This window comes from Phascolarctos cinereus, unplaced genomic scaffold (assembly GCF_003287225.1).
Source record: "Phascolarctos cinereus isolate Bilbo 61053 unplaced genomic scaffold, phaCin_HiC Scaffold_2;HRSCAF=192, whole genome shotgun sequence".
Taxonomy (NCBI): Eukaryota; Metazoa; Chordata; class Mammalia; order Diprotodontia; family Phascolarctidae; genus Phascolarctos; species Phascolarctos cinereus.
Genome location: NW_027555625.1, coordinates 254,231,527 through 254,288,121, shown reverse-complemented (window position 1 = coordinate 254,288,121; position 56,595 = coordinate 254,231,527). Strand labels below are relative to the sequence as shown.

At 44.7% G+C, this 56,595-nt stretch overlaps 3 protein-coding genes across 5 annotated transcripts; all 3 read right to left on the bottom strand.

Moving 5' to 3' along the window:
• Positions 1–6,437: 6,437 nt before the first annotated feature.
• Positions 6,438–41,606, bottom strand: SLC34A3 (solute carrier family 34 member 3). Its single transcript, XM_020981749.2, has 13 exons — positions 41,556–41,606; positions 40,051–40,165; positions 39,683–39,796; positions 39,046–39,174; positions 38,397–38,540; positions 38,099–38,210; positions 37,745–37,940; positions 34,159–34,242; positions 33,592–33,703; positions 33,300–33,467; positions 32,557–32,673; positions 10,760–10,884; positions 6,438–9,842 (listed from the first exon to the last, which is right to left on the bottom strand). The coding sequence occupies exons 2-13, from the start codon at positions 40,127–40,129 to the stop codon at positions 9,369–9,371; spliced, it is 1,854 nt and encodes a 617-aa protein (XP_020837408.1). The 5' UTR covers positions 40,130–40,165; positions 41,556–41,606; the 3' UTR covers positions 6,438–9,368.
• Positions 41,607–43,487: 1,881 nt separating this feature from the next.
• On the bottom strand, positions 43,488–45,295 carry RNF224 (ring finger protein 224). The gene has a single exon (XM_020981744.2). The coding sequence runs from the start codon at positions 44,651–44,653 to the stop codon at positions 44,111–44,113; it is 543 nt and encodes a 180-aa protein (XP_020837403.2). The 5' UTR covers positions 44,654–45,295; the 3' UTR covers positions 43,488–44,110.
• Positions 45,296–51,944: 6,649 nt separating this feature from the next.
• On the bottom strand, positions 51,945–55,739 carry CYSRT1 (cysteine rich tail 1). Of its 3 annotated transcripts, none has more exons than XM_020981747.2 (2): positions 54,440–55,739; positions 51,945–53,608 (listed from the first exon to the last, which is right to left on the bottom strand). In XM_020981747.2, exon 2 carries the CDS (start codon positions 53,539–53,541, stop codon positions 53,131–53,133), a length of 411 nt encoding a protein of 136 aa, XP_020837406.1. In that variant the 5' UTR covers positions 53,542–53,608; positions 54,440–55,739; the 3' UTR covers positions 51,945–53,130. The 3 variants fall into 3 exon arrangements, with proteins under 3 accessions (XP_020837406.1, XP_020837407.1, XP_020837404.1); XM_020981748.2 differs by having other exon boundaries at positions 51,945–53,545; XM_020981745.2 differs by having other exon boundaries at positions 51,945–53,611; positions 54,440–55,738.
• Positions 55,740–56,595: the final 856 nt, after the last annotated feature.

The window sequence follows — 56,595 nt, the reverse complement described above, 5'->3', positions numbered from 1 at the left end:
TTGGTGATAGTGAGAGTTTCCTATCTCTACAGCTCTGGCCTTGGGCAATTCATGAGCAGTCTAATTTACTACATCAGAGCCTTACCATGCTGAGGAGAAGAGCCTTACCATGCTGAGGAGAACTGATGAGGGAAACAAGGCTCCTGAGGGAAATGCTTGGCTTCCTTTAACCTGAAATCCTAGAATTTAGAGCTGGAAGGGATTTTAAGAATCATCTGGCTCAATATTTTTATTTTATAGAAGGAAGAAGGGAGGGAGGGAACGAAAGAGGGAAGGAATGGGGAACGAAGGCAGGGAGGAAGGAATAAAGGAAGGAAGGAGGGAGGAAGAAAGAAAGAAAAGGCATGAGGGAAGGGAAAAGAAAGGAAAGGCAAGAGGAAGGAAGGAAGAAAGCACCCACTACATGTCAAGCACTGTGCTAAATACAAATGTTACCTCATCTCAATAACCCCGGGAGGTAGGTGCTATCCTACCAGTATCAAATCTGTTTTACAGTTGAGGAAACTGAGGGACACAAAGGTTACATGACAAGATCACATGAGTGATAAAGTGCCTGAGGCTGGGTCTGAGCTCAGACCTTCCTGGCTGGAGCTCCAGTATTCTGTTGACTGTATTCTACTTGGCTGCTGCTTTATTTATATAGATGTATATAATATCAATTATATATTTATATAGATATACTATTTATAGATGAGGAAACTAAGTCTCAGAGAGGTCAAATAATTCTCCCCTAGTCCTACAAGTATTAAGTAGATAAACCAGAATTCACACCCCAAATTGATTTAAAATCCGTTGCATTTTGCACTAGATCATGCTATATGGAGGAATCTAAGCTCTTTTAGGAGATTTTAAGTGTAGCCACCTATGTATCCCATCCTTCTGAAAAGTTATTTTGGAAAGGTTTCAAGCTCATCTGCTAAGACAAGAGACCTACCCAGGATGATCTTAGGTTGAGGGTGGGGCAGTAACTTTTTATCAATTGCCCCCAGTTAGGCCCTTTGGCTAGGACTCCTGGGACCTGGGACTATGTTGCCCGAGGAGATACATACAACCTACATGACTTGAGAAATTAAAAATCCAAAATGAAAAGGTCTGGATACCAATGATTTATTTAAGTCCAAGTCCCACAATAAGGGGGTAGGGAGATACTTTTAAACAGCCCTTTCGGCAGCAGTAGGATCAAACCCAGCATTAGGCTTCTGTCACTAAGGGTTTGGGTCTGGGCCTGCAGCGTTCTAGTAACCATAGCAGTCAATTGTTTATTTGGTGCTATGGAAGCCACAACAGTAGCTCTGTTTACTAAATGGAAGGAGGTCCCCATGGGAGGGTGAGTTACCTTCCTATCCCTGCAGGGGAGGGTGGGAGGGGGGTAGGGGCTGACAGACAAGGCCCTGCCACCACCTGGCCTCAAAAGACCTAGCCAATAAACCTGGGATGAAAGCTTTGCCTAGCTCCCAGGAAGGCAGAGGGGAACCAGGGACCCTTCAGTAATGTCACACCAATTGTTCTCTTATTTTCTTTTCCTACCATCTAAGCAAGAGCTTAAGCTCAAGCTTCCTTTTCTCAGAAGTCAGAAGGAAGTGATGCATTGAACAGAGAATTCTGTTTAGAAATCAGCTCCCTAGGTCACAGACAACATATCAATTATCCTCGGTGGTGCTCCATTTTCCCCAGGGGGCTAGACTAGACCTCATCTCTTCTTCCCAGTGGAAAATAAAAGAAGCGGCATGGGACTCCCCACCCTCCCCATTGAACATATTTTCAGACTTTTTTGATACATTGATCAATTATGCTGATTTTTTAAATCTTTAAAACATATTGTTATATGCCTGTTATATTGTTATATGTATGGGGCATACTGGAGGAAATTATAGGTGAGATAAAAAAGCAAAGACATCAATGAAAACTTTTTTTTTTAGGCAGTTGGGGTTAAGTGACTTGCCCAGGGTCACACCTAGCTGGCCATAGAACTTTTTTTTTCTTTTTGGTTAGGCAATGGGATTAAATGACTTGCCCGGGGTCACACAGTTTCTTTTTTGAGCTTGCTTTACATCACTACATTACTTTTCTTTTTAAAAAATAAGTTTTGGGGGCAGCTAAGTGGTGCAGTGGATAGAGTACTGGCCCTGGAGTCAGGAGGGCCTGAGTTCAAATTTAGCCTCAGACCAAACACTTGACACTTACTAGCTGTGTGACCCTGGGCAAGTCACTTAACCCTGTTTGCCTTAATTCCGTATCTATAAAATGAGCTGGAGAAGAAAATTGCAAGCCAGTTCAGTATCTTTGCTAAGAAAAGCGCAAATGTGGTCACAAACAGTGGCACATGACCGAACAACAACCCCCCCACACCACACACACACAGAGTTTCGCATTTGGGAAAGTTGACTGCTCTGAATGGGAGTCAGAATGAAGAGCCCTCAGGGCCTGCCAATGAGTAGAGCACTTTATTCCTTCAGCCAGACTCACCTCCATTCACCCCAGCACTCCTTGCCTTCCAGCTCCAGCAGGCTGGCTTCCCAGGGTTGAGCCCTCTGACACTCAGTGACACATTTTCAGCTGGTGACTGAAGTGCCAGTTTGGTAAGAAACAGCTACAAGTCCCCAAGGCCTGGCACTGGGCCCTCTGCTGTTCTCCCTCTGTGTAGCAATTCAGACCGAGATAGCTGAGCAAACACCTGTAGCTGCTGAGGCAGCCTCTGTACCTCGAAGAATCAGGGAATTTGCATGCCGCACTTGGCACAGAGGGGAAAGGCCTCTCAGGTCCACAAGGACAACAGTTGTCAGCAGTACTCAGGGCCATCCCTGAAATATCTTCACAGCAGGGCTCACACACACACACACACACACACACACACACACACACACACACACACACACACGCAGACGTGCGCGCGCGCGCGCGCACACACACACACATATTGGTATAATGTCTCAAGGAGAAGGCAACTTCCTGCGCTAGCTTTCACAAAGATCTAGGACTTGTAGGAGATGCATAATCAGTCCATAATCCCATAACACCTCACCCTATGCACAGCATACTTTCACCCCAAGTAGTGAGATTGCTCCTCCTCCTTAGCACATACAGACTTTAGGCTGTACTTTGCCTTTAGGGGATGTCTTTTCTACCCTGGTTGCTCATGGTAAACAGATTACTTCCTAGCTTCCCTTAAATATATTGTGTCACCTCTTCCCACTCCCTTCCTCCTTTGAGATGGTCCTGATAACAAATGTATGTGCACACATTCATATTCTCTCTCTCTCCTTTCTTTCTCTTTCTCCCTCCCTCCCCTCTTTCTTCTTCCTTTTTCCTTCCTTCCTTCCTTCCTTCCTTCCTTCCTTCCTTCCTTCCTTCCTTCCTTCTCCTCCTCCTCCCCTCTCTTCTTCTTCTTCTTCTTCTTCTTCTTCTTCTTCTTCTTCTTCTTCTTCTTCTTCTTCTTCTTCTTCTTCTTCTTCTTCTTCTTCTCTTTCCTTCCCTCTATCCCTCTCTCTATCCTTTCCTCTTCTCTCTGTCTCTGGCTCCCACACACTAAGGGACACACACACACCTCAGGGTCAACCATACTCAGAGTTAGAGGGCATAGCCCTGGGGGGGAGGGGGAAATGTGATTTTTAGGACATAAGAAGTTCTCATACCCCCCAAATAACTCCCTACCTTTGAACTAGTAAGACCTCTATTAAAAATACAGATTTTGCCTGGGATGAGGTATCAAGCTGTTAAACCATTTACTCATTAACACCTTCATCAATACTTCAAGTGTATCTCAATGTGATGAGATTGAGCTTTCCTCTCTGACCCTTCTGATCAAGAATCTAACATGTTCTACCAAATCAAATTGAAACTCCTCTGTCCTCATTCAAGGCCTGCCACAGTCTGGCTTTATCCTCTAGTCCAAGGTCATTGTCCACTGCACTTCTTCCTGCAGATTATCTCTTCCCTTAGCTTCTCCGAGGCTGCTCACCCTTAGTTCTCCACTGACCACTCCTTCTCAGTCTCTTTTGCTGGATCATCATTTGTTTCCAGCTCCTCCTCATGGAGGAGAGCCCTCAGGGGCTCTGTCTTCGGCCCTATTTTTGCTCCCTCCATTCTGCCTCTGTGATCTCAATCCTGCAGGTTCAATTGTCATCTCCATGCAGATGACACCATGAGCTCCCATTTCTCTCCTAAGCTTCAGTCTTCTATCACCAACTGTCTGCTGGACACTCAACCTAGCCACGTTGTAGGTGCAGGACACCACACGTCTGAATGCAATTCATTATCTTCCTCCTAAAACCTATCCTCTTCCGAACTCCCCTTTCTCTTTCTGTCCAAGACCCCACAATCCCCCCATTCACCCATATTCACAGCCTCAGGGTTATCCTCAGTTCTCCACATCCATTTCTTGTATCCCTATCTCTCTACTCAGAAGGACACCAACCTGGAGTTCAGATATTCATCACCTCCAGCCTAGAGGGGCAGCTAGGTGGTATGGTGGATAGAGTGCTGGGCCTGGAGTCAAGGAGTTGTTCAGTTGTTTCAGGTGTGGTGATCTCATTTTGGGTTTTCTTGGCAAAGATACTGTAATGGTTTGGCCCTTCCTTCTCCAGCTCATTTTACAGATGAGGAAACCAAGGCAAACAGGGTTAAGTGACTTGCTCAGGGTCACACAGCTAATAAATGTCTGAGTTCAGATTTGAATTCAGGAAGTCTTTCTGACTTCCAGGCCCAGCACTCTATGCACTATGGCGCCACCTAGTGGCCCCAGGAGTTAAGAAGACCTGAATTAAAATGCAGCTTCAGCTGCTTACTAGCTGTATGACCCCTGGGCAAGTCACTTAACCTCAGTTTCCTCATCTGCAAATTGGGATAATAGCATCTACCTCCCAGAGTTGTTGTGAAGATTAGTTGAGATAACTGCAAATCGATAAGCACAGTGACTGGCACAGATATAAATGTTATAGCTATTATCATTAGCCAGGATTACTGCAGGAGCCTCCCAATTGTTCCTCTACTCTCTTCCACTCTGCAATTCAGCCTCTACATAGTTGCCAAATTAATGTTTCTAAAACACAGGACTGACTATATCACTTCCTTGCTCAAGATTTTCAATGGCTCCCCATTTATTTCTAGCACAAAATACAAATTCTATAGCCTGGCATTTAAAGCCCTCTATGATCTGGTTTCTGCTGCTCTTCCTTGTATATTCTACATTTCAGTTAAGCAGGCCAACTTGCTACTTGCTGTGAATGACATTCCATTTCCCACTTCCAGGCCTTTGCAAAGGGTGTGCACTCATTGCTGGAATGCTTTCCCTCCTCACTTTCATCTCTTGGAATGCTAGCTTCCAGCAAGGCCCAATTCAGGTGCATTCTTCCAGAAGAGGCCCTTTCAGATCTGCCCAGTTGTTAGAGCCTCCTTCCCTCATTACTTTGTATTTATTTGTCAGTGTATATGTTATATCCTTCCCATTGAATGGAAGCTTCTTGAGCACAAGTATTATTTCACTTTTATCCCTAGAGATTTAGCACAGGGCCTTGTCTGTAGCGGAGGGGGGAAACAAGCATTAATTGCCTACTCTGTGCCAGGCACTGTGCAAGGCACTTTACAGAGATCTCATTTGATTGCCTTTAATAAATACTTAATAAAATGTTTGTTGAATGGAACACAATTCCTCTGCTCCAATCAAACAAATCCCTTCGCTGCCACTTACATCTCTTCCTTTGCTCAAGCTGTCCCCAGCCTATCCTTCCCATTCTCTCTGCCTATCGAAATCCAATAGAATCTTCGAGTTCAAATTCTATCTCCTCCATGAGATTTTCACAGATGACTCCAGTTCTCCCTGAACTCTCTCACTTGCTAGTGTTTCAATCCAGTCTCTAATCCATCACACACTCTTGCCTTGCTCTCCGATTTTTTTTTCTCTGCGAGTTACTTGTACACAGGCCTGGGCACACTGGAGGTGCTCAATATAGAATAGCTGAGTGGAATTAACTGGGAAGTTTTGATGGTGAAGACGCTGGGTTGACAAAATTCCACCACAAAGGACGTAGTCTGTGTAAAGCAAAGAAGGGCTCTGCAGTTCAGGGATGTGGGCAGGGGGATTGGGGAGGAGAATGGAAAGGAGGATGACTGAAGACAAACTTGACTTTTTCTCAAAGGACAGAGACCTGAATATAGCTAGGTGAGACACACTCTTTGCTACAGTGGGGAGGTTGGAGAGCTATGGGCAGCCTCCTGCTCTGCCCTTTACCCGAGCAGAAGACAAAGGGAAATCCATTCCTGTTACAATTGATCTGGACCTGGTTCTTCATGGAATAGGGTCCCTTTCCCCGACTCAGGGGTGTGCTGGAGTCTGCTTATACAGACTTCGGGAGAACTGATTGTTACATTTTCAGTGGGAGCATTTACACCTTAGAAATCAGCAAACACTACAAATTAGGGCATGATTTATTATTTTGTTGATTGTCTTGACTTAAGTGATAGAGAGAATGTTAAAAATACAGATTAAGCTGGTTGTAAAGCCAACACATCCCTGTCTGAGGGTCATCTTTCAGTTCAGCTCCACATACACCATCCCAGGGACAAGGTTCCAATGCTGGACCCAACTGTGGAAAATTGAAAGAAGGTCCAGAGGAAAAAAGAGGAGGTAACTGAGGAACTTGAAATAAACTCTCATATATTATTTTAAAGCACCTTCAACATTTTTTGGCAGGGGCTCCCCCTTTTATGACCTTATTTTATTCTCATGATATTCCAGCCTGGCAGACGGAGGGTCAATTCTTCTTCTTTCATGTTATGAATGAAAACACAGGTGTGGAAGGTTTTCTTCTGACCACACACGCTCAGGGAGGTGGAATTCCCAAGTTCACTTATGGCCACAAAATGCTGAAGGAACAATATTGTTCGGAGAAAAGAGAAAAACAGCCTCCAAAATCCTAATTTAAAGAGACGGCGCCCAGTGGCTAATCTTTGCTGCTCAAAACAGGATGCTTTGAGGTGTTGAGAAAGGACAGAAGAGGAGAAGGTTAAACATAAGGAAGCCCTGATTTCAGGACCTAGTTTTCTAGGCATTTGTTTTGAACTTGTCATATGTAGAATGGGGCCCTCTGGTGTTGGGGAAATCCATGAACTTGGAGCAATGTTAGCCCTCAAATTAGTGTCTATGGGGTTGAAGGATCGTGAGAAATGCCTCGGAGGCATCATCCTTTCTTCTTAGTGATTCCAAACCACACATAATGAGCCAGAGAATGGGTGTTAGCCTGCCCTCACCAGCTCAGGGAAAGACTAAAGGTAGAGAAAGAATAATAGTGTTACAGAATTTAGAGTTGGAAAGTAGCTTGGAGATCACCTAAGAATGTGGCCCTTATTTTACAGATGAAGAAACAAGTGTAGAGGTTAAGTGGTCCACCCAAAGGGATGGAATGAATGTTGCAGCAGAGCATAGGAATATCTTGACAATGACTGGATTATCTCCCAAGTACCCTATGCAAACTGGCCCACTGATTTCCCTCTTGAACCAAGCATACTGCCTTCCCCTGACCACGGCCCATGTTGGGTACCAGTATAGCCTCTGATTGGCAAGACTTGCAACAGATAGCTAGGTGGCTCAGTGGATGGAGGGCTGGTCCTGGAGCCAGGAAGACCTGAATTCAAATCCAGGCTCAGACAGTGACTAGCTGTGTGACCTCGGGCAAGTCACTTAACCTTAATTTCCCCATCTGTAAAATGGGCATAATATTTAACACTTAATACCCGGGGTAGTTGTGAGGATCAAATGAGATAATATTTGAAAAGCACATTATGCCTAGCACAGTGCTATTTCAATGCTATTATTATTATTATATCACCCAGAGGGACTCCCCCAATGGGAAGGTCAGAGAATGTAAAGGTAGAGAGGGAAGCAAGGCCAGAGAAACCAAAAATGTAGCTGGGGAGATGAGGTAAAAATGCACATGAAGGAGAAATGGGGGATTCTTGAGTGGAGGAGCAGAGAACTGAGCTCAGAGAGGAGCTGATGTGGGGTCTTAGAGGATGGGTGGTTTTAGTCAGAGTGTGCTGAATCAAGAGTGAAATAGTTGAAGGGGCTCTGGATTTGGGAATCAAGACCTGAGTTTGAATCTCAGCTCCGCTACGTGCTACCTCTATAAAATGGGACACGTCATTTCCTCTCTATAGAACTTATTCTCTGACAATGACTCGTCTTTAAAAACCTCTTCCAATTGCAGATCCTGGGGTCTGTATTGTAAAGAAGGCTGGGCTTGGTATCCAGAGAGATCTGGGTTTTAGTCCTGCCTCTGAGGAGAGTTGTCATTACCTCTCTAAGCTTCAATTTCCCCATCTGTGAAATAATGATAATCACTTATGGCACTTAACTCATAGGGTTGTCAAAAGGATCGAGTGATACAAGCACTTTGTAAACCTTAAAATCTTATATAGATGTCAGCCATACATGTGTCAATGCAGGGACTATTTTTGCTTTTCCCCCCCTGTATTCTTAATGCTTAACACAGTCGCCCAGTGCATTGTAAGCATTTAATCAATGTTTATTGATTGATGATGATTATCCTATGATGATCATATATGAAACTATTCCTGATTCCAAGGCTCTCTCTCATTCCTTTCTCTGTTGGGTTCAGAGCCTACTAACTTGGGACTGCATAGACCTACCCAGGAAACTGTTCCCAGCCAAGAACATTTGAATTTGCCGCACTCAGTAGCACTAGTCCCAGACAGGTTCCTGCCCAATCATCTCCAACTCCACACTTCTGGACCCCTTGGACCAATGAATTCCTGAGGATGGGAATGTGTCTCTGGGCGGCTGCCTCTACTCTGGGTAGTTTCTGGGGCAGGGTCATCCATCAGCTACATACTACATACAGCAAGGACTCAGCAGTATTGCAGATTTGTTTCTTCTCTAACTCACACAGTTGGAAAAGTCCCTAATTGACCAGCAAGGGGCAGCATCAGCCAGGCTTGTCCCTTTCTCACTCAGCTACTGGTGGTCTAGAGGTGTGAATCTTGTTTAAATAGCCTCCCAAACCTGGAGCCAGTAGGGCCAGGACAGCAGAAGCCTGGGGAGGGGGGAGAGGGGCATATGAGATAGAGCACCATTTATTTTGTAAGAATAAAAGGGGATTCTAAGGATAGGTTTGTTGGGGATGGGGATGCGTGTGGTGGAAATACGACACTGTAGTATCCTAGAAGTCTGCCCTGGGTCTGTCCAGGGCTCACCTCTCCAAGTGAGAAGGAGCAGCCTTTTTGGATGAATCCGTACACATGCCGAGCCCATCCTGAGTGGACCCCACACTGGTGAGATTGGCACTTCTCCATGTCCTTCCCACCCTTCCCTCAGGCCTGGTGACCCGGTGTGGCTGCAATAAGAACCTGGATTTTCATAGTCTGTGGGAGACCAGGACGACACGGTTCTCGAAGCAGTAGGCTTCCTTGACTGTGGTATCTGCAGGTGGGTCCTGGGCCCGAGGGCAGCATTTGCAACAGCTGGTGATGGCACGGTCCCAAGGCTGAAGGGAGTGGAGCCAAAGGGGGAGGAAGGCCCAGGATCTGAGGCAAGGGGGTAGCCAGGTGGGACAGTGCCGCTGCATCAGGTTAATGAGAACGACCAAAGCTAGGAGCCCAAGCAGGGGCCCTCCTACGCCTGCCAGCACGATGCCTCCTGCCATTGACAGCCCAAAGACTGCCAAGGGTATCAGGAAGAAGCTGAAAAGCAGGTAGACACCAGCCACCCAGCGGTAACGGGCAGTCACGTTCCCAAACTTCTTGGCCAAGGGGACGGGCAGGCGGAAGGCAGGCACTATATACCACAGCAAAATGCCAGCCATGTTAAAGAACAGGTGGATGAGTGAGACCTAGGGGGAAATCTGTGTTAAGGTATAGACTGGGAAGAGGCCTCTCAAAGGGATCCCCAGCTAATTCCCACAAATAGTATTGCTCAACCAGGACCGGTTTCTGGGCAAGGGTGCATTCACATGATAGCAAAAGGGGCCATTGCCCCAGGGACAAAGGCTTGAGAGGCTGCAAAGGGGCATTTTACAGAACAGACCACAGTGCAAAGACCCCCTGGGTCAGGGAGGCCCTGGTGACTGGGTTACACAAAGGCCCTACCTATTTTTAATCCGCCCTCACCAAGGGCATTTTTCTCGGATGCCTGTCCCACCCAGGATATTCCCTGATAATTATGAGGCAGGATATTATGATAATTCCTTAATCAATTCATGATAAACTGGGGCAAACCAGGCCTGATAAGTGGTTGGTGAGACTGGGATTGGCCCTGGGTAGGGTGACTCAGTGATAGGTTCGGACAAAGTCTGGGGCCTCATCCCTGCCCCTCAGTATGCTATCATATACAGGATAAATTTGGTGGCAAAAGAGAGGAGGAAACACAAATGGTGGTAGGATCAAGGAAAGATTTTTCTTACGACCAGGGAGACTTGAGCCTAGCTGCGAGCAAAAGGGAAAGGAGCCAGAGAAGAGGGGAAAATGGAAGATGCTGAAGGGAGAAGAGATGAGTACTTAGAGGGATCTATATTCAGGGTACAGGTGGAGGGTTTCATATGTCTAGGCTCCTCAGTCAAAATTTGCACACAGTGGGGAAAGCCCATGTCAAATATGGAATAGGGCATCCTGGGGTCTTAGTACTGTCCTGCTGGCCATGAGTCTGGTGTTTCCCCCATTCCAGTCTCTGTCCCTTAGCTGGGAGTGGAAACTGAAGGAAAGGGTTTTCCTTTGGGAAAGGGCGTTGACTCTATAGGGTACATTGAGATACCTGGACAGCGCTGAGCAGCATGTCAGCAGGGCTGGCAAGAGCAGCTAGCAAAGCCGTGGTGGTTGTACCAACGTTGGATCCCAGGAAGAGGGGGTATGCCCGCTCCATGCTAATCACTCCAACTCCTAGGGGAGAACATGGGAGTCACCTGGAGGCTAGACCTAAGAATTGCCACTTCTGGGAGAAAGCACGTAAGGATCTAGCCTGGTGCTGCCATGCATATACCTGGCATACAGAAGGACCTTCACCTACCCACTTCAGAGCCTCCTCCTTCCTTCTCTATCAGTCATTCCGACCAGGTGTCGAGGCAAGAAAAGGCTATCCCTGACACCAAAACTCCTATCCCAACATTTCCTCCTCCCGAGACAAGTGCCCAGGCAAGTGGGAGCTACTCATGACATCGAGTCTCCTGGACCAACACTTATTCCTTCTTTTTCACAGCATGTAGGAAAGTGGAGCTGTCCTCCTGAGGGAACTGTATTTAGACGTCACACCAAATCATCCCAAAAATAATACTTTTCTACTCCATCACTGCTGAGTGCCCAGGGACTGAATTGAGAGGCTTCTGGAATCTGTCGGCACATACAAAGGAGCTCCCACCTCAACCCTATCTCACCAAACCATCTGAGATAAGCGACAATTCCTCAACCCTCTACAGTTATCACAGGCCCAGGCTCCATGTGCCTCAAGATAAGACCTCATGGGGTAGAGCCAAGGCCACGGAGTAAGGCAGGGACTTGCCTGAGCTTTCCCCTAACCCCTCCAAATGCCTTTAAATAATGACTCTAAATAAATTCTGGAGTGGCAGAACCCACAAAAAGATGGAGCGAAACAATTTTCCAACCCAAGACAGCTTGGAAGGTTGGGAGGAAAGGTCTGTTGTGCTAGGGTGAGAGGGTACCAAAGTCCAGCACAGGTCAAGCCAGTGCAGACTGGACTCCAGCAAACCAGGAGCAAGCCTCAGGGTGACTGAATCAGTGGCAGCAGTGGTGATTTCCAGATCTCTCAGCCCATAGACAGTAAGGTGATCAGACAATGGGTCAGAAGGAGATTTACAGGAGTCCCTTGGCTGGCATCAGGGGCAGGCATTGCCTGTACTTGGATCTAGGTCACAGTCCTGGGTCTCGGTCCCAGTGCAAAGATGAGCACTAGCACAGCAGAGCTTGTGGCCACAGGGGAGCAGGGACTCTGGTCACAGTTCTAGGGTTGAAAAGAGTGCTTGTGGTCACTCATAAACCAGTGCACAGTACAGGAGAGTAGTAAACACACCTTTCCCTAGTTCATACCACCCTAGAAGAGCCAAAAATTTACTAGGTCCCCAGAATTACCTCTGAAAACAGCTACACAAAAATCCTGAAGCTTGGGACAGTGCACCCTCCACTTGGGAAGTGGAGCCCCACTTCAGCATAGAATGTTAAGAAATAGGCTGGAAAATGAGAAAACAATGGGAAAAAAATTCTGAACATAGAAAGTTACTATGGTGACAAGGAAGATCAAAACATATACTCAGAAGACAACAAAGTCAAAATTCCTGCATCCAAAGCCTGAAAGAAAAATATTAATTGGTCTCAGGCTATGAAAGAGCTCAAAAGGGATTTTAAAAATCAAGTAAGAGAGGGGGCAGCTAGGTGGCACAGTGGATAGAGCACCAGCCCTGAAGTCAGGAGGACCTGAGTTCAAATCCAACCTCAGAGACTTACTAGCTGTGTGACCCTGGGCAAGTCACTTAACCCCAAATGCCTAAAAAAAAAAATTAAAAAATCAAGTAAGAGAGATAAAGGAAAAATTGGAAGGAGAAATGAGAATGATGCAAGAAAATCATAAAAAGGAGTCAACAGCTTGGTAAAGGAGGCATAAAAAATATTGAAGAAAATAACAACTTAAAAAAAACAACCCAGAATAAGCCAAATGGTAGAAGAGGCACAAAAATCCAACGAAGAAAAGAATTCCTTTAAAAGCAGAATTGACCAAATGGAAAAAGATATACAAAAATTCACTGAAGAGAACTAACTGGCCAAATGAAAAAGGAGGTACAAAAGCTCACTGAAGAAAATAATTCCATAAAAGTTAGGGTAAGTGGAAGCTAACAATCAAACAAAATCAAAAGAATGAAAAAATAGAAGAAAAGGTGAAATATCTCATCAGAAAAACAACTGACCTGGAAAATAAATCCAGGAAAGACAAGAATTATTGGACTACCTGAACATCATGATTTAAGAAAAAAAAAGAGCCTAGACATCATCTTTCAAGAAATTATCAACGAAAACTGCTCTGATATTCTAGAACTAGAAATTAAAATAGAAACTGAAAGAATCCATCGATCACCTCCTTAAAGAGATCTCAAAATGAAAACTCCCAGGAATATTATAGCCAAATTCCAGATCTCCCAGATCAAAAAGAAAATACTGCAAGCAATCAGAAAGAAACAATTCAAATATTGTAGAACCACAGTCAGGATAACAAGATTTAGCAGCTTCTATATTAAAGGATCGAAGGGCTTAGAATATATTCTGAAGGGCGAAAGAGCGAGGATTATAAGCAAGATTCACCTACCCAGCAAAGCTGAGTATAATCCTTCAGGGGAAAAGATGGATATTCAATGAAAGGACTTTCAAGCATTCCTGATGAAAAGACCAGAGCTGAATAGCTAATTTGACTTTCAAATACAAGATGCAAAAAAAGCATGAAAAGGTAAACAGGAAAGAGAAATAATAAGTCTTGATAAGATTAAACTGTTTATATTTCTACATGGGAAAATGATATTTATAACTCCTAAAAACTTTCTCATTATTAGAAGCTGTGCACATTGACAGAAGGCAAGGTGTGAGTTGAATGTGATTGTATGATTATCTAAAAAAAAATAAAATTAAGGGCTGCGAAAGAAGAATGCATTGGGAGAAGGGGAAAGGAAGAGATAGAATGGGATAAATTATCTGACATAAAAGAGGCCAGAAAGAGATTTTTACAGTGGAGGGGAAAATAGGGGAAACAGGGAGGGGAGCTCATAAACCTTACTCTCATCAGAGGTGGCTCAAAGAGGGAATAATATACACACTTGGGGATAGAAACCTATCTTACCATATAGGAAAGTAGGAAGGGAAGGGAATAAGAGAAAAGGGGGTGGAGCTGATAGAAAGGAGGGTAGTTTGAGGGAGGTAAAAGTCAGAAGCAAAACACTTTTGAGAAAGGACGGTAAAAGGAGAGCGAGATTAGGATAAATGAGGAAAATAGGATGGAGGGAAATACATAGCTGGTAATCATTACTTTGAAAAAATTTTTTTTACAGTTTCTCTGATAAAGACTTCATTTTTCAAACATATAGAAAATTGAGTCAAATTTATAGAAATAAGAGCCATTCCTCAACTGATAAATGGTCAAAAGATATGAACAGGCAGTTTTCAAAATAATTAAAGCTATCTATAGTCATATGAAAAAAAAATGCTCTAAATCACTATTGACTAGAGAGATGCAAATTAAAACAACTCTGAGCTACTACTTCACACCTGTCAAATTGGCTAATATGACAGAAAAGGAAAATTACAAATGTTGGAGGGGGTGTGGGAAAATTAAAACACTAATGTACTGTTGGTGAAGTTGTATACTAATTTAGCCATTGTGGAGAGCAATTTGGAACTAAACCCAAAGGGCTATAAAACCATGCAGACCCTCTGACCAAGCAAAACCACTACTAGGTCTGCATCCAAAAGAGGTTAAACAAAAAGGAAAAGGACTTGTGTATACAAAAATAGTTACAGCAGCTCTTTTAGTAGTGGCAAAGAATTGGAAATTGAGGGGATGTCCATCAACTGGGGAATGGTTGAACAAGTTATTGTATATGATTACAATGGAATACTATTGTACCATAAGAAATAATGAGCAGGATGTTCTCAGAAGAACATGGAAAGACTTACATGAACTGATGCAAAGTGAAATGAACAGAACCAGGAGAACATTGTATGCAGTAATAGCAATATTGTATGATCATCTACTATAAATAACTTAGCTATTCTTAGCAATACAATGATCCAAAAAAGTTCTGTAGAACTTATGATGAAAGTTGCTTTCCATCTCCAGCAAAAGAACTGGTTGAGCCTGAATGTAGATCAAAAATACATTTTCCTCATGAGTCCTTTGTCAATATTAGAGTAGTTGGAGGGGAAAAAATTATATGTATGGATAGATAGATAGACAGATGGCACAGGGTGAGTTGAAGATGAAGGGGTGATATCTGGAGAATAAAATTAAGGGGTGAGAGAGGATTATACTGGGAGAAGGAGAAAGGGAGATGTAGAATGGGGTAAATTATTTCACATAAAACAGACAAGAAAAGGCTTTTACAGTGGAGGGGAAATGGGGGTAAGGTGAGAGGGAATGAGTGAATCTTATTCTCATCAGATTTGGCTTAAGGAGAGAATGACATACACACTCAATTGGGTATGGAAATCTATCTTACCCTACAGAAAATAGTGGGGGAAGGCAACAAGAGAGCAGGAGGATGAGAGAGGGGAGGGCAGATTGGGGGGAGGGGATAATCAGAAGCAAACACTTCTGAAGTGGGACAGGGTCAAAAGAGAGAATAGAATAAATGGGGGGAGGAATAGGATGAAGGGAAATATACTTAGTTTTTCACAACGTGACTACGGTGGAGGTGTTTTACATGACTACACATGTATAACCTGTATTGAGTTGCTTGCTTTCTCAATGACGGTGGATGGGGAGGGAGGAAGAGAGAAAATTTGGAACCCAAAATTTTAAAAACAAAAGTTAGAAAAATTTTGTTTTCATATGCAACTGGGAAATAAGATATACAGGAAATGGGGCATAGAAATCTATCCTGCCCTACAGAAAAATTGAAGGGGAAGGGGATAAGAGAAGGGGGGAAGAGATAGAAGGGAGGGCAGATTAGGGGTATTCAGAATGCATGCCATCTTAGGGTGGGGGGGAGGGACAAGATGGGGAGAAAATTTGGAACTCAAAATCTTGTGGAAGTGAATGTTGAAAACTAAAAATAAATAAATTAATTATAGTTGAAAAAATACCTTTTCTTTATTTTTCTTGGGGTTTTTTTTGTCTGTGTTTTCTTTCACAGAATGACTTACATGGAAATGTGTTTTGCATGAAAACAGAAATGTTTTCAGTGGAGAGATAAATGAGGGGTGGTGGAGGCTCAGAAATGGAAGAAATGCATGACAGTATAACCTGTGTCAAATTATTTGCCTTCTCAATGAAGGAGAGGGAAGGGAGGGAGAAAATTTGGAACTCAAAATTTGAAAAAAAATGTTTAAATTGTTTTTACATGTAATTGGGGAAAGAATAAAATACTAATTAAAAAAAAAAAGACCTCATCCAAGATTAGAGCCTCACATACTAATCTTGACCAGGAGCCAAGTGTTTCTTCCAAAAGCAGGGTATCAAGGAGTTTGGGGAGTAGGACCTGAAGGTGGAAACCCAAGAAGAAAAAAGGAGAAGGTAGCTGACAGTATAAGGCAAGGCAAGTAAGAAAAAGTAATTGGAATAAATCTGAGCAATGAGTGGGTAAAGCAAATTGACAGAGTGGATTAGTGGATGGGGAAAATGGGTGAAACAGGTTGATTCAAGGAACAAGGGGAGGTAAGGTTTAGCTGTGTAGTTGTGGTTGAGGAAAGGACGTTTAATAGGGTTGTTAAGTTATTAAATGAGATAATAGGCAATAAAAGTTTTAATCAGGTGAGGTATAAATAGCCACAAGTAGTTTAAAAAAAAAAAGCTGACAATCTCAACCAGAATGCAGAGTAGGTAAAAATGTGTAATGACTTGAATCAATTGAATAATGTTTATATTTCTGCCCCAGCTGAGTGACTGTAATCTGTATTCCAGGAGTAGGGTGATCTCCCTCCCAGAGGAGAAGATAAAGCAATTTGAAAAACTGCTTCAAAGTGAAGTGAGTGTCCCCTCATTTCAGGCTGTTAGAGACAATGAAATATTTCTAAAGAAAACAGAAATGTTTTCAGTGGAGAGATAAATGAGGGGTGGTGGAGGCTCAGAGATGGAAGAAGAAAGATTTGACCTCTGTTAGGATATTAGAGTAGAGGAATATTACACAGAGGAGAAAAGTTAAGGACAGCTGTACGATCAGAGCTTAAAAATAGAGTTGAGGCTCTTCCAGAAGAGGAAGGAGCTGGATGCTCTGGGAAGGAAGCAGCTGCATGTCCTCTCAAGGATGATGTCACAGAATCCCAGAAGTCCTCAGGTGAGAGATCTCCCATTGAGGGTCAGAGGAAGAAGAGAAGTATGGCTGTTTTGGGTGACTGGTCACTTAGAGGCCCTGAGGCCTCTGTTTGAAGACCCAAGGGCAACAACAGACAGATCTATTGTCTTTCCAGGGTATATATCCAAAACCTCCCAAGACTTAACAAAACAGATGACTATTCTCCATTTCTGGTGATTCACACAGGCATAGATGATACTGCCAAAAGGAATCTAAAAAGTATGGCCAACCATTATGAAGTCTTGGGCAAGAAACGGAAGACCACAGAGGCACAGGTTGTATTTTCCTCGCTGTTGTCATTGAAGGTAAGGGATGAAGAAGAGAAAAGTTAATTTGGAAAGTAAATAACTGGCCAAGAAAGTGGTGTCTGAGAAAGGATTTGGACTTCTGAACCATTGCTTAAAATATCAGGATGACAGATTCCCAGGCAGTGATGGAGTATACCTAACCATGACTTGAAAGAATGTATTTACTGGGTATCTTGCAAATCTAATCAAAAGGTCTTTAAGCCAAAAAGAGATAGGGGAGGGAAAAGGCTATCTATGTATATACCACAAGCTAGATATCACAGAAGGCATCTAGTGTTTATACACAAATGTCTAAAGTTTAGGCAGGAAAAAGAGAAACTAGAAGTCTTAACGTGAGGAAGCAAATTTGACTTTATAGATATTGCTGAGGCTTAGTGTGATGAAACCAATGTGTAGACTAAAGTTCTAAAAAGGTATTACTTATCCAAAAAGAAAGAGGATAGATAAAAGATAGGGCAGAGGGTAGTATTGAATATTAAGAAGGTATGGGAGGAAATCCAGACACCAGAGGAAGAAAGAATGGTAAAGAGTATATGGGTGAAGGAAGAGTATTAGTGTGATTCTTCTCAACAGAGGGAAAAACAGAAGTGAATTGGGCATTTCAGTATATACTACAGATTACCTGGAAATGAAGAGTAAATAGATGAGGAGTTTGGGAAACGGATTACAAGCTTGGCACAGAGGTATAATATAGTATTGACAGGGGACTTAATGATCCAGACTTCTGCTGGATCTCTGTCTCCTAATGAATCCAGAGACGCTAATAACTTCTTGACTTGCCTTAGTGATGATTCCATCCTTCAAAACGTGGAGGAACCAACAAGGAGAAATTCTATTCTGGATCTGATTCTCACTGACAGGGAGGGTGAGAACAATATGGAAACTGGAGAAAAATGACTACTCTCTCCTAGAGTTTTGGATGGAGAAGGAGAAAAAATCTGGGCATAGTCTAACATGCTCCCTAGATCTGGGGAAAGCAGATCTCAAAGGCTGCAGACGGCTAAAAATGGACTAAAAATGTATAGGGGAAAACAACCTAGAAGCTGCATACGAATAAAATCTGATGATACAAAGGGAAATAGTTCCAATGAGAAAAAAAAAGATTTACGTGAAGAGAATGATGTAGATGCACAGGGTACTCACCAACCAATTTAGATTTTAAAAAGAAATGTACAGAAGAGAGAAACAAGGCCAGATAATAGGGGATGGACTGAAGAATATGATAGGGTCTTGAAAAAATAAATGCCAAGAATTGCTAAACCTCATAATGAGCTGAGGCTGGCAAGGAAAGCTGAAGAAAACTCTACTGAGAGAAAAGAAGCATCAAAGAACGGATGGGAGGATGATAAACTAACAAGAGAGAGAGAGAGCAAAGTTGCTCAATTCTTATTTCTTTGCCAAAGCAAATGACCTTTGCACTGGAAATGATGGAACAAAAGTAGCTAACAGAGTTAATATCCAAGATAAGTAAGGAGAATTAATATCTAGTTTAATGTCTAGAATACCTAGTTGCCCTTGATACGTTTAAGTTATCTGGTCCAGATGAACAACAAAATGATAGGTATGATTGCTGAGCCAAGGGCAATAATACTTGAAAGGTTAGGGAAAATAGAAGAGGAACCTCAGGACTGGAGAAAGGCAAATGTTTTTCTGATTTTGAAAAAAGAGAAGGAAATGATCTTAAAATATAGCCAAATGAGGTTGACATTGACTCTGGGGAAAATTCTGGAGGAGGTCATTAAACAGATAATGAATGACTATCTAGAGAGGTAAGCAATAACTGAATCCAGAGAGCCAGAATGGTTTCTTCAAGAACAGGGTATGGCAGACTAATCTAATTTCCATTTATGACAGTGTTACCAACCTGGTAGATGACGGGAATTCTCTAGAGTTTACTGGGATTTTAGTAAAGTTTTGAATAAAGTACCTCACTGGACTACTCTAGTGAAGAAAGTGAGAGGTGTGAACTAGACAATAATTCAATTAGATGACTCAGAACTAGTTAGAGAACTGACTAAAAGAGTAGTTGTTAGTGGTTCAGTGTCAATGTGGTAGGAGGCCTTCAGTGCAATAGCCCAGGGATCCATACTTGGTCCTGTGCTATCTAACATTTTTTAATCAATGATTGGAAGAGCAAAGATATTAGGCTTGGTAAATGTACATGACATAAACTGGGTGGTATAGCTAACATGATACATGAGAGAGTCAGGATCCAATAAGATCTTTACAGGCTAGAGAATTGGACTGCATCTAATTAGATCAAATTCAATAAGAATAAATAGAAAGTCTTATACTTCGTTATTAAAAAAATCAGTTTCACAAGTAAACTCTGAAGATCAGATCCTTAGAACATGTAATATATCTCTGCCTGACTTGGTGAGCTTACTTCTAGAAGTATGACAGAGGGGCCTATTCCTTGCTTCAAAGTATCTCAGGTATGTGGGGCAGTTAGGTGGTGCAGTGGATAGAGTCTTGAGCCTGGAGTTAAGAAGATTCATCTTCGGGGCAGCTAGGTGGCATAGTGGATAGAGCACTGGCCCTGGATTCAGGAGGACCTGAGTTCAAATCCAGCCTCAGACACATAACACTTACTAGCTGTGTGACCCTGGCAAGTCACTTAATCCCATTGCCTAGCCAAAAAAAAAAAAAAAAAAGAAGAAGACTCACCTTTCTGAGTTCAAATCTGGTCTCAGGCACTTACTAGCTCTGGGACCCTGGGCAAGTCATCCCTGTTTGCATCCATTTCCTCATCTATAAAATGGTCTGGAGAAGGAAATAACAAACTACTGTTTTTGCCAAAAAAAAACCCAAATGGGGTCATGAAGAGTCAGACACAACTGAAAAATGACTGAACTGAATGCACAAGTATCTTCTTAGCTGTATCCTGTCTGCTTACTGCGTGGTGACCAAAAAAAAAAAAGCCTTTTAATTGGATGCTGAGCCAGAATTGAGTATGCATACAAAAGTCTGGAAACTGATGGATAAACACCATCTTTGCTCATGTCAAACAAAACAAAAAACTGCTGCTGTGACCTGATGGCTGCCCTCTTTCCCCACCTTGCCATGAATACATGGTGCCACCTCACTTTCTATCTCTGTTGTATGTAGTCTTTTCTGGTATTAGGCTTGGAATAAGTGTCAGAGACAGAACTGACCCATGTATGACATTGTGTGAGCTTCAAAATGTTCAAGAACCATCAGAGGTCCAGAGAATGGAATCTGAAGCAGAATCTCTCTGTAGCAGCAGCCGCCGAGTCCAGTGAGGAGCCAGCCCTGAGGAAACACCCGCTGGACCAGCCCAACAGTGAATTGACCTAGCAGTCAATACGTGATGTCCTTCCAGCAAGGGAATGACATGTCCATCACCTATGCCACTCCCAGAAGTGGATGTGGTTGAGTGAATGTTCATGTTGGAGCTCCCCCTCTCTGGGAGATGAGTGGATGTGTGGAGAGGAGAGTGTTCCAGGTTTAGGAGACTGTTGTACTTCAGCCTTCTCAGTGAATGTTGCTTTGTGAAAGCTAATTGGGCCCTTCTGCTTCTGGGAGCCAAGATGGAGGAGTAAAAGTTGCTCTCACCCTCCTCTATCAACCTTTGAAAACCCAGAAAATATCACCCCAGAAAAAACCAAACCAAACCCTGGAACAGCTGAACTAGAAGAAAGACGGGAAACAGTGCAGTGCAGCAGCCCAGCAAATGGGTCTCCCAGGGCCTCAGCAAAAATAAGTGAAGCACCACTACAAAGGGCCCCAGGTGGATAAGCACCCTGCAGCATTCATTGGAAGGGAGCTGAAGAAAGAGACCTAAAGTCTTCCTAAAGTTGGCCTTGCTGATTCCAGCCCAACACCAGGTAACCTGTCAGAACCTCCAACTGTCAACCAGGAAAAGATCCTGAAGACCAGGTGGTAGAGCAGGCAAACACCAACACCTGGACCTCCAAGTGCCTCAGTGAGGGTGGGGGGAACCAGTGGAAACCAGCTCAGAAAACCACTAGGTGCGTCGGCACTTCACCACAAAGGAATCTCTCAGTGCATTAGCAGAAAGGAAGGAGACAGCACTGCAAGGGGCACCAGGCAGATAAACACCCTGCAGCACCCATCTAAAAGGAGCTGAAGAAAGCTAAAAGAAAGGAAAAGCAGGCAACCTAGAATTGCCTGAAAGTTCCAGCCTTGCTGATTTCAGCCCAACACAGGTAAGCTGCCAGAAACCTACAGCTTCCAAATCCCAGCATAAGAGGCCCCAGCACACAAAGCCAGTGACCTAGGCTCCCAGCATAAGAACTTTGGGTCAGTGCCCTCTGTTCCCCAGCAGGAGAGCTCAATCTCTTTAAAGGCCAGGGAATAAAGAAACACCATGAGTAAAAAGAAACGTACCATAGATTCATATTATGAGAAGAGTGAAGATCAAGACAGAAATTCTGAAGAGGACAACATTGTCAACAAACCCACATCTGCAACATCAAAAGGGAATATGAACTAGTCTGAAGCCCAAAAAGCCTTCTTAGAAGAGCTCAAGAAGGATTTTAAAAGTCTAATGAGAGATGTAGAAGAGTCCTTATAAAATACAATTGGCCAATTGGAAAAAAAGTACACTGAAGAAAACAAATCCCTCAAAAATACAATTGGCCAATTGAAGAAGGAAGTACAAAAACTAACAGAAGAAAACAATCTGTTAAAAACTAGAATTGGACAAATGGAAACTAATGACTCTATGAGAGAGCAAGAATCAGTCAAACAGAAACAAAAAAAAAAAAAATAGATGAAAATAAAATACCTCATCAGTAAACAACGACCTGGAAAATCGATCCAGGAGAGACAATTTAAAAATTATTGGACTACCTGAAAATCATGATGAAAAAAGAGCCTGGACAGTATCTTTCAGGAAATCATAAAGGAAAACTGCCTGAAGTCCTAGAACCAGAAGGTAAAATAACCATAGAAAGAATACACTGTCACCACCTCAAAGAGATCCCAAATTGACAACACCAAGGAATATAATAGCAAAATTCCAAAATTACCAGATGAAAGAGAAGGTGCTGCAAGCAGCCAGAAAGAAACAATTTAAATATCATGGAACCACAGTCAGGATTACACAGGACCTTGCAGCTTCTACATTAAAAGACTGCAGGGCATGGAACATGATATTCTGTAAGGCAAAGGAGCTTGGATTACAGCCAAGGATCAACTACCCTGCAAAAATGAGCATCATTTTTCAAGGGAGGAGATGGATATTCAATGAAATAGGGGACTTCCAAACCTTCCTGATAAAAAGACCAGAGCTCAACAAAAAATTTGATCTTCAAGTACAAGATTCAAGAAAGACATGAAAAGGTAAATAGGACAGAAAGATACAATATGTTGTTAATAAGGGTGGACTGTTTACATCCCTACAAGGGAAGATGACACTTGCAACTCTTGAGAACTGTATTGTTATTACACCATGTTAAAGGAGTATACATAAAGGGGTGGATATTAGTTGACTTTGATGTAATGATAAAAAAAATCTAATCAAGTGGGTTAAATGTATCCAAGTAAGTAGATTAATCTGATCTTAGAAAATGTACTGAGAAAGGAGGAGGCAGATAAGGGTAAACTACATTACAGGAAAAGACAGAAAATCCTATTACAGCAGAGGGAAAGAAGGGAGGGGAGTGAGCATTGTTTGAACCTTACTCTCATCAGATTTGGCTCAAGAAGGGAATAACATAATCAGGTATAGAAATCTAACTTTCCCTATAGGCAGTAGGAGGGAAAAGGGGAAGAAAAGGGAGGGGGAAATAGAAGGGAGGGAAGAAGCAGTAAGGCTAAAGGGGAAGAAAAAGGAAAGGGAGGGAGGGAGTGAGGGAGGCAGTGGTCAAAAGCAAAACACTAGTGAGAATTTGTACTTACAACTCCACTAATGTGAAAACATGTTTAATAGGAATGTAAATGTATAGCATGTATCAGATTGTGTGCCATCTTGTGGAGGGTGGTGGGGAGAAAGGGGGAGAAAAATTTTAAACTCAAAAGCATATGGAAGTGATTGTTGATAAATCAAAATAAATTTTTAAAAAAGAAAGTTAATTGGTATTAGTTGGTTAATTTGTATGGAGGAGAGATCAAGTGGTCAGTTGATATTGGGGAGATGTTAATCAATGAACACTGATATTGGGTGGAACTCATCAGATAGGGGCTCAATAGCAATGGTGTTAGATGTCTTCAACCTTTTAGGGTTTTGCCCTTAGAACCCCAAGAGGAGTAGTAGGGTCACTCTGGGGATCTGACCCACTAGAATAAATGTAGTTTGGCAAAGTAACTCAGAGCCTACATACTACAGGTAAAAGGTGAAGAAAGTATTAGGTTAGATGGCAATTTGTCTAAAACATATTTGGGAGTTTTAATGGATTTCAAGTTCAAAATGTAGGTCAGTGATAAGATATTTCAGATAAGAAAGTTAATGCAGTTTTGTGCTGCATTGAGAAGTTGGTGAGGCAGCTAGGAGGCACAGTGAGTAGAGCACCAACCTAGGAGTCAGGAGTTCAAATGTGACCTCAGACACTTACTAGATGTGTCACTTAACATATAGAAGAAGAAGGAGAAGGAGAAGGAGAAGAAGAAGAGGGAGAAGGAGGAGAGGTTGGTAGTCCCATTGTTCTCTTCCCTGGTCAGGTTTCATCTGGAGCAGCACTGTGTTAAGTTCTACCTGCCATAGTTTAAGTATATTGATATTAAGAATGTCCAGAGGAAAGAAGCTAGTATGGCAAAGAGCTATGGTAAAGCAGGATTTAGTTTATGTCGCATGGGCATTGTTGGAAGGAACTGGAAATGTTTAGCCTGGAGGAAAGAAGATGCAGGGGAGGACATGCTAGCTGTCTTCAAATATTTGAAGGGCTATCATGTGGAAAGAGGATTGATTATTAGATTTGTCCTGTTTAGCCCCAGAGGGCAGAACCAGAAGTAACAGGTAGAAGTGACAAAGAAGCAAATTTAGACCTGAAAAGTGAACAAAAGCTCCCAAACACTCAGAGATGTTCAAAAATAAAACGGACTGTTTTGAGAGGTAGATGGCCCCCCCTCTTTGTTTGTGCATGACTAGACCCCCATCGAGGTCCCTTCCAACTCTAAAATTCTGCAGTCACATGATTCTGAATTTTCTGTGTGTGCATCACCACTTGTTGCCTTGGGATGAGGCAAATGACGTGTGAGTCCAGAAGGGCCCTGGGGACCCCATCACAGGTATTTACTGACTGAATTCTGAACCAAATCTCTTTGCTGACACCTTCCTTCATTATAAGACCTTGGATGGTGGGAGTGTAAGTCATTTAATATTTTCCTTGGCTTATGGCTATCAAACTCCCACTCCATCTTCCTCTAGTTCATATGATTGAGAGTCATTGTCCCAGGATCTTAGAGTTGGAAGAGACTTCAGAAGTCAACCCATATATAAACAAAAATATCTTCTACAACATACCTAACAAGAGGTCATCCAACCTTCGCTTGAAGGCCTTCATGAAGGGGGAAGCCACTACTTCCCACAGCAACCCATTCCTTTTTTTTTTTTTAATTTGGAGGCAGTTAGGGTTAAGTGACTTGTCTAGGGTCACACAGCTAGTAAGTGTCTGAAGTCTAACTTGAACTCAGGTCCTCTTGACTCCAGGATCAGTGCTCTGTCTACTGCACCACCTGACTGTTTCAAGCCTATTCCATTTTTGACTAGCTATAACTGTTGGGAAGTTTTCCCCTCCATCAGGCCTATTTTTACCTCTGCAGAGTCCAGCTATTGCCCCTAGTTCTGAACTCTGGGGCCTGCACTCAAGCAGAACAAGTCTAATAACCCCTTTTCCACATGACAGCCCAAATACCTGGAGATAACTATCATACCCACTTCCACCCTCAGGGTAAACACCCCCAGTTCTTTCAACTGATCCTCACATGGCACGAACTCAAGGCCCCTCATTATCCTGGTTGCCTTTCTTCGGACTCTTTCCAGTTTGTCAATGTCCTACCTAAAATGTGCTCAGCATGAAACACGGTACCACAGATGTGCTCTGATGAGGGTAGACTACAGAGGAATTAACACTCCCCTGCTCCTGGACGTGATCCTCCTCTTATGGCAGGCTAAAATTGCTTTAACTTTTGGGGAGGCTGCCAAATCATGCTATAGAATTGTACTGAATCTATAGTTCATCAAAACTCCCCAAAGGTTTTTCAGATGAACTGCTGCATAGCGACATTTTCTCAGTCTTACACTTTTGATGTTGATTTGTGAACCCCAATATAATATTGTTGTTGTTCAGTCATTTCAGTCACATCTGACTCTACATGACCCCATTTTGGGTTTTCTTGGCAAAGATACTGGAGTGGTTTACCATTTCCTTCTCCAGCTCATTTTACAGATGGGGAAACTGAGGCTAACCGGGTGAAGTAACTTGCCCAGGGTCACACAGCTAGTAATTATCTGAGGATGGATTTGAATTCTAGAAGATGAGAGTCTTTCTGATTCAAAGCCCAGTGCTCCATCCACTGGGCCACCTCACTGCACAAATATTTTACATTTACCCCTCTTGAACCTTCCGTTTTTAGATTTCACCCAGTGTTCTGATGTGTTTGTATTCTTTTTTTGGGGGGTGGGGTTAGGCAATGGGGTTAAGTGACTTGCCCAGGATCACACAGCTAGTAAGTGTTATGTGTCTGAGGTCAGATTTGAACTCAGGTCGTCCTGAATCCAGGGCTGGTGCTCTATCCACTGCGCCACCTAGCTGCCCCCTTGTTTGTATTCTTTTGAACCCTGAAGTTGTCATCCAATATGTCAGCCATTCTTCCCAGCTTGAAAAACCCTCTACAAATCTGATAAGTAGGCCATCTATTCCTTTATCCAAATAATTGGAAAAATGTTAAAAAGCAAAGGTACAACTTTCTGGTCATGAGACCAACAGGTATCAAACTGAACATCTTCCCCAGGCCCCACTAATTCTCAAAAAAAAAAAAAAGGAATTATGTGCCAGGTATACAGCAGCTATAGTTGGACCAATACAACAAAAAAGAAAGAACGTTGACGTGATAAAAATCCCTATGAATTAGCACTAAAGAGTATTAATCTTTAAAATGCCCACCACAAATCTCCACCCTCCTAGAAAGGACATACAAATTGACCTGACCCACAGGCTTGGATCTGGAGCCCATCTTAGAATCCCCTCTCACTGCAGAGACTTTTCTGGCATGCCTTATCCCCATGCCCATCTCCTCCCACGTCAAGTACCCATTCTCTTCCACTATGTGAGGAGGAAGGAAAGGAAAGGGAGAAATGAGTACTACTTTCTGTCTGCTACAGAAACCATTAGGAACAGCCTCCACACCCTCTCTCTACCCTGAAAAAAGTGGAAGAGGTTGATTCAGCTCAGCCAGAAAAGCTAAGAGCCAAGGAAGGAACTAGGGTCAGGGCCAGTTTGAATGACTATACCAGACCTGAAGGAAAGGGGACTGAAACTTAGCTGGGGCCAGTCCTGTTCCCTAAAAGGCTATTGAAGGCAGGGACCAAGGCCAGTGAAATTTAAGTCCCTCCATGTGGAAGGGGACCAAGGCAGCTTTATAGTCCAGCCCCACCAATGTACCCTCCAGAAAAGGGAGAGGAATCATAATGTGGATGACAGAGAAATATAAGGAGAAAGGCTAAAACACAAAATATTTCAAGATGAAAATTTAATAGAGGGGAACTTAAAACTAGAAGGAAATATGATTACTAAACCCTCAAAGAGATTACAGAGCTCTCAACAAATATTGCAAGACAAATGACAGTCAACCAATAACAGTTAGCATTTATATAGTACTTTAAAGTTTGCAAAGCCCCTTAAAATTATTGTCTCGTCTTATCCTTACAGCAATTCTAGGAGGCAAGGGCTATTATTATCCCAATTTTAGAGATGAGAAAACTGAGGCAGATAGAGGTTGTGGCCTGCCCAGAGTCACACAGATAGTAAAGGTCTAAGGCCAAATTTGAACTCAGGTCTTCCTGATTCCAGTTTCAGTGCTCTATCCTTTGCACAACCCAGCTGCCTCAGGAAACCTGAGGAAACACAGAATTCTGTGGAACCAAAACAAGAAATTCCAGAATGATTTCAAAAGAGAAATGAAATCCATTAGAGAAGAAATTAGGAATTAATATATGACAGAAGTTATAGCTCTCAATGTAAGTAATAAAATACCCAATTAACAGATTAGGAAAGGATCAAATCCACAGTGGAGAGTTTCCCCAAGGAAGCAAAAGAGATTTAACATATTTGGAATGAAGGAATACTGAAATAGAGAAAAATCTGGCAAAGGAGGAGCAAAAGACAACCACATTAAAAGAACACGTGATCTCTACACAAGCCAAAGTCATTGACCTTGAGGACGGGATATACAGAAACAGCTTAAGGATCACAGGTCTCCCAGAAGAATGTGACAAATAAAAAAGGCTGAACACTATAAAAGGAAATAATACAAGAAAACTGCTCCAAATCTCTGAATACAGAAAATAAAGCACCGATTAAAAGAGTTCACAAATTGTCTCCAGAAAACAGAACAAAACAAAACCCTACCCTTCAAACTCTAAGACACATAGTGATCAAATGGAACGATTCTAATGACAAATAAATTCTACAAATGGCCAAGATAAAGACCTTCAGATACAAAGGACAGGAAATTAGAATAATGTAAAATTATTGTACATCCACTAGAAATAGCAGAAAGGAATGGTTCAGCGCAGAGGTGTCAAACTTTCAGCCTGTAGGCCAGCAAAACTCCTGAGTGCAGCCCAATCAAATTAAAATGTAATTGGAAAACCTTTAACAAAATAAGTAAAAACACTACACAACATAATAATGTTCATTGGTAGTTTTCTAAGTCATTAGGTAAGGTAGTCCAAAGGGATCAGTTTCTACTTGAGTTTGACACCGTTGGGCATATTTGAGAAGCAAAGGAATTAAAATTGCAACCCCAAATGACATACCCTGCAAATCCAAGGCTAGTCAACAAGAACAAAGGGGGACATTCCACAGCAAAGATCCAGGCACTGAAGGCCCTCCACTAGACATCTCCTTCCTTGTTGATATCAAACCACCTGCTTCCCTGGGGGCTAGGCATTCAACTAACACTAGGTCCAACTGGCTGTACTCTCATCTCCTGGGATTCTTAACCTGGAATCTGTGAACTTGTTTAAAAAAAAATTTTTTTTAGGGGCAGTTAAGTGGTGCAGTGGATAGAGCACTGGCCCTGGAATCAGGAGGACCTGAGTTCAAATCTGGCGTCAGACACTTGACACTTACTAGCTGTGTGACCCTGGTCAAGTCGCCTAGTCCCTCCAAAAAATTTTTTTAATAACTGTAGATCAATCAGAATAATTGTTTTCTTTTGTAATCCTATGTATTTTATTTCATGGATTTAAAAAAATTATTCTGGGAAGGGGTCCACAGGTTTTACCAGATTGCCAGAAGGGTCTATGACACAAAAAAGGTTAAGAACCCCAATCTAGTCCATGAATCTTAATCTTGTCCACAAAAAATATCATGAGATACTTTTTCAAATGCTTTGCTAAAGTTTTGGTAATTCCCTGAGTTACAACTTTCATAACTCTGTCAAAAAGGAAATTAATTCAGTCCGGCAAAGCCTGCTCATGATGAAACCATGCTTTCTGTGATTGTGGCTTCCTTTTCTAGGTGTTCTCTTTAAAAATGCATTCTATCATTTTGCCCAGAATTGAAGTCAAGCCAGTGGCTGATTGTTTGTAAAATCCATTCTATTCACTGTCTTTGAAAACCAGGATAACCTTTGGCCTTCTCTACTTCAATGATAGCTTTCACTCTCTCCATATCTTTCAAAGTGGCTCATATTGGTCCTCACAGAATACTGCTCATGAAGACCAGGTGGCTTAAACTCATCAAGGGCAACTAGGCAAATTTGCTATCTCCCTACTTATCAAGGGCGTCACTTGCTCATCATTTTTTCTGTCCAAAGACAATTTTTCTTGGTAGAGAATACAAAAACAGAGCAAGAACTGAGCACCTCTATGTTTTCTCTATCGCTGATTATCATCCCATTCACCCAAGCAACAGATCTATCCCTTATTTGATCTTTTTTTTCCCACTATAGCAAAACACCCGTGTACACACACACACACACACACACACACACACAACACACACACACACACACACACACAAACCTTTTCACAACTTTCCTTACTAAAGCTGACCTTCAAATTCATGAAGTAGTCTTACAAGACCATACCATGTTTTTGCAGCCCTCTCCTTACGTTGTGCCATCTAGAGCCCCTCTTCTATCACTTTATCCCATACATCTTCTCTCACATTTCTTCCAACTTCTTGCCCTCTGGGAAAACTGGTTCCCTCTAAATAATTCTTTCCCTGGTCATCTTCTCCAGTATTAGGTACTTCTTTTGTCCTGCAGCCACATCCTGTGCCAATAGGAGTGAGAATAATCTTTGCACCTGAGTGTGGTGGTGCGTGCCTCTGGTCCCTGTTACCAAGGAATGTGATTCCCTTGATTGCTTGAGTTTGGGAGTTCTGAGCAGCAGTAGGACTAAAGTCCATGCTAAGGGGGTTAACCAAGTCTGGTACCAATATAGTGAGCTTTCAGGAGCAGAGGGCACTAGGCTGAGGGTGGGGAAGGGGGCTCAAGGGGGAAAACTGAGCAAGTTAAAGCTTCTGTGTTGATCAGTATTGGTAGTCAGATCCACAAGTGGCCACTGTACTCTCAGACTAGCAAGGTAGGGAGTTGTAGTCTCAAAAGCAAAATTATTACATCTCACTGTCTCTTCTAGACATCATCATCCCTTTCACATCATCACTCAGCAACCTCTTCTCCTTTTGATATTCACCAGGCCTACCTATATCACCTTGGTTAGAACCTGGCCACAGTTACCTATCAGCTTTTGGGTCATTATCCCTTCTTCCTCAAGGAATTCAGTACCTGGTCAGTCTTTCTTTCTACTCCAATCTCTGCCTTCTTACCCAGAGACTTCAATATACATCTTTTTTAAGCTTTTTAAAAAATTAATTTATTTTTAGTTTCCAACATTCACCTTCATAAGCTTTTGAGTTTTAAATTTTCTCCCCCTTCCTCCCCAAGACGACATGCAATCTGATATAAGCTCTACATATACATTCCTATTAAACATATTTTCACATTAGTCATGTTGTAAAGAAGAATTAGAACCAATAGGAGGAACCACAAGAGAGAAGAAACAAAACAAAACAGAATTTTTTTTAAAAAGAGCAAATAGTATGCTTCCGTCTGCATTCAAACTCCATAGTTCTTTCTCTGGATGTGGATAGCATTTTCCATCATGAGACTTTTGGAGATGTCTTAGATCCTTGCATTCGATATACATCTTAATGCCCCCTTAATACCTTGGAGCCCCAGATCCTTAATTCTCTTAACCTGTACCTTCACTCTACCTCAGTCACCCAGAGGGAAGTACAAATCTTAGATCGCACCATCAGACATTCAACTCAATTCAAGCATTTATTTGACACCGTGATTGTGCTACTTCCATGATCCTGAACCATGAAATTCCTCTCTGACCATGACCTTCTATCTTTCTATCCCTACTTTTGCCTCCTTCTGAATCCATTCTTCATTCTCACTTCAACCTTCAGTCTCTTTATTTCTCATTGTCTGTTAATCAAAACCCCTGAACTGGTTTCTCTTTCCTCCCATCATTGTCTTGGACCCATTGTTGCGACCGTCAGTCCAACTGTGTACTATTCTCTACCTTTGAATTCCTAATCCTAACCCCAGTTGCCTCACCAGGAAAAAATAAAAGCCTTTCATCCCCTCAAAATATTACCTCCTCTTTTTTACAGCCAAACTCCTAGGGAAAAAAGTCATCTATATTCAGTATCTCCGTTTCCTGGACGGACACATTTTAATTCTTTGCAATCTGAATCACAACCCTATTGATCCTCATTGCCCTCTCCAATATTACCAGCAATAACTGCTGTATCCAATTGTTCCCTCCTTGCCCACTCCCACCCCCACCAAGCTTTATCCTGCTTGACCTCTCTGCATCCTTTCACTGGACTTTGTTGACTTCAGTACTGTTTCCTGGTTCTCCTCTCTATCTGACCACTCCTTCTCAGTCCCCTTTGTTGTACCCTCATCCATCTTCCAGCTCACTGTATGGATGTCTCTTCAAGGCTGGCCCTGGGTCCTCTTCCCTTCCCTCTCTACACCTGTTTTCGGTGATTGCATCAGCTCCTACATACTCATTTAGCACCTTTACAACAAACATGACTCCCAAATCGATATCTCTTCAATATCTATATCTTTCCTAAAGGACTGGAACTGCTTAATTTTTGTCTTTGTATCTCCTAAGTGCTTAATAAGTGCTGATGAATGAATAAATATACATTTGCCCCTAATCTCTTGCCTGAACTCTAATTGTTGAACATCAGCTACCTGCTAGAAACCTCTGCCTACATCTCCAATCAGTATCTCCAAATTAGCATGTCCTAAAGGGGATTCATCATCTTCCCCACGAAGCCCATCTCTTTTCCAAACTTCCCTATTCCTGTTGAGGTACCACCACTCTTCCTGTTACCTAAGCTCACCATTTCTGCTTCCATTTTATCTAAGCAGTTGTTAAGTCTTATTAATTCTACACCCCACAAAATCTCTTCAGGCTGCCCTTTTCATACCACTCCCACGGACACCCTAGTTTTGACTCTCATTACCAAATGAACTATTGAAAAGCTTCCTAATAGACCTCCTTATCTCTAGTCTTTTTCTTTCCCTGATTTATTCCAGCCAAATTGGTCTACTGTTGATTGCTGAATTCAACTTTCCACCTCCTGTCTCTGTGGCTTGGCACAGGAATATCGGTCTCCCATCTTTATGCACTCTTTACTGGACTCTGCCTCCTAGAATCCCTAACTCCCTTCAAGGCTCAACTCAGCTCCCAGATGCAACCTGTTCTGGTACTTGACTTCCCTGCCTTCCCACCCACCAATTTCCATTGTCAGTGCTCCTCCAAGTTTCTTGAATTTACTTATCTATAGACATATAGTTAGTAGAATATTAGCTCCTTGAGGGCAGAAACTGGCTTTTTTGTCTTCCTGTCCTCAGCACCTAGTCCAATGTCTTATACATAACAGGCACTTAGTAAGTGTTTGTTGATATGAACTAAATTGAACTGAACCAGGATGTCACATGCTTCTCCCAGCCCATCCCAAGCACCATCACAGGCACAGTGAGGCCTCTCTACTTACCCATCAGGGGAACAATAGCTGCAGTGAATACACTGCTGCTCTGGACCACAAAGGTCATAACCGCACCCACCACAATGGCCAAGTAACCGCTGAGCCATCCAAAGGGGAAAGGGAACTCTGCGGGAATCAAGAGGAAGGAAACATTAAAGTTATTATAAGAATATTAATAACAGAATTTGCAATTTATATATATCACTTTACAGCTTATAAAGCACTTTCCTGAGAGCAGCCCCATAAGGTAGTGTATTATTTCCCCCAGTTTGTAAATGAGGAAACTGAGGCTTAGAGAATGACCACATTCACAAAAGTAGTAACAGAGTATTACCACTCTTAGTATAATAATGATTGTAATGATTTCTGATATTACATCTTAGGATTTGTGATTTTTTTACATTATTGTTTTCGGTTCTCACTACAATCTTTCAAGACAGATAGTTCAATTACTATTATCCCCATTTTATAGATGAGCCTCAGAGAGGTCAAGTAACTTTCCCAACCTCACAGAGTAGGTTTAGTGGCAGAGAGCTTAAGCTTATGTTTCCTAGCTCAAAAAGTCCTATGTTCTTACTAAGACACTATGTTGCCTTGATTTTTCTGCTTCCTTTCCCAGTCTCCAAACTAATTCCCTCCAATCCCCATCTTTCCCTCCCATGTTCCTCTCTGTGACTCCCCTCTCTCTGCCCCTGACTTCCATTTCACCCTCTCCAACTGCCCCCTCCCCTCCAATCCCAGTTCCCCCTCACCAGCATTGATGACTTTTCGAATGACCTGGGCAATCCGGCCATGAAAAATGGAGTTGAGCAGGCGGACAATGAGGACTAGGCCAGAGCAGAGGGCGAGTAAAGAGCCAGCCAGGAGGATGAAGCCAATGGCCAGGTCATTAAGGGATGATCCCACAAAAAGGTGGTGACCTAAGAGAGGCATACCCCACCCCCCATGACATATAGATCAGCAAGGACTGGGCTAGGGCTGAAAAGGGGGCTTGTGGGGATGAGAAAGGGAGTCAAGGAGATGTTCAAAGAGGATGTTTCTCACAAGGCTTCATGTTGACTGTGACGTTCCTCTCTTGGCAAAGCTGGTCCCCGCAGGGGAAGCAGAAGTTCGTACTGCATTCACTAATGTTCTTCACTTGAATAGGCTTCACAGTCTAGGTTAGAGTCAGGTGGTCACAGGAGGGGTTAGAGGTCAGAGGCTTGGATTAGGAATGAGTCAGAGGGCAATATTGGGAAAGGCAGGGTACATAAGGCTGGGTTTGGGGAGTGTTCTGGGGTCAGAGGGCCAGGTTAGAAAGGGGCAGGGATCAGAGCTATATTGAGAAGAGGCCCAGGGTCAGAGGGCCAGGATGAACAGTGGCAATCTGGTTAAACCTTCTTCTCAGAAAGGTATTTTTTAAATTGAAGGAAATGCTAAATTTTCAGTTACAGATTAATGAAAATAAAGTAATTTTTTTCCCATTCAAGCTTATGGACCCCCTGAAATCTAGGGATTCATGAACCTCAGGTTAAGAACCTTGGACTAGAGGAACCCTGAGGAAGTGGATTCTCTTTGATATATGATGCCTGGGAGATAGGGGTCTGTTTGTGACCTAGGATGTGTCCTCACCGTCTCCTCGGTGCCACACCATTGCTTGATGATGCTGTCGGTGACGTTGCCTGTGGCACTGTCTGAGATGGCATTAGGATCCAGCTGTGGAGGGCCAGGCCAGAACAGTGAGCCAGGGAGGCTAGCTTCAGCCTTTGTCCTATCACTGGCATCAGCCACATGCTGGGTAAACTCCCCTCCCTCCCTCTCTCTCCCTCCCTTCCTCCCTTTCTCTCTCTCTCTCTCTCTCTTTCTCCTTTCTCCTCCTCTGATACACACACACACACACACACACACACACACACACACACACACGCACACACACACAGAGGTCCCCCATGATTCCCTAGAACTGGCCCCCCCCAGCCATCAGAAACTTGGTGAAAAATAACCAGCATAGTTGGTCTAGTATGCCCACTTGATTTAAAGAGTACAAAGGACATAAAAAGGGGGAAAGTTTTCATTTATAACCATAAATCAATGGGTAAATACAATGAGACATCAATGCCCTTTCCTTTAGTCATCCATTCAACTGAGTTCCTATTATGTGCAAAGGCCTTGTGTTCTGCAGTAGGAATGCAAAGATGAAAAATGATAGCTCCTGCCCTCAAAGAACTTACAATCCAATTGGGGAAGAGACAAGTTTAGAGACAATTGGGAAAGGAGACAAGGGAGAATGTCATAAGCTCAAAGAAGAGATTCAGACAAAGTACTCTAAGAAAATTTGAATTAGAAAAGACCACTTTCATCTGGGGGATGAGTGAAGGCTTCATGGGGAAGGTAACATTTAAGATGCACCTTCAAAGAAATAAGGGATTTTGACAGATGACGTTGAGAAAACAGCTCATTCCAGGGAGAGCTAGAAGGGGTGGAGTGGACCTTAGTAAATTCACAGAGGTAGAAGAATATAGGAAGAGGTTAGGGACTACTTAGTGGTCTCATTTGTTGGAATGTGGAATATGTGAACATATGAAATGTAAGAGATTTATCAGGAGGGCTCACTAATCAACTAGAGGAGCTTTGTTTCAAACATTTGTCTGTGCCTCAGTTTTCTCATTGGTAAAATAAGCTGGAGAAGGAAATGGAAAACCACTCCAGTATCTTTGCCAAGAAAACCCCCAAACGGGGTCATAAAGAGTCAGACATGACTGAAATGACTGAACGTCAGCAGTGGTAACAACAGACACAAAAACAAGAACAATCACTACCAACACCTCTCCATAAAGGCGTGGCACCCTAAAAGGAATAATAAGACAACTCCTGATTCGGTCTAAGTGATTTTGGGGTGGCCTCCAAAATGAATTGGTTGGTTTGGAGCCACCTCTACGTGCCTTCTAAGCGATGGGCTTCAATATCTAGGGCAACCCTCAAGATCCTACCGTAATAAACGTAGAGCCAGAAGGGACCTTAGAAATCAATAAGCCCAACAACTTCATTATACAGATGAGGAAACTGAGGCTTTGAGAAGTTAAATAAGTTCCCCACAGTCACATAGCTATTAAGTGTCAGAGACTAGAAATGAACCCAAGTCTTCTTGACTCCAACTTCACCACCTTATCTACCACACCACACTGTGTCTCATGATTTGGTTGGCTTATGCTCCAGAATATGCGCTCTCTTGAGTGGAAATAACCTTTGTGTTGGCTTATAAAAGTGAACTCACTGACCTGTCAGCATTTGGATGAGAGCCACATTTACCTATTAGTTTATACTGGAGTTTCAGAAGATAGAGAGGCTATAGTAAGCCACAACCAGTGCATCTCTCAGTTGAGATGGTTGAAGAAGGCCTACTAATTAGCATGAAGCAGGAGACATTCCTCTAGATATACTTATATAGCACAATCTTGGACAAGCTGCCTTAACTCACATCATGCTAGGGATAGTAGTTCCAAATAGATTTTTCCAGATAGATATTTACTTCCAAATAGATAGTTCCAGATAGATACTTCCAAATAAGAATCAAACTAACCTTTTTATTGTTCTTAAGTCGTTTTAGTCATGTCTGACTCTTTATAACCCTGTTTTAGGGTTTTCTTCCAAAGATACTGGAGTGGTTTGCCATTTCCTTCTCCAGCTTATTTTACAGATGAGTAAACTGAGGCAAACACTATCAAGTAAATTGCCCAGGGTCACACAGCTGATAAGTGTCTGAGGCTGGATTTGAACTCAGGAAGATGAGTCTTCCTGATCCCAAGCCCAGTGCTCTATTTCCTGTGCCACCTAGCTGCCCCATATAAACCTAGAAAGGAGTTATATTTGGAGACTTTCTCAGAATAAATTCTGGGTGGTGGCATCAGCCAAAAGAGAACATGACCTTCTTAGGGATTCTTCTAAGCTTGAACCTGGTCTGTGTAGGCTTAGACCTTCTGGGCTTCTAGGCTACTGGTTACAGAAATAAGACTAGAAAGGTAGGGTGGAATCATTTTGTGGAGGCATTTAAATGCCAAGGCGAAGGTGATTGTATTGGATCCTCTGGGCAACAGGAACAATGACAGAGGAGAAATGATGTCATCTGTAGCACATTAAGATGATGCCTTAGTCAGCTGTGTGAAGAAGGGAGTGAAGAGAACCTGGAAGTGGGGAGTGATCAATCAGAGGCTATGACAGTAGCCCAAGATAAGGGTAATAGAGTGGTAAAAAAAGAGTGGCAGTCGTAGGGGAGAGTGAAGTGAAGGAAATCGATGGAAAAGAGGTTGTATCCCAGTCAATGGGACTTGGGAATAGATTGAATGTGAGAGATAGAAGAGAGGAAAAAGTTAAAGTCAACTGGTTGACTGGGAGCATGGTAGTACCATCAACAGAAGCAGAGACACTAGAGGAAAGGATGGGCTTGAGAGGAAGATAAGGAGGTCAGTTTGGGGCATATTTCCTTTGAGCTGCTGGTAGTACTTCAAAGCAGAGGTAAACTGGAAAGAGTTGGAGCCATGGGGCTAGAGCTCAAAAGAAGAAATCAGAGCTAGATAAATAATTCCACTCAAGAAACACTTATTAAAGGTATACTATGTCCAAGGCACTTCATTGGATGTTAGAGATATAGGCATAAAGTGTGACATAGCTCTCACCCTCATGAATGTTATAATATAGATTATATAGATTTGAGAGTCATGTACATAGAGTTGAAAGTTGAAGCCATGGGAAGAGATGAAATCATCAAGGAATAAAGTGTAGAAAGAAGAGAAGAGGGTCAAGAACAGAACTTTAGGGGTTCCTCGCAATTAGCAGACAGGAGAACAAAGATGAACCAATGAAGACTCAGGGTTTGAATTCAGGTGGTTAGGAAGATAATCAGTGCAGAGCAGTTTCATGGAAGCCAAGGTTAATGCAAGAAGCTCCCTGGTAGGGGCAGCTAGGTAGTGCAGTAGATAGAGCTCCAGCCTTGGAATCAGGAGGACCTGAGTTCAAATCCGATCTCAGACACTTGACACTAGTTGTGTGATCCTGGGCAAGACCCTGGCACTTAATCCCAATTGCTTTCATTAAAGTTTTCTTAGGAGGACAAGGAAAAATGAAATAGAAGCTATCCAATTAATAAGTGTATTAAACCTCAAAGGGGAACCCAGTAACCCTGAGATTCTGATCCCTCTCCCCCAATTCTAGCGGAAAGTACCTGCACAATGAGGTGGGTGAGGGGCTGTGTTAGCACCTTCAGGATGTCAGGTGCCCGTTCCCCAGGGCTGAGAGTAAAGGATCCCACCACCAGACCACTGAGTTTCTCCAGAGCTCTGGCTACAATTTCCAGGGGCAGCAGCACCAGCGTTGTCATCCAGTTAAAAATGCCATGGACAGCAGAGCCACCAAAGGCTCTGCGATACCAAGTTCACATGACTCTGTGTAACAGTCTCCACCATAGACCTCTCTCCCAAGCCCTGGGAAGCCCCAACCTTAGGATCCTCCCCAGTCTTCCCCTCCCTTGCCTCTGGACCTCCCACCTTCCCCCTCTCCAGCCTTTCTCCCCAGTCACCTCCGGAATTCATCCCTGGCACCCGACTGGGCCATGGAAACTAAGGTGCTGGTGATAGAAGTGCCCACATTGACTCCCATGATGATCGGTACCGAGGCTTGAACGGTCAACACTGAAGAGAAAACCCAGCTCAACTTCTTGGACCCTCAGTCCTGAGATTGGGGTGGATATTGGTCCTTTGTTCCTCTACCCCCATCCTCCCAATCCTCCCACAAAACCCTCTCCCCATCCATCCATTTTTCTGTGAAACAAGAGGCCTGGTCACCTAAGAGCATAGTAGAAGATCAGAGTCACTCACACTTTGAGGCCACCATGCTGACCACAATGGAGGAGGAGGTACTGGAACTCTGCACCAGTACAGTGACCAGGATGCCAATGACCAGCCCAGCCACAGGGTTGGACAGCACTACATTGTCCTTAAAGATGTCCCCAGTCACTTTGCCTGAGATAAAAGGCAGGAGGGAGAGAAGTAGGGAGAGAAGGGTCTGAGAGTGTTAAAAAAAACTAATCCCTGAAATGATCCCAGTGGAACCTGGGAAGACTTGCACAAGCTGTCAGAGTGAAGTATGAACAAGCACAATTTACATCGCAGCAACAACTCTGGAAAACAAACAACTTTGAAAGATTTCTGAAAGAACACTGATCCACCCAATGGCCAACTGTGATTGCAGAAGATCCATAATGAAGCATGCTACCTACCACCTTACAGACAGGGAATGGACTCAGGGTACATAATGAGACATGTTGTTTTAGATGTGGCTAATATAGCAATTTGTACTGTTTGACTATCCATCTTTAAATTACAAGGGTTTCTTTTTTCTTTGTTTTTCAATGGTAAGGTAGAGTGGGGAGAGGAAGGGAGGAAATTGATTTGTAAATGAGAAAAAAATGTAATTAAAAAATTAATGATGCCTAAACCTCCCCTGGTTACGCCCATGGTCACTCACTGCTTAGAAGCTGGAAGGCAGAGCTGAGAATATCCAGGGAACAAATGAAGAGGTAGAGGAGGCCAAGGAGTGCAAAGCCCTTCAAGACACCAATGACCACATGGCGTAGCCGACCTGCCCAGTTTAGCTCTGAGAGAACAAAGTAGACACTTTCCCTTTGCCCGGAGCTCCTATGCTTATCCCTATTTGATCATCTTAATTCCTACATCCCAATCCCACCCCCCTCATCCTGACATCCCCATTCCATATACCAATCCCTGCATCCCTGTGCCATACCTCTCTTCACCAACTTTAGTCCCTTTATTTCTATTCCCATTCCCTGTTTTGACCTCACAACCCTAAACCCTGTCTCATGTATTCAATGACTAACCTGAATCCCTACATATCCATTCCATATTCCATTTCCACAACTTTAATTACTCTATCCCCATGCCCTTAGTTTCCCTATTTGTAAAATGGGGATGGGATCACGAGAGCTCTTCCAGAACCAAAACTCAGAGAATTCATTTGCAATTCCCTTCCTTGACTGCAAGATGTATCCTCCAATGTCAGATGCTTCCCTGCCCCCTTTTAATTCCTTGTCTATGTCTGTCTCTGCCCTTCTTTGCTGCAGAGAATAAACAAGAACAGAATTCACCTTTCCATGACTGGCCAGAAGCTTTCAGCTGTGGGAGGGCCCAAGGATCTGTTTCCCCCTCTTCCTCCAGGTCTGGGGCCCAGTTGGGGACCTGGGTTTTGAATTCTTCCATCCCTGTGGAAGGTTTGAATCAGAGCCAGAATGGGAGGCTGAGCTGGACCCCAGGACAAGGATTATCCCAAATTTCAAATCTTCCAGGATGGTCCAGGGAAAGGACCAAATAGGGTAGAAGCTGAGATGGAGTCAGGGTACAAGAATGTGATACAGGACACAGCAGTTGGGACATAAGGAGCAGAGAATCAAAGGACAGGAATGGAGAAGAATGAAAAGGGAGAGGGGAGTCTGTGGAAGAACGAACATTCGTGTACCTGCATCTCCAGTTCTCTGGCCCTCAAGGCTGATACTGGCAGTGGTAGGGGCCCTGTGGCCAGGCTCAGAGTGAGACATGGGCAGGGGGCAATGCAGGACCCGGTCTCAGGCTGGCTGTGGGAAATGAAAAGAATGGGAAAAGGTCTGAAGGATTCCTCCTTTCCTTGGCAGGGAAGGTATAGGAGCCAGAAATCCTGAGTCATCTACTCATTACCTCCACAGAAGGATAACTACATCAGCTTTAGGTCTGTGTTTGTCTTCCTCCTGTCCACTAAAATTATACCCTTCCAAGCCAGGACCCACACCCACAGTAGAAGGAATGATGCTATATTACAAAAGGCAAATTCAGAGGCTTCAGGTAACCCATGGTCTCATCCATCCACCCATCCATCCATCCCTCTGTCTTCCTAGGGTCTGGGCCCATCCAGATGTCCCATTATTTCAACTGCACCTGCCAATTCTTCCAGGTTGTACATAGTCAGATCAAGCTATCTTTAGGTTGGGACAAGGATTAGGGTGGGAAAGAGGGCATGGAGGGCAAAGTGGGTGACATTAGGACTTGGCCCTCAGTGGAGGAACTCAGTGACCCATCCTATCTTGTGTTATTACAGACACCATAGATGGTTTCAGATTAGACTTTGGCATTTGCGATGATGATGGTGACAGTTTATCATTACAGTTCTTGGGTACTCCTACTCATTTACCAGAAAGCCAAGATCCTAATCCCCCAACACTCACTCCTTACCCCTCCCCAACCAAAAAAAAAAGCCATACTATTTATCTTTAATCTTAAGCCTGGCTTCCACATAGCCTGACTTCTGTCTTATATTTGGTCCCTGAGGCAACTGATTTCCCTCCATATCTTCACAAGATTCATAAAATCAGAGATATGGAGTTGGAAGGGGCCTCAGAGTCCTCCCAATCAAATTCCCTCATTTTACAGATTAAGAAACTGAGGTTCAAGGAGGTTAAGTGACTTGTTTAAGGTCATATGGGTAGTAAGCATCAGAAATGAGATTCAATCTCAGGTCTTCTGACCTCACAGTCAATGTTCTTTTCCAGGGGACCACGTTGCCTCTAGATGTTTCCAGGTCCCTTGGGTACCCAGCTCTGCCCATGGCCCAGGTCCTCCTCACCGACTCACACACAAGCACATACATTATGTCACGTCATATCACAGTCAGCAGCTCCCTCCTGCCTGATTCTAAGATTTTACAAGGCAGGAGGGAGATGCCCTTCCTCTGTCACCATTACCCTCATTCTCAGATGCTATAAGAAGACGGGAGATGGAGGTGCACAAGTCCCATTCTCCTCTTCCATCACCCCTCTCCTTCTTGGCTACCTCTTCCTTCCCTTGTAACTCTTTCCTGCCATCAACTACTGGGGTAACTGGGGATGAGAGAATACCCTAGTATCCTGGGAGAGAAAGTCAATCCACTCTCTCTCAATATATACAGTCTCCTGGCCCTGCCAAGCCCCAGGCCCTAGCCCCTAAGACACTTACCTGAGCTGCCTCTTGGTCCCAAGGCACCCTCTGAGAAGTGATTAGGAGGCTGTAGAAAAGGCTGGTAGTGATTCAGGTCAAAGATCCAGCTTCGCTCACACATGACCCACTATAAGCACCGCCCCATTAATGTTTACCAGGTAGCTCATCTGTCCCCCACTCCTTGGGTGAGGACACCACATTTCTGACATGGTCCTCCAGCTACAGACACCCATAAGTGTCAAAGCTTCCTGCCCCCCAAGCCCTTCCCAGAAAGAAGATTACTTTCCCTTGGCTTGGGTGCTTCCCCCTCACCTGGAGACTAGGATCTCCTGGACGATCCCTGACGGGTAATCTCTGTCTGATGCCACTTATCCCTTTCCCCAACCTGGAGAAGCCAGTGTACACCATGACTGCACACAAACAGTGTACCACACTATGTCTGGCTTCTCCCGAGCCCTACCCCAGTGGCAAGGTGGAGAGCAAAGGAACCTGGGGTGGATATTCTGGACTCCCAGGTCCCTATCTGAGGTCTTCCTTTGATTCTGGCTTTCTCTACACAACCCCAGCACATTTGGATGAAGAGGAAAACGTGGATTTAGGCAATCCAGCTCTGAGGTGCCTGTGTCCTGGGCTGGCTACACGTCTTATCTGCTGCAGAGCACTCTGCCAGTAACAGAAGCCTAACCTTGAGCGGCTTGTGTGCCCTTTCTTCTTACTATGTCCCTGTCTGTTGTTCACCTTCCCAAGGGCATCGTCTGCTTCTCTAAAATCAGAATGGAAGCAGGGTGGGCAAACCCAAGGCAGCTTTTGCTCTCAGAGCCCAGGTTGGGGCAAGAAAGGCTAAAGAGATTCATTCAGAAGCAAGAATGGGTCAGGATTTGGAGGAGGGAAAGGTAGACAAAAGGAAAATCCAGGAGAGTATCTGTGCCTGGAGTGGGGTCAGGACAAGGTTTAGAGTCATTGTGGAATCCGTATCAGATTTAGAGGTTGTTCTTGTTGGGGCCACGATTAGAATGAAACCTCTCTCTTTCTATTCCTGGAAAAGGAAGGGTTAGAATAGAATGGGCTCTAAGGTCCCTTGCAGTGCTGATATTTTATGGTGCTGTGCTTAACCCTGGTCCCAACGGAGGCCTGACCTTAACTACCGACTGCTTTGGAACCCTGACCATAAACTGAGCCCTTACCCTGGTTACAGACTGAATTCTGACCGAGACGGCCTGTGGCCTTGTTGTATCCCTTACCTGTGCCCTTGGGGCACCATTTCTGGTGGGTGCTCCCTTTTCTAGGGGTCAGCCCCTCCCTGATCAGTCCTCTCTTTGGGGCAACAAGTTCAACCGCCAGGCACCCCCCCCAAGCATGCCAGGGTCAGATTTAGACATACTCTCCAGGGGGCCAGCCTGTGGGGAGTCCCCACTCTCTGCATGTTCCCTGTGGGCATATGAGACTTTGGACTTGGTGGGTGAGGCAGATCGGTGTCCCTCCTGGGTCAGCACATTCCCTTGGATGCCTTCCCTCCCCTCCACAACCAGGCAGCCTAGGGCATCATCCTGGGACCTAGGTTCAAAGAAAGCCCTGCCAAAGAAATTCTCTTCTGGACAACACAGGAATTGATTAAATGTCTTTCTTGGGATCACCGTCCTGGGTCACTTTCTGAGGAGTCACTGTGTTTGGGGGTGAGTGTCTAGGGGTCATTTATGGGTCAGGGTCCGAGGGATCAGTGTCTAGAGTTCAAGGTTCTATACCAGTCCTATCTATCAGCAAAACCTTCCCCTGGGACGGGAGAGCAGCTTCTGTCCAGAAGGGGTCATTCGTAGCTTTACTGTTTTTGCCTATCTTGTTCCTTATGTGGGGAAAAAAAGCCCTGGTGACACACTGTGGCCAAAAGGATCTTCGGGCAATCAGAAACAAACTCTGTGACTTCAGACAAACATGCAGTTGGGGGACAGAAACCAGAGTAGATAGTCAAACTTTAGTAAAAAAAACAAAAACAAAAACAAAAAATGAACAGAACAAATGGTTGTAAACACAGCCGTTGTACCCTATTCCAAACTGCAGGGATCTCAGCCATGGTCCTAGGTATCTCTACCCTCATGATCTGGGTGGTGGCTTCTTCTGGGACACAAATCAACATAGCCTTTACTTTATGTGCTAATTATGGGGTTTGAGTTCAGAGTTCTAGGTCCAGAGCCCTATCTCTTTCAGGGACTGAGTTTTCTAGGGGACCAGGCAGCCAAGGGAGCCATTATGGGTTCTAGCAGCCAGAGGCCCTTTGCCACCTTGAGGAGCTAGAACTCTTCAAACAACCCCAACTCAGGGCCCTGCTAGGGAGCCTAGAATGGTAAATCAGCGTTGAGAAGAGGTTGGTGGCAACTGGCAAGGAAGTTGGGGCTTAGTGAGGAAAGCAAGGAAACTGTGATGAGACATATCCCAGGGCAGAGCTCCAGCCCTCACTTTCAGTCCCATGCATGGACTAGTTCAAGGGTTCAGCCTCGGCTTCCCATGAAGACTGCCTGGCTGTTGTGGCTCGGGACATGGCAGGATGTTTGGTGGCTGGGCACAATTATGGCCAGGACTTAGACTTCAGGGGTGCCCTCAGGCTCACAGCATAGGCAGCAGCTCCAACAGCAACCCTGTCGGGGGAAGCGGGGCTGAGGGCCTAGGGTTGGACAATGGCTGGCTGGTTGCTGGGTGATCACGGAGCTGGGCTTGGGAGGGCTGCCTTTGTGAGGAGCAGGGGACCAGGGCCCTCCCCGGGGGGGCTCCCGCTCTGCCTTCACAGCTAGGAAGGCAGCCAGATCAAGGTCCAGCATGGCCACACCACCTCTCGGTGTGGGTGTGCTCTGGCGGCACTGAGGGCAGGGAATCCATCGCTGTTCGTGAGCTGGTGCATCCAGTCGCCGGACGCAAGCCTGGCAGAAGGTGTGGCCACAGTAGAGACGGCGGGGAAGGCGGCCAGCCAGGTCATAGGAGGAATAGCAGATGATGCAGTCATTTCGGCGGACCCCCACTTCTGAAGGTTTCTCCTTAGCAGGAATGGCCTCACTTTCAGTGATTCCCTCTACATGCAACATTCTGCGGAAAGAAAGAAGGACCAAGACTGGGGACCTGGGACTCATTCGACCTGTTACCTTGGATACCAGGGCCAATAAAGGGCTAGTGTCAAAATGTGGCACAAAATCTTGACTTCATCAGACCCCTTACCTTCAAAAGCCCTAACTACATCTCTTCATTCTGGCTCTGTTCTCAGGGGACACACACAGGTACAGACAAGGGTCTCACAGACATGGAGTCAGAGACACTCATATAAAAGAAACACCACCGCTGGTCATTTATACAGCATTCCCTGGTTTGCAAAGCATTTTACAAATAATTGATCCTTGTATCAACCCTACACAGGAAGCACTACAAGTATCACCCCATTTTACAGATGAGAAAATTGGGACTGAGATCTCCAATAAATGATTTATTTACCTATGATCAAACATCTTGCAAGTCTGAGGCAGAATATGAAGCCAGATGTTCTTGACTCCCAAGTCTGGTGCTGTAACTACTGTGAGTGAATGAATAAATGGATGGATGGAAAAGCATCTATTGAACACTTACTGGGAATACAAAGTGAGAAGTAAGACAGTCCCTGTTTTCATAGAGCTCACATTCTAATAGCGGGAGACAACACACACAGGAGGATTCAGCAGCAAGTCAGATGGTCCTTGGGATGCAATGGCAAAACAGATGGTAATGTGCCTTCATTAATGTTATTTCTGTTGATTAAAAAAAACAACTATATCCATTTCTGTTGTTGATCCATTTGACAGGGCTTAGGATGATGCAATACTTCTTACATTTAGGACACACAACCATGGGAAAAGTCATATGGAATGAACACTAGACCTACTATCAGAGGACCTGGGTTTGAACACCAGCTCTGACACTTACCTCTTATGTGACCCTGGCCACAATGATCACTAAGGTCCCTTACAGCTCTAAATCCTTTGATTCTATGAACATATATGCACAGAGCACATACACATACACACACACTCACAACACACACACACACACACACAGCAACTAAAAGACATATAGCTTGGATGCGGGACCACAGATATCTTATTTCCAAACTGGGCAGAGACAAGGAAAGCTACCAGCTCCTCCCTTTTTCGGTCCTGGAAGGCTGAGGAGTGAAGACTTCAGGGATAGCCAAAATGGGGGTCAGGGACCTGGGGAAAAGTTTTTTGGGAGAATATTTATGGAGTCCCTGAAAGAGATGTTCTTCTAAAGGTAGTTTGTTAAGGTACAGGAAAGGTAGGGAAGGTAGAATGAAGGAGAATATGAACAGAGACATCCTCCTTCTGGTTTATCCTTAAAGAGGAAACTACAGTCCTAGTGACTGCTTTACTTCCTGGACTCAGGCAGATTTACCCCATATTGAGAATGGGAGCTAGGTTCACAAAATCTTCGCTGAGTTGGGACCTCCACTGAGGACTTTGGGGGATAACTGATCTGCCATGTATTTTTTGAACATACTACCTCCTCTCCCACCAACCCAGACTTCTCTATCTGCCTCCCAGGTCAAATTGATAAAAGTCAACACATCTTTAAAGAGCCCTGATTTCTGTCAACTCCCATGCTAAAGTCAATGGGAGAGACCAGAAATATGGTTCCTGCTTTTTGGCATTCAATCTGGTTAGGGAGACAACAACCTTATTAGATATGTGTCATTCACTGATGATCTTTGACCTATCAAAGAGTCCCTATGGAGACCGTTTCTCACCGTTGGTAAAATCCCCACCCTTTACCCCGACATTCACTCTGAGAACCCTTAGACCCTGAGTGTGATTCTCCCAAATGCTAAACTAACATTAAATCTCAGGAATCTGTCTTCCCCCTCTGGGTCTTTCCTCCACCCTATTCAGACCCCAGAACTCTATGGGAAATCCAACAAGAGAACCTAACTAGGGGCAGAATGACTAGGTTTTTACTTCGTGGCACTTGACATCCAGAGGAGAGCCTGCTCCCTCTCTCCTTTCACCCCTATCAGAGTGCTCCTGTACCTTCCGGTTCTTTGCCAGGCCTTTTTCATGGGCCTCGGTAGAGGCAGGGTAGCCCCCTCCACTCTCTCACTACATGTTGGGACCCCCAGAGGGTCCCATTGCACTCCTCTCCTAGCTGCTGGTGCCTGGGCCCTTGTACCCTGTAGCTACTCCCTGAAGTTTTCCTACCGGCTTTGCCCCAGGTGTCAGAATGGCTAGTTACAGCCTAAGCCAACAAGCTTCTCCCCTAAGAGACTCTTCCAAAAGCCCACACTGAAGAGTATATCTGTCTTATGCTTCCTGGATCTTAGCGTCCTGGGGAACTTTACATACTAAAGGCTTATCTCCCACCTGACTCACTCCTCACCTGCTGGCCTTTTGGCCACTTTTAGGGGCTCTTAGACTACTTGGCTCCCTTCAGGGTCCTGGGACTTTGGTCTTTCTCCTTCACCTAGTGTCTCAAGGCCTCAGCTTTCCAGCTCAGTATGTCTCTCCTTAGTCTCCTCTCAGCTGTCCAGGCTAGAACCTCAGACCATTGAATGTTGCCTAAGAGAGGTGTCTGGGGTGGGGGCATTTGTCTCCCAGTCTGTAGTAGCTTCACCTCCAGCTGATGCTTTGACTCTCTGGTCCCTGAACTCATTTCCCTGAATTGGGATTTGTCTAGAAAGGAGCTGGGGGCAGAGGGGATTTACCTATCCAGGCAACCCACCCATGGCCAATTGAGACAAATTTTCTGGATCATCCATTATTTGGCCTATTCACTGGATTCCTGAGCAGCCCAGTTCTCTAGCCCAGGGTATTTACAAAGCTGATCAGAGACCAGGGAATGGATCTATAACTCAATCCACATCAATCTTTCCCCATCCCCCCCTTATAGCACTGCTGTAGTACCAGACAATTCCTGACTGTAGGCCCAACCTCTGAGTCTCTCTGTGCCTCCATCTCTCCCATTTCTGTCTCTCCTAGACACCAGCTCCCAGGTGTCCTTTCCTTTCCTCCCTCCCTCGCTTTCCCTGCCCCCAGCCCCAGCTCTTACCTGCTCCCTGATCTTGTGCTTCTGCATGTGTCCAGCCTCAGGACCAGATCCCAGGGAGTCTGATGGGTACTCAAGATGCCCAGGGCTCCCCCTCCCCCCAGTGGGGTCTCACATTACCACCCAGGAGCTCAGGATGAGCCAGCTCCGCTTTCAGTCACAAAAGCTGTGCAATAGATCTCCCACCACAGCTTCCAGACACATGGCCCTGCGAGAGATAAGGAGTCTTAGGGACCTCTGCCTGCCCACCCCTACTTGGTCCCCTGAACAAGGGAAAAACACAATCAGCAGAATCTTCCATTTATCACTCCATGCAGCATTGATGGAGAGAGCTTGTGAATGGCAAGGTTGTAATGGGGAAGGCACCACAGCAGGCATTAGTTAGATGAGGAGCATGAGGAGGGGTCATGGATGACTACATTAAAAGCTAAATCCGACCGGGGCATATCCCCTTAACATGTGGACATGGTCACGTAGTGAATAATAATAATAAGAGATAAATTTATACAGTGCTTTCTTTTTTTCTCCACTTAATATATTTTATTTTTTCCAATTACATGTAAAAATAGTTTTCACATTCACTTTTATAAGATCTTGAGTTCCAAAATTTTTCTCCCTCCCCTCCCCACTCCCTAAAATGGCAAGCAATCTGATATAGGCTATATATGTACAACCACATTAAACATATTTCTACATTAGTCACTTTGTAAAGAAGAATTACAACCAAAGGGAAAAACCATGAGAAAGAAAAAAAAAGAGAGAGAAAATAGCATGCTTTGATCTGCATTCAGACTCCATATTTCTTTCTCTGGATGTGGATAGCATTTTCCATCACGAGTCTTTTGGAGTTGTCTTAGATTATTGTATTGCTGAGAGGAGCTAAGTCTATCAAGTTGATCATCACACAATGGTACCATTATATACAGTGCTTTCTTGACAATAGCTGCATGAGGTGATGAGGATAAACATTGTCATACCCATTTTACAGATGAGGAAACTGAGGCTCAGAAAGGTTAAAGCCACTTGCTTATGATCACATAATTATTAGAGACAGAACTTGAATCCACTTCTGATTCTAAGCAATACAACACACTACTTCTTGGCTTGTGAACATGGGTCAGCTCTGGGTAGCCCCCTGCCTCTGATCTTGGGCCATCCCTTCCTTAGAATAAATACAATGAATGTTCTTGTTCCAAGAGCAGCTGGTGTAGGGTCAGGGTCAGATTCTAAGTCAGTTTCAATTTAACTCAAGGAGTTTCTGTAGTGGGAACTGAAGAGTTGCTTTGAGACAACTTTGCTCTGAATCTGGCAGAAAGTAAAGGTGGAGGGCAGCCTCTCCTTCCTTATACCCTCCTCCATTTCCCCTCCCTCAGCCCGCCCCCAAAACTCTCCCCAAACTGGTCTGACTAGTTCTTGTGGCTCAGTCTGGGTGGGGCTGCTTCTCTCCTAGGTTGGGCTGGGGGGGGTGGAGGGTGAAAAGGGAGTACCTGGCTAGAAAAGTGGTTGAGTGGGCCATGGGGACCAAGGCAAGGCAGGCAGAAAAGAGGCATCCAAGATCATGGTGAGAGAAGATGGTGTGTGTGTGTGTGTGTGTGTGTGTGTGTGTGTGTGTGTGTGTGTGTGAAGAAAGGATAGTGCTTCTCGATAATGTTGGCAGAGCTGATATGAGTCTGTCTTCTGGGCCCTGATCCATGAAAATTCCTGACTACTGGGTCATACACAGTGAATACCTCACACATACCAGGCACCTCTGGGCAGTGATTGCTTCCTGACGACTGTTCGATGTGGAAAGACCAGTCCAGCCTGCTCGACCTGTCAGACTCATTGTTCTCAAGTCTTACCTCCATGGTGTTCCTTTACTACTCAAGAAATGTAAGCAGTTCCTTATTGTTCACAGGATAACGTCCAAACTCCCAAGTCTGGCATTCAAGGCCTTCTATGATCTGGCTCCAAGCTCAGCTTTATCACTCAGTTTTCCCTTAATGTACCCTGCATTCCTAAAACAGTGGATAGAGTGCTGGGCCTGGAGTCAAGAAGAGCTGAGTTCAAATCCAGTCTCAGACGTGGACTAGCTGTGTGACCCTGAGCAAGTCACTTAACCTGTTTGCCTCAGTTTGCTCATCTATAATAACGGATCAAATGAGATAATAATAGCTAAGTGCCTGGCACATAGCTATTGTTTAATCATGTCAGACTCTTCATGACTCCTCGGACCATGGTATACCAATAATGACCTGTGGGGTTTTCTTGGCAAAGATACTGGAGTGGTTTGTCATTTCCTTCTCCAATGGATTAAGGCAAACAGAGATTAAATGACTTGCCCAGGGTCAAACAGCTAGTAAGTGTCTGAAACCAGATCTGAACTCAGGTTTTCCTGACTCCAGGCCCAGCACTCTACCCATTGAGCCACCTAGCTGCCTCCTGGCACATAGTAAATGCTATATAAATGTTAACTATTACTATTATTATGATGATAATAGCTTTTATTATCCCCTCTGTAATGCCCTTCCTTTCTTCTTTCTCTTTGTCTGTCTCTTCTCCTCCTTCTCTGCCTCTTCTCTTTCCCTTTAAGATGCAGTTCAAGACCCACCATCATGCAGGAGTCAGAGAAGATTTCTACGCTCCCTTACTGCTCCTGGCTCTCACTCCACTCAGTGTCTGATCTGCTCAGTTCAAAATTCAGTCTCATACTGCCCTCGCTGATGTTTCACATGAGTGACTTCTCTTCTCAGAAAAACTACAATCTCCTTCAGTACTTCTCCATGTTTCTTGAGTTTCTTGACTAGGATGAAGATAGGCACGCAGGGGTACTCACACAATGTCTGTAAAAAACCCGTAGTGGTGGTTTGGTAACTCGCCTACCAGGGGGCCCTAGGATGGTCTTCTCTAAGGATAGAATACTGAATTTGAAATTTAAAAAATCTGGGTTCTGCCAGCAACGTTATCTGTGTTACCTTGGACAAATCACTTCACTTTTCTCAGCCATCAGGTTCTCTGTTTATAAAATGAGGGTTCAGTAGATGATCTCTAAGATTTCTTTCAACCTTTCAAAGTGGGTCCTAGGCTGTCTTTGGTAAGAATGGAAGGAATGAAGATGGGAACTGGAGAGGGCATCGAGCAGAGGCTGGTAGTGGGTGGGGCAAGGATATGTTGGGCAGAGGGTGGGACCACTTGACTGTACAGTCAGAGGAAACCAAGGTTTCAATGGAAACTAGGAAATCATTCTTCACCCAGGATGAGGATTTAGAAGATGAGTCACTGGCCTAGCCAAGTTCTACTCTGGCTTCTGCACCTTTAGTCTTTTCAACTCCTGCTTGCTAGTTCCTATTCTTCCTCACCATTAAGAAATCTCTTTCCCTCATGACCTTAATGACGGCAATGTGGGAGCTTTTTTCCAAAATTGCAGCACAAAACTCACCTCCCTCGGAAAGCCTTTCAAGACTGACCTCACCCATCTCTATTCACTTCTGTATTCTGGGACCCCTGGGCCTCTGATCTGTACTACCTTAGTTGCCCCTTGTGAGTCTGACACTCCATATATGTGGTCTTCATCCACATTCATATGCCAGGTTTTAGATATTGGCCCTGACTGGCCCCTGGCCCCACTACTTCCTCATAGTGGATGGGTGGTAACTTCCAATTCCCTCCTCACTGCTGGGACTATAGCTAAGAGACAGGTCATAAGGTTAGGGCAAAGGCAGTGTAGTTACAGGGTCAGGACAGAACCAAGCATGAGACCTGAGGATAAGGAAGGGAAGGTGGAGGTGGATAGGGTCCCTCCTCAGAGCTTCTACTGCCGAGCCAGCTATGGAAAATAATCAGTAGCTGAGAGCTGTGGGGCCTGAGCTGCTGCTTAATGACATGAAGAGTTTGGCCATCTCCTCAATCCACCTCTAGATCCAGGCTGGTCCAGCCCTAGCCAAAATGGAAGCAAGGTTGAAGAGTAGGGATAGGGGAATGTGATTGTGTGATAGAGAATGTGGGAATTAGAATCAGCAGAGAGGGGTTTGATTCTCAACTCAGATACTAACAATGTGACCCAATATGTGAGGCAAGTCACAATGCCTCAGAGTCTCAGTTTTCTTATCTTTAAAATGGGAATAGTAATACTTGGTCTACTCTACCTCACAGGGCTGTTACGCGGAAAGCCCATTGCAAGCTTTAAAGTGCTATATACAAATGTGAGCTTTATTTTTCAAACCCAAGAATCCCTTCTTCTCTGGCCATACACCCAATTCTTACAAATCTCTAAGCTCCAAGTGAACCTTCCCAGACCCTAGACCCCAAGCCCAGCCCTTCCAAGCTTTATGCAGTCTCTGGATAATCACAGCAAAGCAGTGGTGAAGATAGAGCTGAACAAATTATTTAGGTTTATTGTCAAGGGAACAACAGGGGTAACTGAAGAAGTGAGGAGTCCCCCTGATGCTGGGGACTGCCTTAATCCAGGTGAGGTGGGGTCTGGGTTGATAGGACTCTTGAATTGAGCTGTGTGAGGACAGGAATCATTCCCACTGAGCCTCATCACTGGCTCAGGATTCTAGTGGATAGATAGTGGGCAGTAATAGGTATCACTAGTGCTGATGGCTTGCCCTAGGCCTGTGAGGCTTTCAATAGGCACAGGGTTAGGCCGCTGCAATTCTGAGAGGAGGTTCAAATACCTTCTTCCATCTTAGATAGAGATCTTCCCTCTCCCAACCTTGGTTTCCGATTTCCCTGACAGCCTCCTCAACACGCTCCTCACAATAGATCTCCTCACTCTTAGACATCCCCAAATCTTATAATCGTGTATTCAGGTCTGGGTATCACATTTTAGACAGGACATTAACAAGTTGGAGGAAGGAGACTGGCCTGGAAACCATGACGTACTATGATCAGTTGAAGAAACGAGTTATGTTTACCCTGGAGAAGAGAAGAATAATCCTGGAGGGATACGACAGCTGTCTTCAAATATCTGAAGAGTTGTAATGGGGAAGAGAGATCAGACTTGTTTTACTTGGCCCCAAAGGGTAGAATTAAAATCAATAGATGGAACGACACTGAGACATATTTCCATTCAATGTAAGGGAAAACTTCCTAACAGAGCTGGCCAAAGACAGAATGGGCTCCTCTGGCAAACAGTGAGCTCCTGGCCACTGGTGATTTTTGAGCAGCAGTTAAAGACACCCATTTATCAAGGAGATTGTAGAATTCTGTGCAGGTACAGGTTAGACTCTATGATTTCTTTGATCCATTTGAGCTTGGAAATTCTGTGATTGCTGGGCTCCTGATTCTGCCCAGGACCCTGTCCTGTCATGATGGGTGACTTGGGGAGGGAGATAGGAAGACGATTTCAAATGCATCAAATCTAATGACATCAGCCTGTGTCCTGAGCTCCAGTTCCTTTGGCCAGAGGTGGCTTAATGCCATCCAAGGGGGAGCCACCCAGTGTGATATGTTCCTCCTTACCCCTGAATGACAACAAACCCAGCTGCGTCGTGGCATAGGTCTCCTTCAGTCTGGGTTCCTCTGGGCTAGGTGTTTAGAGGAGCTAAGAGACCACACAGCAACAGCGGTGGCAGCGGCAGCAGCGAGGGCAGTGGCAGCAACGGCAACAGGGGCAGCAGCAGCAGTGATGGGTGATGTCGTCTCCGGGCCGTGCAGGTGGGACGTTTGTATAAGGTGGCTCCGTGGTCCCTGACGTCTGCTGCAGGCCAGTGTAAGGATTCCCTGGCTGTTGCCAAGACGCCTGGGGCTGGATTTGAGACCTTCCTTTGGCTTCCTCCTGGGTCCACCCATCCACTGTTGGCAGGAAGTAAGCTGGTGCAGGACTAGGCCTGGCCCCAGGGGGTGGTGTGTCCTGGCTTTGTTCCAGCTGCTGTTCTAGGTCTGGACGAAGGTGGGCTCGGGGGATGTTAATGCTGGTGTATGGGTTCTTCACCACAGATTCAAGGGGGTCCATGGAGCTGCAGGGAAGTGGTAAGGAAGGAGGGAGGGAGGGAGGAAGGGAGGAGCAGTTTGATCTGGCCCTGCTGAGGAAGGACACAAATATTTACCCAGTACAGAGGGGGGAAGGGCAGCTAGACCTGAGCTTCCCAGACCTGGAGACAGACCTAACTCCCAGTCAAGACCCAAGTTGCTCACCAAGGGCTCCCAGCCCTGACCAGAGCCTTAAATCTCCCAGTAGAACCACTCAGCTCTGTAAGACAGCTCATGTAAGTATCCGAGCATAAAAGTGTATGCATGTGACCATGTGTATGTGTGATTGTATATGTGAGCTTATGTGTATGAATTTTGGACAACACAACGGTGTGTGACAGTGTGACAGCTTCTGTGACAGAATAGGATATATGAGAATGATAGTATATAGATGCATGTATGACAATATATGAATTAGACAATATATGAAGAATGCTCCCCAAAACTCTGAGCTTCATTCTACCTCCGTAGGATAAATCTCTATAAGGAAGTCAGAGATGAAAACTAGGAATCTGGGGAATGGGTCAACTAAGAAAGAGGATGAAGTCCTGCACTGGACAGCAGGTGAACTGAGCATCCGGTTCCTCAATAGAGAACATCGCTTCCCCCTTTCCTCCCCCTGTGCTCCCCTCCCCACTCCCTCTGCATGTAAGGTCTATCCAGAGAGGAGTTTCCAGCTCCCACAGTTAGGTTCTTTCCTGACCTGCAACTTCCCCCAGTCTTGGAATGTCCCCATGTTCTCAGCCACTCACCAGGGCAGAGATGTCCTAGAGAGGGAGAACACAGCCACCCTCATCTCAGAGCTTAGCAACCCCAGGGATGCCCCAAGCACCTGGCCTGTGTCCCAGAGAGGGCAAACACAGACAAGCTCATGAACCTACCTTCCGCTGAACCAGGCAAGTGTTGTGTGTGGGTCCTGTCCTGTGTGACACTCTGGGATCCGGATAGGTAGCTGCTGAGTTGAACTCTGTGGGCCTCCTCCTTTTCCCTTTGGGGGAGGGCGGGGGAGGTCCTCGGAGGGGTTGGGCCAAGGCGGAGCAGAGGAAGCCCAGTGGGGCTCAGGAAGGTGGGGGCAGGAATCTCAGGAATAGAGAGCTGGGGAGCTCAGAGGTGAATTCAGAATACTAGCTCCAGAGAGATCCTTTTCTGCTTCGTTTCTACCAACCCTTGCTCCCAGCTGTCCTTTAAAGGCTCAGGGTGTCTTCCCCTTCATCAGTGCCTGATAGAGGGGGTTCAGCACAGAAGGGGTTTCTTCCTGCCCTTCAGGTCCTTGATCTCTGGTGACCCACAGAGCTGGCTCACTTCTAAGGCATCCCCCAGCCCCTCCCTGGCATACCATTCTCTGTCAATCAGTAGCCCTTGAGCCCACCCAGTTAACTCCTCTAGGTGGAGGAGACAATTGAATGAAGCTTGGCCAGCTAGACAAGGATGGGAGAGGCTGACTAGGGAGGATGACAGGGAGGGAGAAGAATGGAGGGGCAGAACAGAAGGAAGGGAAGGAGTCAAATGCAAGGAAGAAGGGACCTCCTTTAGGACTTATCAAAGGCTCCATAACCCTAGAAGATTGGTGGAGGGTAGGCATAGACTGCTGGAACCATCAAGACCACCTAGTTCTTCTCCCCAGGAGGTCTCCACCCTTGTTCTGGAGGAGGAGGAGGAGAAACCACTAGGAAATCCTCCCAGCTCAAATAGGGAGGATCCCCACAGACACGATATTCCAAGCAGACCAGTTTCATAGTAAGACGAGTCATCTCCAGGATCAGGCAGGGTTAGGGGGATCCGGCCTCAGGGTTAGCCTTAGGGTCAGGAGATCAGGCCCAAAGGTATGGGGGGAGCAGGAAGTACAGCCCCACTGTGAGAGGGGTCATCTCCAGGGTCAGTCAGGGTGTGTGGGGGGGTCAGCCCCAGAGTTAGCTTTAGGGTCAAGAGATGGGGGGGGAGTGAGGAAGTGCAGCCCCTCTGTAAGAGGAGTCATCTCCAAGGTCTGTCAGGGTCAAGGGGGGTCAGTCCCAGGATCAACAGTTAACAGGGTCAACGGTTAGGATTAGGGACTAATAAACCCAAAATTTAGGGGTCTGCCTCAGGCTGGTTTGTCCTGGGGCGCAGGGGTGTGTTGGAGCCCACTTATACAGGATTGGGGGACCCAGTAATTAAATTTCAGTGTGGCCGTTTACTCTTCAGAAATCAGCGAGGAAGAATGTTCCCCTGCAGGTGGGAATCACACACCGCACAATTTCCCAGCCTCAACCCGCCCCCAAGGGGTAAACGCCAGTCCTGCATCCTCTCTGAACACGAACCCTTCGTCCCCAACCTCTCGTGCGCTTGCGCAGGACTAGAGCGGCGCGAAACCAAAGTCGCAAGGACTAAGACTTCATTCCCCAGAAGCCTCCGTTCATGCAGACTCGCTTTCCCAGAAGCCACTCTGTCAAGAACACACTTCCCCTCTGCCCCCGCTCTCTCGCCAATGCTTCCAGGTTCTCGCCCTAGATGTTCCCAGCTCTTCCATGACTTGAGGGAAAACAGTTGGGAGTCTGGAAGGGTCGGAACCTTTGGAGGCCTATGGGAGAATTCTGAGCGAAAGGAGCGGGGCCTACATAGAAGGTGGGGGGGCAGAAAGGCGGAGCCAATCCTTGATCTCCGAGCGGGAGGGCCCGCGCCTGGGCTGGGGCGGGTTCTTCGGCCTACATTGTGCCTTTGCAAGGTTACTGTGGGTAGGGTTTGGATTTCTGGGAGGCCTTTATCCAGTGGGGTGCGTGGGAGGGGCAGGAAGCCGGGGTCAGCATTAGCAGACCCCTCTTAGAGGTTATACGAGTTTGGCCTTTAAATTATACAGTTGGGGAAACCGGTGTCCACAGAGGCCTTTTCTTTCGCCAGGCCCTTTGGACTGTCTAAAAAACCTTACCTACGGTGGAAGCCTTACTGGAGGCATTGGAATAAATGAATAAAAAAAGCATTTATTTTAAGCTCCTTTTATGTGCCAGGTGCTGTACTGTGCCCTGGAGGCAGGAGAGAGGGGGAATCCCTCAGAAAGAGAACA

Coding starts and splice junctions, on each gene's coding strand:
- SLC34A3 (XM_020981749.2), bottom strand. CDS start 40,129: ATGTCTCACTCTGAGCCTGGCCACAGGGCCCCTACCACTGCCAGTATC. Junction 37,941..38,098: donor GCCAGGGATGAATTCCGGAG/GTGACTGGGGAG, acceptor TTGGTATCGCAG/AGCCTTTGGTGGCTCTGCTG. Junction 32,674..33,299: donor TCGAAAAGTCATCAATGCTG/GTGAGGGGGAAC, acceptor TGATTCCCGCAG/AGTTCCCTTTCCCCTTTGGA.
- RNF224 (XM_020981744.2), bottom strand. CDS start 44,653: ATGAGTCCCAGGTCCCCAGTCTTGGTCCTTCTTTCTTTCCGCAGAATG.
- CYSRT1 (XM_020981747.2), bottom strand. CDS start 53,541: ATGGACCCCCTTGAATCTGTGGTGAAGAACCCATACACCAGCATTAAC.